Source organism: Ictalurus punctatus, chromosome 6 (assembly GCF_001660625.3).
Source record: "Ictalurus punctatus breed USDA103 chromosome 6, Coco_2.0, whole genome shotgun sequence".
Lineage (NCBI taxonomy): Eukaryota > Metazoa > Chordata > Actinopteri > Siluriformes > Ictaluridae > Ictalurus > Ictalurus punctatus.
Window position 1 is genome coordinate 32,582,031 of NC_030421.2, and position 60,948 is coordinate 32,642,978.

The following is a 60,948-nucleotide window of genomic DNA, read 5'->3' on the forward strand; positions in this document are numbered from 1 at the left end:
CCAGCCAATCCTGTTGATCGTGCTTATTAAAGCAGATAACCTGCAGCCTCTCAAACATGCAACCTGCAGGGATGACCACACACACACACACACACACACACACACACACACACACACTAAACAAACCATCCCAATGCATTCACCTCTGCACTGTATGCTCTCAGTTAAATTTTTAAAACTGCAGGAGCCTTTTTACCGGAGAGCTCAAAAGCATTTTTGTGGCTTTCACAGTCCTCTAAAGGAGTTACTGTCATTCCACTCAAAGGCAGCTTGCCCTGTAAGAAACAAAGTGGACAATGTCGAACAGTCTTAAACGCCTACATCCTGCTTATTTAGTAGGACGTAGCATAGTGACCCTATTCTGACCTGGTAGATGAAGCCACTCATCCTTGGGCTGGCCGAGAGGATAAGCAGAACATGAGGGAACAGCATGAGGTAACGTTCATTCCTTTCCTGAAAAACACACATCAGTGCCATGAGAGTTGCTCGAATACACAATTTAATGCCAATGTGACAAAATAAATGTACATACCAATGTGACAAAATAAAGTTAAACTAATTTCTAACAAATCAGACATTTAGTGCACGTTTCACTGTGTATTCCTTCATTATCGCATGTGAACCATACAGTGTATGCTACGACATCAACAGCGGAGAATAAACTTCAAAAAGCTTTGACATCCCTGTGCTTTGCCTCAATCATTTCCTCCAGTGTCTTTGTAATTCATTTGAGGGGCTTTTGAATCGTCTCAGCTGTAATATCTGATCTCTGATCTGAAAAGTGTGATCTTTCTGATTTTAATCATGTCGTGGTTATTAGTGCCAGATGGGCTGGTTTGAGTATTTCAGAAACTGCCGATCTCCTGGGTAGGGATGGGCGAGATCTTATCGTTTGTGATATACCGGTAGAAATTCTCCCCGCCCAATAAGAATGAGTCTTCCCGCGATAATAACGATAAAGCCTAGTCGATGACGTGTTTCCGTGTGCGACGGTCTGCGACCCGTTCGCAGCTCACGTGCGGAGCGAAAACAAGTACGGCGGAAGGCGGAGCTAAACGAGGAGCCACGTCTACAATCTGGAACTGGTTTGTTTACAGAAAATCAGTTTTACTTTTGGATCACTGTTTGTGTTCCTGAGACGGTGATATAGAGTCGGTCCCCACTTTACTGCTATGACCGCTTTCCACTCTTCTGGGAAGGCTTTCCATTAGATTTTGGAACAGGACTGAAGATTTGTGCCCATTCGAGCACAAAAGCATGACTGAGGTCAGGCACACTGATGTTCAGTGAGGAGGCCGGGTGCGCAGTCAGCATTCCAGTTCATCCCAAAGGTGTTCAGTGGGGTTGAGGTCAGGGCTCTGTGCAGGCCACTCGAGTTCTTCCACAACAACCTTTGCGCAAGGTCCATGAAGAATCACAGCTGTGATGGTATTCACTATAACAGCACGACCGCGAGTGTGATGTTGCTTTTATACAACCTGACATTTCAGACACGGTATGGCCAAATATTTCGTTTATTTTTGCAGCGTCAACAAAAAAACAGCTCCTAAATAAGTCTCAGCTGGATAGGAGTAGGAGTGTACATATTACCATGTAACGCACATACTGACTGACAGCGTGCAGCAAGTGTCGTAACGGTTTCAGTGTAATGACCTGTTGTTAGAATTGGCATTTCATGTAGCGCAAACAGACCAGCAGAGTGATCCAAACGGTGACATTTACCAGTGCAGTTATATTAAATATCAGCACTCTTGGAAGGCCACTTGTCCAATCAACTTAGAAGCTCAGACCTAACTGTTGTATAAAATAATGTATACTAACAGAATGCCTACTACATAAACACAAAGAAATGTTCACTGAAGTAACGTCTCACCTCACAGCCTTGGTTCTGTACCATTGCTTGGCTCATGTAGATCACAGAGCCAAAAGTCTTGATGTCTTCACCCTCCCACAAACGAACGGATTCTGTGAGAATTTGCAGCTCCAGCTCCTTCCGTTTCCGCACCTCCTGACACTGGGCCTGTAAACATGGAAACCCCACAAAAATCCACACCCGAGTCAGGACGCAGTGTGACACGGGACGCCGGTGTGCGACAGCAGATATGACTAGTTTTTGTAGCACACCCTATACGTACATGTATAATCCATCACACTAATTACTAATAAGAGTATATATGTGAACAAAAATAAGAAGAAGACGACTCACAGAAAGATTTTTGAATGCGGTCATGCACTTTTGAATTTCAAGCCGATCTGGATGACCCTCCTAAGAGCAAAATGAAAACAACATAGAGACATTTTAACATGCTCGTCACTTTAATTCGGTTATAAATGACCGAAAGAATGAAGAGTTGTTTTCTTACCTCCATGTGTCTCTCCAGTTCTTTCAGTAAAGTTGGGTATTTGTCTAGTCTCATGAACGGTTTGCTAAGGCCTGTGGTCAGTGTGAGGATGCCTGGAGAACTTGCTCCTCTACTCTCCATGAAGTCTCCTAGCTCTTCACTATAAGGCAGACAAATACTCAGTGGGAACACTATTTAACTTCCTGTGGAATGATATATATATATATATATATATATATATATATATATATATATATATATATATATAAAAAGGTAGGAGTGCCAGATTGCAGTGGCGTACCTGTGATCAGTCAGAATGTTAACAGCTGATGGATGGTTTGAGCAGTAACCCGTATACAATGCTCTCATTTTGGGCATAAGGTTTAAGAAAAAGCCCCCAACTTTCTGTTGCAGCTCTGGAAGTCTGAAACAGCAACGTCAGAGAAAAATTGAATTCACCAACAAAAAAAAATGAACGGTTCTCCAACATATTTTCTTTCTTCTCATTGAAGATTTCTCTAAAACGGAGCTAGGGATAACTGTCAGTTCTATAACAAATAAGTAGTTATTCTAATATCAAAAAGGTGCCTCAGTGCTCACAATCAGTACGTTTACATGGACGACAATATTCCGATATGAACCCGATTAACACGAGACTCTGATTAAGAAACTAGCGTGTAAACAGAGATTATTGAGGACCTTAATCTGACTAAAGTCGTACTCGGAGTAAACACAAACGGGATTAAGACGTGTGGAGTATTCCTGTTTTAGTCGCGTTATCGACGTGCGTTACAGACGTGTACACGCCTTAATCACACTATTAACGTCGTGTGGGAGTTTTCACCGCATTGTGCGACAGGACACGTACACACACGGCGGCGCTCGACCGTTTGACGGCAAACGAGAGAGCACGGCTGCGTCCCAAACCGCGTACTTACCTGCTATATGGTAGGTGAAGTACATGCATCTCAACTACTATATAGTAGGTAAGTACGCAGTTTGGGACGCAGCCCACGTCTTCAAGCAGTCGTCTATCTGCACGTACAGCACGACTAATAATTAACTGCACTTGAAGCTTTCATAAAATTTAAAGCGAAACACCCAAAACTGTATACGGTCCCATAACGAAGACCAACCGTATATCGATACGTGAAATTCTGGAGGGAACGTCGGGACGGCGTGGCGCGGGGACGTAATGACGTTAATCGATCTATGTTCTATAACATGTGAAACCTGAACATGAAAGGAGTATTCTAAAAGCGACTCATGTAAACACCTTTAATCAGAATATTGTCTTATTCAGAATAAGGTCAATAATTAGATTACTGCTGTCCGTGTAAACGTAGTCGGTGTTATCTGGTTTTAGAATATTATCGTTAAAGTGAACAGAGACAACTCTCCTTTTTACTTTTCAGTGATTATTTGACTTCCTAAACGTAAATTCGCTCTCCTTCCTGAAATATCATCGTTTCTGTCTAATTGTAGAAATTAGGTCTAGATGATGACATTGAATTTACAGTGCTCATTTACGTGACTGAAACATCACAGAATTCCCAATCCAATAGATGTGTTCCCTGTCCCCAGTAACAATCGCACGGTGTCGTACATTAGAACTACATACATCATATTCTTTTAGCTGCGTTTGTATATACCAATGCATAATAATTTATTAATTCATGTTGTTAAGAATAGAAGCAAAACACCGAGTAGTCAGTTATTAATGGTACTCACTTAGTGCAGTCCTCTAGTGACTGGACAAGAGTTTGTTGGAAGGTGCTGATTTCCTCCAGGTTCCCCATGATGACAGTGATGTCTGCAGAGCTAAGTCTATAGTGGAATGAGAAGTTTACAGGAAGACGAAGAGGAAATAAGGAAGAATCTCGCATTCTAATCGATAAGCAATTGCATCACTGTAAATATAGACCACAGAACAGTCAAAGACAGTAACATAACAGATCCTACTGTACATATTTATTCATTTCTGTTCAGTGATTTAGGCATGTCTGGAAATGCAGACGTTGGATGGACATAACTGACTTCAAATACTCACTTTTCTGTGTTCTGAAGTGGCCTCAGGTAGTTGGTCAGAAGATTCTGAAGCTCTTTTGAGTACTCCGTCTCCGTTTCCAAAATGTTCTGTAGCACCTGTTGAAAGAGACAGTGCAGACAAAGTTAAACTGATGTCAACCTACTGTTGCAAGACATCAAGCTAAATCATAACGCTACAGACGCAATTAAAGACTAAGGTCTTGGGCATTATTTTTCTTATAAAAGTCAGGAAACAACAGTATTGTCTGCTTTCAATACATACATACATACATACATACATATACACACACATACACACACATATATATACACATACACACACACACACACACACACATATAGTATCTCACAAAAGTGAGTACACCCCTCACATTTGTGTAAATATTTGATTATATCTTTTCACGTGACAACACTGAAGAAATGACACTGTGCTACAATGTAAAGTAGTGAGTGTACAGCTTGTGTAACAGTGTAAATTTGCCGTCCCCTCAAAATAACTCAACACACAGACATTAATGTCTAAACCGCTGGCAACAAAAGTGAGTACACCCCTAAGTGAAAATGTCCAAATTGGGCCCAATTAGCCATTTTCCCTCCCCGGAGTCATGTGACTTGTTAGTGTTACAAGGTCTCAGGTGTATGGAGAGCAGGTGTGTTAAATTTGGTGTCATCGCTCTCACACTCCCTCATACTGGACACTGGAAGTTCAACATGGCACCTCATGGCAAAGAACTCTCTGAGGATCTGAAAAAAGAATGGTTGCTCTACATAAAGATGGCCTAGACTATAAGAAGATTGCCAAGACCCTGACACTGAGCTGCAGCACGGTGGCCAAGACCATACAGCGGTTTAACAGGACAGGTTCCACGCAGAACAGGCCTCGCCATGGTTGACCAAAGAAGTTGAGTGCACGTGCTCAGCGTCATATCCAGAGGTTGTGTTTGGGAAATAGACGTACGAGTGCTGCCAGCATTGCTGCAGAGGTTGAAGGGGTGGGGGGTCAGCCTGTCAGTGCTCAGACCATACGCCGCACACTGCATCAAATTGGTCTGCATGGCTGTCGTCCCAGAAGGAAGCCTCTTCTAAAGATGATGCACAAGAAAGCCCGCAAACAGTTTGCTGAAGACCAGCAGACTAAGGACATGGATTACTGGAACCGTGTCCTGTGGTCTGATGAGACCAAGATAAACTTATTTGGTTCAGATGGTGTCAAGCGTGTGTGGCGGCAACCAGGTGAGGAGTACAAAGACAAGTGTGTCTTGCCTACAGTCAAGCATGGTGGTGGGAGTGTCATGGTCTGGGGCTGCATGAGTGCTGCCGGCACTGGGGAGATACAGTTCATTGAGGGAACCATGAATCCCAACATGTACTGTGACGTACTGAAGCAGAGACTGGGCCGCAGGGCAGTATTCCATCATGATAACGACCCCACACACAACTCAAAGACAACCACTACCTTGCTAAAGAAGCTGAGGGTGAAGGTGATTGACTGGCCAAGCATGTCTCCAGACGTAAACCCTATTGAGCATCTGTGGGGCATCCTCAAACGGAAGGTGGAGGAGCACAAGGTCTCTAACATCCACCAGCTCCGTGATGTCATCATGGAGGAGTGGAAGAGGACTCCAGTGGCAACCTGTGAAGCTCTGGTGAACTCCATGCCCAAGAGGGTTAAGGCAGTGCTGGACACTTTGGGCTCAATTTGTACATTTTCACTTAGGGGTGTACTCACTTTTGTTGCCAGCGGTTTAGACATTAATGGCTGTGTGTTTAAATTCATCCTGCTTAATGCAAAGTATGACAAAAACACTATATGACTTGGTGTGAATATAAGGTAATCAATGTTACATGGTTATTTTAGAAAATTAAATATTGCACGCTTAACATACACAGTTGCTTTTGCATTTACTGCAGAATTGTCCGAGTGTCAGTAGTCCATATAGCAACGGCCTTTTCAGTACAACTACATTTAAAATACTTTGATAAACTTTACTGTACCCAGGATGCAGGCACACCCAATGTGTTAGCTCTAGCAGAACCACACTGAGCATAGCTTACACAACTACAAAAATTAAAGGGTTTTATCTCCGGTTTCCTCTGCTAATGACAACACTGTGTTGTAAAATAAATAAATAAATAAATAAATAAAAATGTAAATCTGGATAGAACAATCATAAATGTGTCTTTTTCTTTACATTTAAGTGCTAATAAACACAAAAAGTAAGCAGGATTCCCTTTTGCTACGGAGGACAGAATGAAGAATTATAAAAAGGCATATGTGGATTGATCTTCATTTATAAGCTATTTCAACACATTAAATAAAGAGATGGAAACCCCCCCCCCATAACAAGAAGCAGAAATGAACATTAAAATGTCAAAGAAAACAAATAAAGGAGTCTGACAGAATCAGGACAAGCTTACATAATGTTCCTCATATTCCTGAAACGTCACTATTAGAAGTGTCCAGTGATGACATCTCACTTCAAGAGCCAACATATACGGTAGTTTTATCAGTCACTGTGTTATAGATATATTATTATTTAACATTTGTAATACTAGTAAAATGGAAAGAAACACGTTTAAAGGTTTGCAAATTCTGAGCTAAAGATTCTCACCAGGTTGTAGTAGGTTTTGCTAAGGGCAGTGGTGTCAAAACCTTTCGGGGGGCTTTTAAGTGTTCCAGATTTGGGGGAAACTTGTTTGTCTGTGACAGAAAGGAAGAAAACAAAGCAGTCTTACACACACACACACACACACACAAACACTCAAATGTCCTTGAAGGACCAACAATGATAAAACTTTAACAAAATTGCTTGTTAAGGAAGTGTGTGGGGGTTTTTTTGTTTGTTTGTTTGTTTGTTTGTTTGTTTTTACACAACTGACACTTGCCACAACCTTTGACCTCTCTGACATAGTTGCTCGGAAACCAGCCAGTCTTTCCATTGAAGTTGCCCTCCCACCATCCCCCCTCCTCCATACGGGTGACCGTGATGATGTCACCCTTGGTGAAGGAAAGCTCATCCTCATTGGTCTGCTGGAAGTTGAAGCGAGCTTTCACCACCAACTGAGTGTTACTATTCTCGGTCATATCCTAAAATGAGAAAGATCACAGAATACACACAAAGTTTGCTTTTAATATTTTTTGGACGGACAGAAATTTCTGATACATAACTAATGACTTACACGAAAATGTTATTAACAATACTAATCTGCATCTAATAAAAATTGGTTAGTGCAGCTCAAAATCAATAAGCGGTTCCGTTCAACACAATGGCCCTTATTCGTCGGCGCTATCTACCCTCTTCCATATACCTGAGCTCACAGACACCCACGATTGGTTAAGTGACGAATAGGGGTCATTGTGTGTCACTGCTTTAGTATACAGTCATGCAAGAGGCGTTATCCAGCCTCCCGCTACCCACCAGGCTTCGGAACTGGTTATGGAGGAGCTTGGACGATCGGCCCAGTGAGGTCTGCGAGACCAGAGATTCAAAGGACTTGATGCGATGAGCGGTAGAGTGACGGGTGCATACAGAATCACTGCCAATGCCAATATCTGGTCCAGTGCACGTAAACAAAAAAATAGAGGTCCAGGCATAGTCAAAGCTTGTAACTAGAGTACAGTATATAATATTCATAACAGTGACAGCGAGGCATGTTTTGTTTGATATTGATGATGATGATGATGATAATAACAATAATAAAAATAATATATTTAAATGAATTAAGCTTTAGGAACGATGATGCATTTAGCAAACATGGGAAAATGCAATAATAATAATAATAATAATAATAATAATAATAATAATAATAATAATAGATTAATATTTGGCATGTTAACCTGCCATCAAGCTACCACCAAACTCAACACTTTGACGTCACAGATCACTTTTGTTGAAAGAGTTTAAACAGTAAACGTTCACGTCCCTACTCTTGAAAACTGTTTGCATATGCTACAGTAACGTGTGAAGCCCACCTGCAGTCACTTTGTTCAGTGCCACCAATGTGGTGAGAACTTTGTTGAAGTTCTGGCCTTGCAGCAGGTCACTTGCCTCAAACGGCTAAGGAGGCAAAAAAAAGAGATGAAAATCACCATTAATGTGGAGTACATTTTATTAAAACTTCCCACAAGTGCATATATACACCACTTAAATAAACAAAATTTACATATCAATTTGACATTTTCTTAATATTTTTGTAATGATCACTGGATAGATTGGATGGTATTCATTTATACATGTAACTGTTCAAGTCATATATCGGCTCTGTTTTTAGGAAAAGCGGATCGGAAAGCTCATTTCTGCAAACAGTGCAAGAAATAAACTAGAACCACTGGCACAGTACATAGAACTTCATGTCAGGGATAAGGGGTTCATTTCTGACCCACGCCTCAGATTTGTCAACTTTAACCAATGTCTAAAATTCATTTCTTTTCATAACCTAGGGCGGCTGTGGATCAGGTGGTAGAGCGGGTCGTCCACTAATCGTAGGGTCGGCGGTTCGATTCCCGGCCCACGTGACTCCACATGCCGAAGTGTCCTCGGGTGAGGCACTGAACCCCGAGTTGCTCCCGATGGCAAGTTAGCGCCTTGCATGGCAGCTCTGCTACCATTGGTGTGTGTGTGAGAGAATGGGTGAATGAGACAGTGAACAGTGTAAAGCACTTTGTAGAACTGCTTTTTTTTTTAAATAAAAAAATAAAAATTTTTGAAAAAAAGCAGACCATTTACCATAGACATTATATTTGCTTTTATATCATCCCATCTAGACTACTACAGTATTACGCATTACTTATATATTTATACACACACACACACACACACACAAACTCACACAGTGCCCTGAATGATTATTTTATACAAATATTACACACAATGATTCAAATTTTCCACTCAACAAATAAGAGAAACTATTGATCTTTTTCAATTGAAAATGACTGTCAAAAAGTAACTATTTAAATAAATATACATACAAATACACACACACACACACACATATATATACACACACACACATATACACACATATATATATATATATATATATATATATATATATATATATATATATATATATATATAATATATTATATATATATATATATATATATATATATATATATATATATATATATATATATATATATATATATATATATATATTTAAAAAATTATTTATTTTTTTTTGGACTGGTGCCCTTAAGGAATATGACCAATGTTTGTTGACCTCAGGTTGTTGAAATCAGGTAGTGAATATAAGAAAACGCAGTTAGAAAAAAAAAAAATACTATTAAACTCTGTTTAAAGTATTCCCAGGATAGGCTCCAGCTCCACCATTACCCTGACCAGGAAACAATAATTACTGAAGATAGATATATAGACAGATGGATGGATGGATGGATGGGACAGGAGGTGGAAGAATGGATGGGTGGAAGGATGGATGGGATGGTAGGTGGGTTGGTGGGTGGAAGGATGGATGGATGGATGGGACAGGAGGTGGAAGAATGGATGGATGGATGGATGGATGGGATGGTAGGTGGGTTGGTGGGTGGAAGGATGGATGGATGGATGGATGGGACAGGAGGTGGAAGAATGGATGGATGGATGGATGGATGGATGGATGGATGGGAGGGACGGTAGGAGGGTCGGTGGGTGGAAGGATGGAAGGATGGATGAGCAAGTCTGGGTGAACTCCAATGTGTGCAAACAAATCAATTCACAGCAAGGTATGGTGGGAAATGAGAAGTCTGGTCAGTCCCATCCTCAATCAGTTCGCTCTAGCTGGTGCAGGAGTATCACTGTTCTTACCCACACCATTCTGTCATTCTGCTTGACTTTCTGGACCTGGTAGTAAGAATTCCAATATCTCCTCTCTTATAAAGTTAATCTGGTACTTCTGTCCTCTTGTAGTGTTAACTGATTTAGTGTACAGCAAGAGAGGGGAACGAAATCATAATACGGCTGAGTGCCAGTAGTCTCCGCTTACTGTAAAATGCAGATGTCAAATTCCCTTTCCACTTATTACAGATCTTCACCATGAGGCAGCAGGATGAAGCAGCGTTATTGTATACCAAGTGTTCTTGTACCAACCTGTATTTGTTAGTAGTGTGTTGCTCTTCCTGTGTGCGCATGCGTCGTCATTGCTCTAGGTGCAGTTGCATTAGAATAGTTACAGTAATTGTGGTCTGAACAGTCCCGGATAAATAATTAACTTGAGGAGAATAAACGGCTTTTGGTATCACGTTAACCGGTCAGACAGATGAGAAGACTCCACCTATACTCAGGTATGCACCAGACTACTGAATCTGCCAAAATCTGGGATTCAGTTCATAGTGGGAGCACAGCTTTAGAAATGTCTGGACCAATAGACAGGAAAGGAACTGAGTGCTTGCATCACCACAAATAATTTTAATGGTTTTAGATTTGCACTTTTGACTGTACAGTACAGCTTTACATTTAAAAAAAAAAAATAAATTCACAGAGGTGATTCACACCAAATGTTTTGCCATCTGGGCCAAATTTAACATACGACTCTGCAGCCATACAGAAAAGCACGTATCTCTGTAAGCATAACAACTGGAGACCTACGGACATTTGTGTTTTTCCTTCATACACCAAAAGTTAAGGATAAATCTGTTGAGTTGAATCAGTAGATTACTCCACAAAGTGAGCTAACTTCATAAACCAGGCTTATTTCAACAAGCCTGGATAATTTCCATCAATTTCAGTTCCACAAACGAAGCTCAGTTAGTAAGGCAACACATGCATTTGCATAAACCTGCGCTGTATCAGGCTAACGTTGAAGCATAGCTTAGCTTGATCGATACTAATGGACAAGTCACATGATGTCATGGCGTCATGGCACCTAGCACATCTTATTACATCATTACACATGGGGAAAAAAAAAACAATGAACTTTCCTTTGCTTTCACACGATCTGTTGTGACCCAGATGAGGACGGGTTTCCTTCTGAGTCTGGTTCCTCTCAAGGTTTCTTCCTCTGAACATCTCAGGGAGTTTTTCCTCGCCACCATCGCCACTGGCTCGCTCAATAGGGATAAATCCACACACTTAAATTCTCTATCCCGTGTTTATATGTTTCTGTAAAGCTGCATTGAGACAACGACCATTGTAAAAAGCGCTATACAAATAAAATTGAATTGAATTGATTCTAGCCTAAAAAGCTTAATCAGGGATATAGCTTAAAAAATAAAATAGCATACTTCCTCATTTTTAATATTTGGATATTATAAGATTTTTTTTTTCTTTTTAAAGGCACTAGGCCAGAAACAGAACATGTAGAACGTGTTCCTTACAAGAACTTACAAGAAAGTCTAGTCCTTTCAGATGTTTGACCTTGCTGAGGCCTTGACCCTATTTGGATCAATTCCAAAATCTGTTCAGTTCATCTGCTGGTTACAATGATAATTCCATATAAATACTACAAACATTCAATCACCCATTCTTGAGATAATCTCAGAAGGATTCACAGATGTTCAGAGAATGATCAATCATAAAGGCCAAAATGTAGACCGTATAAGGAACAAAACACGACGACCCGTGGACTTATAGGAAAATATAAACACCAGGTGTGTCGAATCGCCCGACAGCCCTACCTTAAACGCTAGGTCATTTTGGCACATTATCTGCAAACAATTTGGTTCATTTTTTTTTTCAAGTCTAGGATTATTCAATCCACTGCTAACAAGTGTGAACAGACCATGACTATGTTGTCTTGGGGGCTGAAATCTTACAGTCAGCTGTGATCGAAGACAACAGTAATGATGCAGAGCAGAATACACTAGCTTCTCAAACACAGCGTTCATCATGGACAAAGAGGGGCTTGTGTGTGCACGGCCCAGCTGGGCATTAGCAATGCCAGGACACTGCAACGTGTCAGCACTCTACATGTGTGGAGAATCCTGCAGCATTTTACACAGCTTAAAAATGAAGCGGGTACACGCACAAGAAACAACAGTACGACGTTCACACGCAGCGACCGCATCTTCGTCTGTGACTGAAGCAGAAAACTGATCAAATCGACGTGCTGTCCAAACGCTCCTCCAGCAGCTTGTCCACAACAACTTGTTCAGAATATCATTAATTAAATATTTACAATCTGCATGTTTGTTTTTTTTGTCATTACAGTTTGAGCCAATGACAGACTAACACCCTAACACCCCCCTCCTCAATCCCATCCTCTTTCAATGCACTCAAGTATATGGGCTCCATCCAAACCCATCTGGCTCCATAATAAATGCGCATAATTCAACATGCTGCAATCTGGCCCTTTGTATTCATCCTTAATGAAATATAGGCGTATATATCCTATAAACAATGGGGGAAGAGGAGGTTCACCTGGCAGACTAAAAGCATAATCATTCATAATATCATCAAGCAACACAATGGAAATATTACACAGTTAAGAAGCTAGCTGTCAGTGTAACCACAGACGTGAGAAGAAAACCCCACTGCAATAACTGCAGCAGTATAAAGCACTGATTATTATTTATGTCCTAGTCTACATGTGGAGTATTAGTAAACATTATAATCATTTACAGCTACAAAAAAAAAAAAAAAACATATTTCGGACATCCGGATAAATATATGAGACTAGTATGAGGGACAAAATAAGTGAAAAGGGATTTCACTCACTGTTTGAGTGCTGACATCAGTCACCCCTGCTGTTATTTTGTAACTAAAAATCACAAGCACTGAAGATTTCAGAGTTTCACTGGAGTGCAAGGAATAATAATAATAATAATAATAATAATAATAATAATAATAATAACAATGTTTCCAAAGCATGGAGAATCCCAGTAAGCACAAAGCATCACACGGATGAACAAATGCATTTTGGATATCTAGAATATTACACACTTTTAAAACGCTCAGCAGGAAGCACAGTTTTGAGGATTTTCATTCTGTAAATTATATGAAGTGTTGGATGTTTGGGTTTTGTTTTTGTTTTTTTCAGAGCAACTCAGCCATGTATCTGGCGCTCAGTTAGTTCACGGCTGTGCCTCCTCCTGTCCTCGGCACTCCTTTGTTAATTGTTTTTCTACACACAAATCCGGATATCTATCTGTTATTGTGTCCCCAAGACTCGACTCACCTCGACACGAAACGCAGTGCAGCCTTTCAGGAACTCCTTTATGTTGCTCACACACTCGCTGTCGTTCTTGGGCTCCTGGAAAACCTGGAGAGAGAAGAATAGAGCAGGGAGAGTGAGCCGGGACTGCGACTTTCTCCCGGGACTGTCGGGAATCTGAGCTGAAATAGTCGATTCCTCATGAGTGTCCAGGCACGAGCGGACTCCAGCGCATCCAGCGTTAACTAAACTCAACCAAATGCCCACTTTAGGAAGTGAGGAAGGAAAACCGGAAATGACGCGGCAGCGTGGAGTCAGGACGCATCCATTGCTTATCAGGCGGGCAAAATAGAACAGTCCTCATGTCTGTGTCCTGAATGTTGTCCACTTGTTTGTTTTGTTTGTTTGATTGTTGTTGTTTTTTTTTTTAAAAAAAAAGTTTGGGATATATTTGGAAGGCTTCCTTTGTAAATGCATTATAAAATACATTTTATCGTATTGTTTTAATTGATAAAGATTACCACCGAATGTGGTGTTTAATGTTAGTATTAGTTTGATTAAGAGGGAATAACATATACATAAACAGAACTGGGTTTGAAGGAAACCCCAGCTCTTTGATATTTCAGATCGGCTAGATATGAAAAATTATATCGAGTTTTAACCTACTAGTTGGGTTGGAAAATAGTAAAGGGGACTATACTAGGTCTGCTATTTGTATGATGATTTTACACTTGCTCCTTTTTCTGTGGGGCAGGGACAGGGAGAAGGGCGGGGCTATGGGGGTTCAAGCCCCTCCCCTTTTTCTAAATTATTTAAAGTTGCCCCCTCTCAACATTAATTAATAAACAATTATATTATGTAAAAAGCATTTGAGTTCCGATGATCACGATAGCGTACACAAAACAGTAGCAAATGAATCAGAAGAAAGTCGGAGAACTGTGTGCGGTTTTATGGAAATCAGAGCGCTGCTGCCAAATGTTCATTATATTGTGAAATTAATAGTTTTACTGACTCTTACAGTAACTGACATACAGTGGGTGTGTCACTACATTTGTGGATGGTAATACTGTAGTTTTTTTTGTTGTTGGTGTTTTGTTTCATAATGTTTTAATTTTTTTTTTTAAGATTCTTTGGATTCATGTCTCCAATAAAAGGTGCCGTTTTGTTGTAATTATTTCTATAAATGTAAAAATAAAATACCGTTAGGTTATATTAGTAGTGTCATTCCCATATTCATTATTATGACCACACACAGTCTGTTTACAATGTCTTCCGAGGTGATATGGATATGTAGTTAAATTACAGTTAGCAAAGTAGTTAAAGTAGTAAACAAATGAGCTCTTTGGTGATATAGACCCGTTTTACATTTGAGCCCCTGCCGCTATGGAACTCTCTGCACGGCCCTTCTCTGGGGCTTTTTTGTTTTGTTTTTTGTTTTTTGAGGGGTTTTTTTTACTTCTATTATTATCTTATATATTATCTGTATACTCCCTTTTTTATTTGTTGTAGTCTATATTTGTTCAATATTATTATACTATATGTTGGAAATGACTATTGTCATATTCATTGTTTGAAATGTGACTGGCATATATATATATATATATATATATATATATATATATATATATATATATATATATATATATATATATGTGCACACAATATCTCACAAAAGTGAGTACACCCCACATATTTCTGTAAATATTTGATTATATCTTTTCACATGACGACACTGAAGAAATGACAATTTGCTATTTACAAAATAATAAAATAATTATAGGTAAGTAAATAATAAGGACTAAGTTATACGGAGGGAAAAATGGAAAAGGGAAAAAGGAACCCACCCCAACCCTCAGTACAATCACTTATATTCTTAGTTTACTACAGACAACTGAGAGTATTAGCTTAGGACAGAGATACATGTGGCAAGAATGTTCAACCTGTACATTCATTTATAATATAATGATAGCTGGACTCTTGTCAAGGTATGACATCAGAGATTGTTTCTGGATACATTTTTCAACATTACAAACTTCATGTTTAACATCATTTGAAAAACTGATTGATTTTTCTTCTTAAATAGCAACAAGTTCTAAACTATAATGAAATTGTAAATTATAATAGCACATTCTTTTATTTAGCACTGTCTTTATTATTGCTAACAGGGATCTCTATGGGAGGCACAGTGGCATGGTGGTTAACACGATTCCCACCTCCGTCCCTGCGTGCACGGTGCTTGCTCTCCCCGTGCATCGGGGGTCTTCCTGGGATAGGCTCCAGGCCCCCTGCAACCCTGCGTAGGATAAACTGTACACATGGATTGTGTTTATGCCTAATACTTGCATGTTTCTGTCTCACATGTCCAGTAATTACAAAAAAAAAAAAAGAATTACAAAAAAAAGAAATTGCAAATTAAAAACCACTAAAAGTGTTAATCTATATGTCCATATGACTGTTAGATACGTCTTAGCTCCTGTCCTAAATGACACCCTTTCAGCCTCACAGACCTAGCTTGACAAACCAGTTTTCTTACCACTAAAATGAAACATTCTGGAGGGAGTGCAATCTATTATAAAATTCACCAGTGTATATATGTATCATATCCTACAAGGTGAAGGAGAAGCAGTGTGTGCTCTTTGATGCCATTGCTGCCATCTATCTGCGGCAAAAGTGCAAGTGGCAATTAGCTTAGCTTAGCTTATGGCCTTAGCGCGTTTAAAGCAAAACAATAATAATGAAACACACTCACTTTTTGTTGCAAATGAGCAAAATCCCAGTGTAGCTCCTATCTCAGAAAGTGAGCATCACCATCAGGGTATCATTCACTATATGTTCGATGGTGACCGGGGGTCGGACCGCGGCTCTTTGGCGGTGTCCTCTGTGTTTCCTGGGTGAAGTGTCCGGCTTGGTGCTGCTCATTCCCGGGTGCCGAATCAGCGACAAGACACTTCACCCAACATAGGAGCTACATTAGGATTTTGCTTGATTGCAACAAAAAGTGTGTTTCATTATTATTTCTTTTATTTATTTATTTATTTGCTTTAAATGCGCTAAGATCCTACGCTAAGCTAAGCTAACCTAATTGGCTACTACCGCAATGGCGCTACTTCTGCTAGTGAGCACGGGTGGCTACGGATCACGTGCGCTTGACTGTCTTCACTCCCATTGGTAGTCGCATCACCAAATTGCTCCAAATTTGCATAAACTCAAGTGTCAAAGTCGCTGGACACACCCACATTTAGTCGCCGACAGTCATCGTCACTCATGTCGCCGGCTCTCATTGAAAATTAATGGTCTCCAGTCGCTTTGGAGGTCATATCAGTGCTCTCTGACCTTTGGCAAAACCCTTTGTGATTATTTGCAAGGAACCAATCTCTGTGAATGGGTTTGCTGAGAGCAAGACAAGCCAGATAGAACAACATCAATGTCGATGATTGCACAAAAAAAGTTATTGAAATAATGACAGGCCCCTGATCTTACCCATGAAGTTTGTTCTCTCTTAGACAGAGGTGGAACCCCACAGTTCAAAACAAAAGGTCCTACTCATCATGCATTTTGTACAGATGAAGGACAACGGTGTCCATCAGTGCTAGATCTGAGGGGGTTGAACTGGTTCCTAAAGACCTTCCCTTCTCATATCATAAGGATATCGGATGTAATTCATGCCAACCACAGGACTGGTTCACGTTGGTGAGTTTTCAGGATGAATGCACTTGTTTCCACAGGAGTTTCTATGATGTCTCCATGTGTTGGTCCACTCCGATATTGTTATGACAGTCAGTTGTCAGCATTATCACAGCAGATGGTTAGCTGTACTGAGAGCAACTCATCTACAGGAGCTGTACAAAAGCTCAGATGACTGGCATCTGCTTTTAATATGAAAACCCCAAAGGTCAATATTGAAGGTACACATGCAAGATGTCAGTCAACATCACACTCGTTCACTGCATTAAACACATCCGGGGCATTGGATCAGAAAATATGTCCTATCCAGCCCAATATCAGTCCAGCATTTCAGGTAAATACCAGCCTGATTACGATACTTAGTATTGGATCAGTGAAGCCCTAATTTGCCGTCCTAACATTTTTAATTTAATAGGCATTTACCAAACCGATTACTGAATGATTTTAGCTACATTTTCATTTCACCCGAATGAGCGGCTCATTCTACCAGGAAACATTTGACACTTTAATGGTTCCAGGATTTAAGAATGTATTTTGTCATTACTTTTCATTATAGCTGACAAAACAGCCCCGTTAGCTAATTACCTGCAGCTAATTAATGCTAATATACAAAATATAAAGATTCAATCTAGATCCCTTTAAGTGTTCTTTGGTTGTCCATGGAGAATCCTTAAAGGTTTTATGTAAGCTAACTCTTTCTCATTCAGAATGGGCTCCGAGTAGAACCCTTATAGAAAGCGAACAATCCAAAACAACAAGAAGCGTTCTTTCTTACTAAAAGCATAGATGATTTGCCTCAAAAAAATAAATAAATAAAAGTGGCCCAATTTACCTGCCTTCAACCTATATAGCCCAGTGCAGTCATCAGGCTGTCCTTTGTCTAAATATTAGTGTACAGGACAGCAGTGGGCTATATGAAAAATTAACAAGGTGTCAGCTGACTGTAACGTGCACATAAACCACCTGCAAAATACCTGAACTTGCATAACGGTTTTTAATAGTCCACCTGTGACATATTTACATTTACGCTTACAGCATTTAGCATAAACCTTGATGTTGGTAGCCTACTATTAAATGTGTACGTTAACGGCACTAATTAGCCCTAATCACTAATCAATAAACAGTAGCCTAATTGCAGTCCGTTCTCTAAATGTGGAATAATAGGCTACTGAATATCAACAGACGTGGCCTAGATACGTCTTTTCATAACAAAACGTGATCATATAGCCAAGGGTTGCCTGTCTTTTACAGATGACCTACAGAGAATCCCATGCATACAGGCCTATCTCTCCCCAAAACAAGGATATAAGGGTAAACACGCAGGCCTGCAGGATATTTGCGGGATATTTGCGGGATTGTAACCCAGTTTGCGCTGCTTCAACACGTCCGCATTCAGTCCTATCTGACGCTATTCGGATGAATGAAACATCCTGCGTTGATCACCCTATAAAACGTCTAATAAAATAGGCGCATGAGGGAAGTGGGCTCTTGTATAGATAAATAAATAAATAAATAAATAAATAAATAAGCAAACAAACACAGCGCGTTTGTAGAGAAAGACGGCTCATTAGCGCGTATAGGCATCACGGATCTTACTTGCTCGGTGGTACCGGGGCGCAGGCGCTCGATCAGCCTGCAGAGCACGACTCCGTCCTTCAGCGCGCACTGCAGAAACGCGGCCGGGTCCGACACGCTCTTCTTCGGCGACTCCATTACGCCGAGCGTTATGAGCCATGTAACCGTCTGTTCTGCAGGATTCATGATCAAACGCCGCGAATAGCTACCCTAGTCCAGAGGCTACAGAATAAAGGGGGAAATAATGAAAGGAGTGGTTATCAGCCGGCCGTTGAATTAAGCGCCACCATTTTCCGTGCAGCCGCCAGTCTGAATGTGGCGCATCGTGTAGGCTGGGTGTCCCTCTGAGCTGTGGAAAGCGTGTCTAAAAATCATAAACGATGTGGCTGTCAACACGCCTTTAGCAAGAACACACTTCCATCCACCTGCCTCGTCTGCCTCTTCACCTTCTGGCAAATGACATCACTGACAGCCGTGTGTGTGTGTGTGTGAGAGAGAGAGAGAGAGAGAGAGAGAGACTTGTGCCATCACAAGCGCATTTGCATGTTCACTGGGTAGGTTTTACATTATTTTACATGTGCATGACAAAGACACCTTGGGCAAGGTTTGCCGTAAGGTAGGTGTATAGTGAATCCTAATTAGGGTCTGAGGGAAAAAAAGAAAAAAGAAAAGAAAGTTTAGGCTATTGCCTTAATATTATACAATTGCATTATATTCCACATCTAATGTGCACTGTGATGCTATCAAAATACCAACATTGCTCCTCCTACAATAAATATTCTATAGCAGTGGTTTTCAAAGTGGGGGCCGCCAGGGGGCGCCGGGGAGACTCAACAATTTGGTGTGAAAAATTTAATTCTCACTCAGACAACCACACACACACACACACACACACACACACACACACACACACACACACACACACACACACACACAATCAATTCCTAATGTAATGTGATGTAAGATGTAATTATTAATAATTTAAAAAGGGATATATTTAGAAGTCTGTATTTTTAATGTGTTTTAAAGACATCTTGCAGAAGGGGGGCCTCGGTTAAATGTTAATGCCATTTGGGGGGCCTTGCCCTGGAAAAGTTTGGGAACCCCTGTTCTATAGGCTCCATTTATTTCTTCTTATCGCTATTAATTCAGGTGACCTCAGGGAGGCGCTATCTAACCTACAATATTAGAGAGAGTGCATGCAGGCATGTGTTAGATCAGATCAGATACTTTAAAAATGAACTGTCATATTGGTTATAGATAAAGATCAGCATTACTAGCTGTAACCACAAGAGGTTATTTGAACTAGTAGGTTATAGTGTTTGTACTGAGTGAAAATTAAATACGCTTAGTTGTTTACATATAACGGAGAACAAGAGTTTTTATTAATACTGATGAATACCTATGACTGAAAGGTTTGACTCATGTGAATTCATGTTTTATTGTTGTGATATCCACAGTATTTCCCCTATTTCTATTTCTCACAAATTTAGCAGTCTTTCAGGCAAAGATTATATATAGGTGTATGTATAGGGGTAAAAATATTAGGTAGCACACAGGCCAAATTCCCTTAGTCATTCATAACAATAAGTAAGAAGAAGGAATATAGCTGTGATGTGCAGCAAAATGTTGTTGAGATTCACACAATGGGGCGTGGCTATAAGAAAATAGCACAAGCATTGAAAACGCCCATTTCCACCATCAGGGCAATAATTGAGAAGTTCCAGTCGACTGGAAATGTTATGAATCGACGTGGAATTGGACGTGTGTCTATATCGTCTCAACGCACTGTGAAGAGGACGGTTCGAGTGGACAAAATATCTCCAAGGATCACAGCTGGAGAACTGCAGAAGTTAGTTGAGTCTTGGGGGCAGAAAGTCTCCAAAACTACAATACGAAGTCACCGACATCACCACAAGCCGTTTGGTTTCAAGAAAAAAGCCTCTACTCTCATCCAAAAACAAACTCGAGCGTCTTCAGTGTGCAGACACTACTGGAGCTTCAAATGGGATCGGGTTCTACGGTCAGATGAAACCAAAATAGAGCGTTTTGGTAATAAACACAGAGGTGGTTTTGGAGCACACAGAGAGGTAGCCGTATGGAAAAGTTCCTCATGCCCACGGTTAAATATGGAGGTGGATCTTTAATGTTTTGGGCTGTTTTTCTGCCAGAGGACCTGGACATTTTGTTAGGATACATGGCATCATGGACTCTATCAAATATCAACAGATATTAAATGAAAACCTGACTGCCTCTGCCAGAAAGATTCAAATGGGCCGTGGTCGGATCTTCCAGCAGGACAGTGATCCAAAACATCATCAGAATCAACACAGAAATGTTTTACTGACCACAAAATCAAGTTCCTGCCATGACCATCCCAGTCCCCTGACCTGAACCCCATAGAAAACCTGTGGGGTGAACTGAAGAGGAGAGTCCACCAGCGTGGACCTTCGAAATTTAAAGGATCTGAGAGATTCTGTATGGAGGAACGCTCTCAGATCCCTCGCCATGTATTCTCCAACCTCATCAGTGTTATAGGAGAAGACTCAGAGCTGTTCTCTTGGGAAAGGGAGGTAGCACAAAGTATTGAGCAAGAGGGTGCCAATAATTGTTGCACACCTATATTTTGTTTGGATAAGCCTGTGTTTTGTTTGCAATAGTTTGATATCCATGAGAGCAGGGTATTTTTGTGAATTTTTTCAACAAAAGATCAAAAGGCTAAAAAAAATTTCACAGCCTTCTTTGCTCACATTCACCAAGGATGTACATATATATATATATATATATATATATATATTTTTTTTTTCTTTTTTTTCTATGAATTCTGAAATATATAGCTGATTCAACATTGAAAAGTCTGGAGTCTTTTACTGGAATCTGTGTTGGTAAAATCAGCCCACAAACTCGATCTCATGGCACACATTTCATGTGCATGCTCCATGGCATCACCTGACCAGATACCTGGAGGAATCTAAATTCCCAGTGGGTCACCATGGATACTGGTAGAGGTTCTGGACTCTCTGGGGGTGTTAGAGTAAGAGAGTCTGCACTCCTGTGGTTGGGAGTGCAGAATAGCAGGTATTAACAGCCTTGCCATGGAAATACTCATAATCCCCCAGGTTAGTCAGCAGGAGTTGTAACCAAGGGACCTCCTCCTACTGTATAGTCATGGCCATATTCATTGTTTACTTTATCTTCTAATATCATATTTGCCTCCTATTTACAGCCTACCCCTAAATCTTTCATTTAATGTTTGACTGTCGTATTATTCATGTGAATGTAATATCAGCATGTGTCAGTGATGAATGCTGGAATGTGCTTTGGTTATATGTGAGAATCTATATCTCTGCAATGAGTGTGTGTGTGGGGGTTGGCTTGGGGGCGGGTGTGTGTTCATGTGTAAGAGATTGAGAGGTTTGTTGAGAGCATTGTTATTGATTTTGATCACTTCTTTATAGATGATTTTCTCTATTGATTTATGACAGTACAGTATGCATGTGTCATGCTCCTGCACTCCCATGTGTAGGAGATATAATAATGCCATAACTCAGGATACCATGTTAAGTTGTGACATCGTATAAACAAAGCCATCAGGCGTCGTTAAACACAAATGCATTGCTAACACATCTTCCGCAGTCTCTGTGGTGTTGTTTTGTCAGCCTGTAAATCCACTTTGCATTCAAATGAGCTCAAGTTTCATATCTAAAATTTGTAAGTCCCTCATTTTGTCCTCTCTCTCTCTCACTCTCTCTCTCTCTCTCTCTCTCTCACTCTCTCTCTCTCTCTCGCTCTTTGTTCTGTCTTTCTCTCTCTTGCATTCTCTATATTCTGGTATGTGCTCTTGCTCTCTGTCTTTCTATTGCCCAATGCCCACACATGCAGGACCTTAGCTTCAGTGATTATTTTCCTGCCCAGGTGTGTCTCTTGTCCCTGCTCAGCATGGTAAATAATTCCTCAGAGGTCACAAGTTGCACATCTGACTTGTGAAACCATGACAAAGAGAGGGGAGTGAAAATAGAAACACATCTGCACAAATGGGTTAAAGGTGGGCTGAAAAGTCACTTTATAACTGTGTACTGAAGAAGAACTCTCAGTCTATCTCTGTCACAATATTGCGTTTAAACTACAGCAATTCTGTTATATAATTGGTGGGACTGTGTTCAGAATGGTTTGACTAGCTGGAATATTGTTTGTTTTTTTCTTATTTAGATGTCACTAATCAAACCGTTTCGAAACTGAAACAGTATAAACAGTATGGCCCCAGGCCCGCAAGTCATACAATTATGATCATCTAAGCTAGCAACACATCCTGAGCGTACTACACAGCAAAATCACCAGTGTTGATTTAACACTCACAGTGTAGAATTCACACCCTACGATGTTTATATAAGTCCACTGGACTCAAATAAACACTCTGGGTGTTAATTCAACACTAGAGATTTTACTGCGTACCAACCACTGAGAAAATCAGAGCGGATACATAGTAAAAGTGTAGGGCAAAAGAGATGTTTTGGATCACACTTGTGGTCTCCTTATTTTGCAGCCCTTAATAGCATCATATCTGTTGACTTTAATGTGAACCTCCCGGCTAAGTCTGATCCCATTTTGTCTCGTTCCACCTCAACGTCACTGTGATTTAGTGAGCAATCAATACACAGACAAGGGAGTTGATAGTATCTGTATAAATCTTATGACAAATCGAAGTGCTCCACATTTTATTCATCCTTTCATCTTATTCTTTTACTAGTTGCATGTTTTTCTCTTCATCTCAAGTATGAATGAAATACTGATGTCAGTCAACAGCATGTGAAGACTTTACATGAGATAATGTGACGCTACATAATAGAATCCACATGCAACTCCTGCATCAAGTGAAGATTTGTTCTTGCCTATCCCGCTACCGCAGGTGTATTGTGCGGGTTCAGAACATGGCGAGGCATGAAAAACACTGACATGTGTAGAGGAGGATGGACGGTTTCGGCACACACCCAGGAATCTGTTTTGTGAATCTATTTACTCCTAGAGACCTTGTAAGGCCTCTTATTAAGTCTTCTTTTAGTAAACAAGGCCGCTATCACTCTTAAAAATTAAGGTTCCAATTAGAACCAACAAGGGTTTTTCAGCCTGATGCCATAGGAGAACCCTTTTAAGTTACACAAAGAATCTTTTTACTCAAGTTCTATAGGGAACCATGTATTCACTGGTGCGTTAAAGAACTCACAAATGGTTCTTTGCAGCAGTGCCACAAGGAACCATGTTATCATACGTTCTCTAAAAACCCTTAGTTGGTGCTTTAAGGAACCAAAGTAACGTTCTTAAGAGTGATGCCTTAAGAGTGAACCTTTTCCAGTCACACAAAGGAATTTATATGGTTCAGTTTAACCTGTTAAGGGATGATACAGTGTATTGAAGAACCGATACACCGCTCTTAAGAGCCTAAAATGAAACATAAACAAGTTATTTAATCTCTGAAGAACCAGCCCCACTCAACTCAAGAACCTCATACAATGGAAAATGGTTCTTGACCAGAATAAAGTTATTTGCAGAATCTATGGTGCTGTAAAGAACCACTGAAGAACCTTTATTTTTAAGAGTGTAGAGACATCTGTATAGGTTCCGCCACTGAGACCAGAATCACTCGGATATCTTCTAGGAACCATTTTTTTTAGAGAGTAGGTTCGTTTACTGCAAACACGCCCTGCGATAGACGCTTCATGCTTGCATATCATTTTGGTGACTGTCGTTCCGTCCGATTCACACTGAGACCCGTTACAGCTGCGACACAGCCGCTGCACAGGGACTCACTGGTGTGTATCTGTGTCTGTGGCCCTGCCCACGCGCGCTCCCCGGGCTCTTAGTGTGTGTGTGTGTGTGTGTGTGTGTGTGTGCGTGCGTGCCTGTGTGTGTGTGCGCGAGCGTGCGTGCGTGCCTCTGTCTGTGTGTGTGTGTGTGTGTGTGTGCGCGCGCGCGCGTGACCCGCTAATTCTGTTTACCGCGGAGCAGCTGAGCGCACTAGCACCATGATGGATTACTGGAAGGACTAAAACAGAACCATGCCTGCTGTGTTTTTTAAAACGGGGGAAACGTGTAGGAATTTGTGCATGCGTCTGAACTCGTCACACGTAAGCGAGAAGCTTTCATTGATCGTTCTCTTCATTTTCTATTGCATGTAGCCAGAAACAAAATTGTTTGTCTTGTCGTTCTCCTGGAATGTTTAACATTGCGTGAGGTTTGTTGCTGCACGATTTGCATCAAGCCTTATAAAATCACATTTCCTCCAGAACGTTAAAGTTTTTTTTTATACGGCTAAACTGTTGCTTCATTAGGCTACACGTTGCATCACTTTAGCGGGCTATAATTGTTCATTTGTGTTGTGATGTGTAGTTTGAGTTGGAGCAGTACCGGTGCTGGGATCGCTGTGTTTACCACAGTTTTGACAGTTGAAACCGTTTTCCGGTTGAAGGTGCGCTGAGCGCAGTTCTTGTGTTTTCGGTTTTGCTCTGCGGCCGCGCGCGCTGATGATTAGGTGAAGTCTGAAATATTCAAATGTAAACATTCAAACTGAGACTTCCTCTGCTGTGTCACTGCAGGGCTGGTGCACTCCGTCATCCGAGTCTCTCTGTGTCCCAGCATGGCTCTCACCGTGCCTCCGTGCCGCGTTTGGAGCCGCCGGTGAAGCGCTCAGGAGCCGCCGGAACTGTAGGACTCTGAGCGGATAGAGATTGTACAGACTGATGTCGGGAGCTGGATATGCACACACATCAGCACCTGCTTGGAGGAAGAAGAGTTTGAAGAAGGTTCGAAAGGTGGTTCATCACATCAACCCCCTGAGGCATTTCTGCTAGAGAAGAGCTGATCTGCTTGGATGAGTAAGTGATCAAAGCACCATCAGTGGAACGCAGAAGTAGTCTCTCTTTCTCTCTCTCTCTCTCTCTCTGTCTCTCTCTCCCTCTCTTTCTCTCTCTGTCTCACATGCACAGTCTCCTAGTCATAGCACCAAAAATGAGTCACCCTTTCAGACAGGAAAACATGCAGAGAGGTGGATAAAGGCAGCTGTTGGGGGTGTTGAGAGGACAGAGTGAACTGAGTGGGTCTGTGTATATGAGTGATGAGAGGAGGTGAGGTGGGATACTTCAAAGTATTAAACTTCCACATTGTAAGGCTCATTATCGGTTATCGCTTCTTTATGAGTGAGTACATGACTTTAGGTCTTTTAATCTACACCACAGTGTGTGTGTGTGTGTGTGAGAGAGAGAGAGAGTGAGAGAGAGAGAGAGAGAGAGTGAGTCTTTATGATAGACACAGAGCCTGGAGTGCCTCATAAATTAATGTTTATTTTTATTCTTAACACCTACATTCGAGAGAAAAACAACAATGAGTCTCTTAATGTAAGGTCTAACAAGGTTGGAGACACTTGTAGTGGTATCTTGGTCCACTCCTCCATCAAAACTCCACTAGATCCACTCCTCCATGATCACTGCAAAGCATGGATTTATTTTTTTTATTTTTTTTTGGGGGGGGGGGGGGGGGGGGGGGTTTGGGAAGATTTGAAAGTATGTTTGATTTATTATCTAGTTGAACGGCGCTATGTATGCCCATGTCCGCCCAAAACAGCCCCAATGCACCACTGATCAACCACCGTGTTTTGCAGCGCGTATCGGGCGCCTCTCAGGTACAGCCCCCTATTATTGCCAAAGAAAATGATCTAATCTGAGCACCACACATCATGCCAGTTGTAGTTGACGCTCGGTGAATTTCTGACTGCATTTTTTTCAGACGCTCTTGCATCAATTACGAACAGCTTTTTGTTGTTGAACATGGTGTGTAACAGTTGATTCTGGACCTCGACAACCACAAGACTAAACTAAACTGTGCGACACTAAAGATCTTTGAGACCTTTGCTTACGTATTACTTATAACTATTACGCAGATTAATAATTATCCGTCTCGTCTGTGTTCTTTTTCCCCCCATTCTAATGGATGACAAAGGGATTTTAAATAAGTTTACATTTTAAACTAGAACAGGATTCACTAGGGTCCATCCTGTAGCCCTACCCACAGCACGCTCCCCCAGGTTCACCTGTGTGTGACCTGCTAGCGCTGTTTACCATGGAGCACACACACACACACACACACACACCATGACAGGTAACTGCAGCGACTAATAGTGCCAGTAATTGCAAGATGATGAGTTGAAGACTCAAATTATAGCTGTTATCACACATGGAACTTAGTACCTTAATGTCTTTCATCGGTTTGAGACAGGAAGACGACACTATACTGTTAATTAGGGAGTCATTACTATCAAATTACATATATGATAAACACAAATAGCGTTAAATCCTGCTACAGCACTCCAAAATACCTTTAACCGCAGACGCTACTGCCATTGTTTCAGTCATACTTGTTTATAACGTTGCATTGCACAACGGCGAGTGGGAGTTGAGTGGGAGGGGAAAATTTCAAGTTTCCAAGTGGTAATTACAACGTGATATAAGTGCATTATAACAACAGAAACTGTACAACATAGTAAGAAGTAAAACTAGAGTAATTATAGGTATTGCATTGGAATTACTGAGATCTCCGACACCAAACTATTGCTGCCACCACAATATTGCTGTAGTAAACATGTTTGATAAAAGTGATGAGACTTTGTTAATAGCGTATTACTACATCTCTTACTTAGAGGCTAGATGTTAGTGCAGTTTGTTTTCTTTATAGCTAGTCTCAATAAAACAGGCTGGAAATTGGAGAGGCATGTATAGAGAACATTTTTATTAGAAATGCATAAGCATGATAGTACTTCAACCCTGACCCAGATAAAGTGGTTACTCAAGATGAATAAATAAATGCAAATAGGACACAAATCACACAGGACACGTGTTAACGTCAGGTGTGAACGGAGTCTATGTAACGCTAAGCTATGTTAACGGACTTTGCGATGAATGCTAAATGTAGTAGTTTGTTAGTTGTACTATTGTACACTATCTAGCAGTCAAAGATGCTTTGAAGTTGATGTTTCTTTGGTTTTGTTTTAAAGACCTTTCACAGCTCAGTGAGTCTGTGGTAAGTGAGTTCCTGACTGATGGGTCAGAGTAAGACCTAGCGCTCAGCATAGCTAATAAAATGAAACAAATGACATGAATATGGTTTTATATCTAGGTGCTAATCGAGATGTTAGTTAGCAGACATTGTCTTTACCAGCACTCAGTCCTTTATACGCATGACCTGTTGTTTAAACTCATTGGTTAGTCTTCTAAGTACATCATTTTAATATGGATGGGTGAGGCTTGGTGCAGACTTCAAGCTTGCCTATGGTTTCCGTGCAGTTGTGATTTGCAGGTAATAATGTGGCTAAAACTACTGCATTAAAAGGGTATTCCATTTGGAACCTAAGATTGTAAAGGGGCTATACTGTGAAAAGTATTCTTCCTGTGGTGTTTCAATTATAAGGATGACAATCCCAGACCTTATCTATGTCAAATGAGAGAGGAACATTTGCATACTGACTGTGATTGGCTGCAATCAACATAGAGTGGAAACAAGACACAGGCCACATCCCAAACTGCAAATCTTCATTTTTCATATTCAGTAACTGCTTTATTCTTGTCAGGGTCATGGTTGAATTAAAGCCTGACCCAGGAACACTGGGCATGAGGCGGGAATGGGACCTGGATGTCATGTCATGCCACCCAACCTCTTATCTATTGTTTTAAATTTCACTTCACTATATAAAACAACAGCATACTGTTTTGACACTCTTTACCACAGTTGTATGCTATTTGGGGATGATACACACTGCCCTGTGGTAAGCTAACTTGTGCTAATGAACTCAACACTAACCAACATGAAGTGAAAAGAGTGCAAATGTCCTATTTCTAAAGCAACATGGCAAATAAATCACTGCATTGTTCCTCAAAGACAAAATTGTCATTTTCAGTGATCGTTCGGTTCCCTGGTGGACTCGTGGCTAGCATGCGGTGCTCGCATCTCTGCGGCCCAGGTTCGATTCTCGGTCACTGAAGCAACCCCAGCCATTGGACGGTTGCACGAGCCAGTGTACTTTCACTGCCAGTCCCAAGCCCGATAAATGTGGAGGGTTGCGTCAAACTTGTGCCAGAACGAATGTATGCCCGCAGGTGATCCGCTGCCCCCCGCGACCCCGAACGGGAGCGCCTGAAAAGGAAAATAAATTTTCAGTGATCTCTCAGCTGATTTCCTGGCCTCTTATACTCAGTATGCAAAGCACGACACTGTCAGGTCAGCATTAAAAAAAAAACAAAAAAAAAAAAAAAACCGATCAGTATGAATCCAAGAAACTGGATTTTTTTTTCTTGTTTTATCACTCAGCTTTAAAACATACACTGGCTGTGAAACATTTCATCTAAAACATGACTTTGGCTTATATTGACATGCGCCAGGTTTCTCCCATCCCTGAGCTTGATATTATCTAGCTAATTTACCAGAATAAGACATTGGCAAGAACAAGACATAACCTTGCTATCCTGTAAGGACGTCATCTACTACACAGCAAAATCCCCAATGTTGATTTAACACCCAGAGTGTTGAATGCACACTCTACCGTGTTTATATAAGTCCATTGGACACAAATGAACACTCTGGGTGTTAATTCAACACTAGGGATTTTACTGTGTACTGATAAACTGGGGGCCTGCTTATCTATGTTTATCACAAGCAGGTAGTCTCAGTAAAAAAAAAAATAATAATAATAAAAAAAAAAAAACAGGCAGGGAATCGGACAGGACTTTTTATTAAAAATATGTCAGCATGATATTTAGTATTCAGAGCACCCTGTAATGGACCATCATCTCATTCGGGGTGTGTCCCTGCTTTGTTCCTTTCATAGTCTCCAAAATGCGTCCCTGAGCAGGACGAAGGAGTTACTGAAGATTTATCAATGAATACATGAATGAATGAATCATATTCAGAATGAAACCCAATTGACCTGGATACATGGTAATGTACTTCTGAGCACAGTAATTTTAATTAACTGGTTTTGCTTGATGCAGCTTGCCATCGTTAACCCTCTATTTGAATTAAAGTTGATGTCCTTGTTGAATTGTATTACATGTTGGTTAGAAGAGCTTGCAGATTTTGTACAGTCCTGCCCTCCTCATTTCTTAGCCTATTGTATGTGTGAGAGAGAATCTTTAATCTCACAGGATGTTGAGGCATAGAGTTGCGGAGGCATAAGCGTGCTAAAAATGTGTACGTTAAGATGCAAAGGTGCTGCAGCACTGTATACATGTGGTTCTTGCACTCAGCTGTGGCCAACCAGCAATCACCTGCTCACATTATCTTCTATTTATCTGTCTGTGTGCATGTGTGTGTGTGCGTGTGTGTGTGTGTGTGTGTGTGTGCGTGTGTGTGTGGTTTCTAAACAAAGCTTACGATGGAGTTATTTACTTCATCACAGGTAAAGGAGCAGCACCCCCCCCCCACCCACCCCCCATTCAAGATACTCTCAATGCAAGAGCTCGATTTAAAAAAAAACAAAAAAACAACAACCTTCAATTCAATGGCATATGTGTAAGCATGTATGGGCTTTGTGTATGAGTTTCCCTGTCTACAATATCAGTGTTGAAGCGTCTTTATTCCACTGCGCCGTGTAAATTTGTCTCCTTGCATGTGAGTCCAAAGACAACAGTCAACAAAAACAGTCAGACGTGTATTCAGAAATACAGCACGTAGGAGCAGCCTCACCTGGGAAGCCTTGTTGTTAGAACAGAGGGACGAGCTGGTCCTTAGTGACTGCGAGGGCAGAGAGATATAATGAAGCCAGAGGACAAGTGGAAAGAGGAAAGCTTGTACTCCACTGGGAGGACTGTGTTTGTGTGAGAGATGCTCTGAAGATAAGTTAGAGAAGATGGGAGGAAATGGGTTGTCTTAACCGGGACCAATATCATGTGTGGCATTTAATCGGTGCGTGTCCTTGGCGAATGATTTCCTTTTAAAGGAATATCACATGGTTGGATGTATGAAGCATTTGCATGAATATCTGCGCACATCTGTGCATGTGCGTGTGCACTGAGGTTAGTGTTAAGGTAGTTAGTATCATGTCTCAGTAAATAGCGTGATACTGATCTTTTGCTTGTCTGAGTAAGTTTTTCTAGTGTACCTGTTGATTAGATTTCGAGTGTGTGACGCAGGAAGGACTCTTTTCTATTCTATCCTAATGTCTGCCCTATGACACACATGACCTCATCTGTTCCTCTGACGGGCTACCACTCGACCTTTTCTGCACACTAATTCCTATCCGCTACACACACACACACAGACACACACACACACACACAGACAAACACACAGAGCAATGCACAGGTCTTGCATAAAACAGATGATGCAATAAATAGTTTGAAGCTATTTTTGCTTAGAGCAGACATTCTGATATATAACCGAAGACAGAAACACATGCTTAGACTGTATGTCTTATTCAGTGACTGAAGATATTTTGAAAAAAGGAAAAGTTTTCTTTCCCATTATGAGATTATTATATAACAGCATTAAGTCCGTTACGTCAATTTCTAGGCATATTTTTACTCATTTCAAACTTAAAATGGTCTTATTCTATTGCCAGATATTTCTAGATTCTAGAGATAAATACTTGAAATAATAATAATTGTACGTTTGTTTAAAATATATATATATATATATATATATAAATATATATATAAATCAAGAGAATTTGAATAATAAAGGACTTAAAGGGATAGTTCACCCAAAAATGAAAATTCTCTCATCAGTTACGCAACCTTGTGTCGTTCCAAACCTGTACGACTTTCCTTTATATTCGGAACACAAATGAAGACGTTTTTAATGAAACGTAGGAGATTTCTGTCTCTCCATTTACAGTCCAGTAACCAAAACGTTCAAGCTCCACAAAGTTCATAAAGGGATGGTAAAAGTTATCCACGTGACTCAGTTTGTGTACAGCGTTCCTCTTCCTCTGCTGTAAACAGTGCAGTGCACTGACGGTGAACGTCCAGAGAAGAGGGACGCTGTACACAAACCGAGTCACACAGGACAATCTTTGTAACCGAGATGTCTGCAGATTTCGACATAGAGGAACACTTGCATTTTTTTTTTATCCGTTCTCGCGTCAACATGACACGCGTGCGTCGTGGTTCTCTCGGGAACGCGCGTCGGAGATCGATGCGGATGTGAGGTTCTTTTGTGAATAAAAATAAAATTTTAGGTTTTTTTTTTGCGCACACTAAGCATTCGTATCTCTTCATAAAATTGGGATTAAACCGCTGGAGTTACATGGATTACTTTTACGATGTCTTTATGAACTTTTTGGAGCTTGAACGTTTTGGTTACATGGACTGTAAATGAAGAGACAGAAATCTCTTAGGTTTCATTAGAAATGTCTTCATTTGTGTTCCAAAGATGAACGAAAGTCTTATGGGTTTGGAACGACACGAGGGTGAGTAAGTGATGACAGTATTTTAATTTTTGGGTGAACTATCCCTTTAAAGGCCCTATACTTACTTCTTCAGTAATCAGTACCTCCAGAATGTTTCTGCAAAAAAAAAAAAGAAGCACAAAAAATACTCCGAAGTTTGGGGGGGGGGGGGATCACAGCAAAAAAAAAAAAAAAAAAAACATTTTTGGCTGCAACAATCACAAAATCTGAAAAATCCCGTACGGACTGAGTAATCTTCAGACATTTTGCTATTCTGATTATTACAGTTAATGTACACTGAAAAATCATATAGAATATAAAAAATAACATTCGATTACTTTTTTTGTTGGTTTGTATTTTGTATTTGTGGCTGTGCATACGTATTAACTGTTAATCTTTGATAACATCTGTGTTTCCTGTGATCAGGATCACAGTCCTAGTGGCGCTCACACATATGCAGGGCATAACTTGCTCAACTCATATGATCTGTTGCCCTATATTCATAAAAATGATCCATGGATGAATGGATATGCTATGACTTTGCAATAGTATTGTAAAATTGTTCTAACCGCTGTAGTAGTAATTGTTTATATAATAATATGAAATAATAAGTTGTAATACAATGGTTGTAATACAATGCCATGATCTGTTTCTGTATCTGTGTCTGTTTAATGTTGCAAATATATGTATCTGGATCTGAGCTAGAAGTGGGTGTGGCCTAAACCATGGTCTATTCCAATGTTTCATCCAACCCCCCCCAAACAAAAAAAAAAAGAATATTACGTTTCCTAGTCGTATCTGAATCAATAATATTTCTTAATATTTCTTACATCCCTACAGAGACTACATGTGCTAAACTTTTTCACAACCCTTCTTTCCAAATATTAGGACAGTTCCAATACATACAGTAAAGTGTCCCTGTAATCACAGACACCCTCTCAAACTGGCTAGATGCTAGATCTGTATTATAATTCAAACCACCTGGTATGGCCTCTAGTGGCCAACAATCATAATGACATGACGTAAATGTACCAGAGCTGAGATATGCAAACTACAAATGGAACATGATACGTCAGTAGGACATCTCTGTCTCACACCTCAGACAGCAAAACCCTTGCATTTCCACTCTGTATGTATTTCACACAGAATCTTTCAATCTTTTTGACCTCTCCTGCTTAAGCTTTGACCTCTTCTCTCCATCCCATCAGGACATGACCCACTCCTGGCCTTCCCAGCAGCCCCCAGGTGGAGGGGGGACAGAACGATTCCTGTATTCAGATTCAAAAGTGAGTATAAGGGATATGATAGCGTTCACGTTAACCCCGGGCCAGAGGATCCACACCTTCTTACCTGACAGCATGCTGATTGTGTAACTACCTGCTGAGTGAATCGTATGTTTTATCTGCTTGCTGCAGGAGGGAAAACGCCACAGCACTCAGCAGAAACAAGGTAATACCGCCTGTAGCTACATCTCTTCATTGATTCATTGGTTCTTTATATGTGTGTATTAATGTAGATGTGGACAAAGCTTGAAATGTTGTTTTGTTTTGTTTTTTTGTTACACTCATATGCTTCACATGTTGATTTACACAGTTTTCTAAGACGCATTTTCTCATACGGTCATCTGTTCTCTCTCAGTAAGGAATGATGCCCCTGTAAGGATGCCACGTGTGGCCCCTCACAAATCGTAAGTGGGACACCTTGACACCTGATCTGGTGGCATATCCAGGCACTAGCACTACATACCTGGATTGCCCCAGACTGTGAGTTTTATTATCCAGTGCACACGCACTCTTTGTGACCGTGTGAGGACCTTCTAATTAGCAGCTAATTAATGCTCTGCCTTCTAAACCTAAGCCTAATCTAACCTCCGTAACATTTCGCTCTTAGGGAAATACTGCTTTGGTCCCCATCAAGATATAAAAACATTCTCCCATCCACTCTCACTCTCATGGGTTTAACTGCTCATATCTGCCAGTTGTATTCGTACTGGATGGAAAGGTTTAAAGCCATAATATACACTAAATACATCCAACAGTTTAACTGAACAGATTTAAGAGAAAATAAAGAAATGTTAAACTAGGATTTCATTTTGTAACAAATAACCTTATGTACATGTAGCCAAAGGTATGGAACCAGAAGCACAATATTGGTTAGGCGTTTGTATTTTTTTGAAATTATGAGCCGAATGACTATGTGAAAGAGAAATAATCAGAAGGAAAGGGGAAGACAGCAAGAATTTTACAGCTTGAGACCAAGTCTTCTGAGGTTGAGTTCGTATGGAAGGTTATGGTAGAGTTGCAACAAAAAATTTTCATCACTGATTGCAAATCAGGTTTGTTGTGAAAATCTACAGACGTTCATCGGTTCTGCGATGAACAAATCAAACAAAAGCAATCAAGGCAGTTCAACACGACGGATGCTTCCAGGGGTTTCCCCGTATTCGACGGAAAATGCGACTTATAACGGCTTCTCCGGTTTCAAAATCATTTTGTTGAACAATTTTGATCGCAACTGTACCTCTATCCTCCCCAAACTCGATACACACATCATTAAGTGCGTAAACTCCGTGGAGTTACTAAAGACGAGATTAACACACGCAGAGAGAGCCCAGTCAGACACAACATCCAAATCACAATGCAAATGGTTGTCTGAGGGGTGTGTTTATGAGTGTGTTTTGGGAGGATGCTCATCATCCACACTCTCGGGTCATAACTGCTCTGCTCACTGTACTGACGCATACACACACGCACACACACACACACACACACACACTGACACTGATGCTCGGCTCACAGCTTGTTATCTTGCCTTTTCAGCATGCTTGCTGACGACCTGAAGCTCAGTAGTGATGAGGATGACAGTGACAAGGTATGGGTGAGCAGTTTAGTATTAGAAACGTGTTTATGTGTTCTTGGGTCTTTTTCCACTGCACAAGATACCAGAACCTTCAGCATCAGAAAACAGGAAAGTTCTGGTCCCATTGGCCATTTGTCCAGAACCAGGGTTTAATTGTATAGTTATCGGTGCTGTTACTAACAGGAACTATTGGTATTCGAGGGTGGGGATTGCATCAATGTTGATTGCTGATTGTCTATGCAGACAGTGTGCAACACAATACACACAGACAAATACAGTGTCACCGGTTTTAGAAGAATATTTCAGCAGACCAGTTATTTTCTGTTGCTTGAAAATGGTGGAAATGGCGCCCCTGGAGTGACGAGGAGACTCTGGTTAACTTTTGATCATGGCCAATATAACCAATCAGACCATCAGGCAAAAAAAATATCCAAGTTCTTCTTCCGTGTGGTAAACGATGGAGTAAACACACTGTGCACCGTGATGCTGTCGTCATTCAGAGAATGATGTTGCAGTCGTTTTTCCTCCTGTCACTTTAATTGTACCAGTTGGTGCAGAATTCACTGGAACCAGAATCCCAAGTTACCCTTGCTGGCGTTTATTAGGCCAGTTTTTGTTTTTGAATGTGCAGTGGGAAAACACCCTTGTGTCTGCTGAGTGTCTGGCCAAGTAATGTGGCCAGACATTCATGCTCGGGTACCCTTTCCCTTTTTGTGATGAGAGGCTGAAATAGAGAAAAAGAAGTACATTAGAAGAGTGAGTGTTTCTGTTTCGCCTCAGCATGCTCAGGGTCAATAACAGTTAAATTGCAGCAATTCTGTGGACTGTCTGTAAGACACAAACAGTGACCTTGTGTGGACGTGCATATGATATGACTCAAATGTTCTTTCACACACACACACACACACACACACACACACACACACACACACACGTTTAACTCTTTGCCTTGACCTAATTCCTAGGGAGTGGCTATATAACTTCCTCTAATTTTTTATTTATTTAAGGCTGCTTTCAGTCTGTAACAACATGGATAATTGTTTTTAAAGCAGCGCTATTAACTCCAGTTGTTCTGGGGTGTGGAGTACCCTGTCAGTGTGTGTGTGTGTGTGTGTGTGTGTGTGTGTGTGCGGAGAGTTGGGGGGGATCTTATGAAGTTTAATAGCTGTCCGTGTATGTGCCTTTAAGCATTGGACTCTTGGCATATGAGTCACAGCAACTTGACTCATCATCATATTATGCTCCGAGTTACGACCTTTCTATTAGCTGACCTTTAGTTGATCAAATCAGTCTTCTGTTTGATCAGTGCTTGTGAATATCTGAATTAAAATATTGAATATCTTTATTATTATTTATTTTTATTTTTTTCATAAAGGGACCTCACCAAACCGCTTCCTGGTCCGAAAATCACAAGTAAGTGTTCATGTTTGTGTTTTTAAACAAGGGTGTTATTTCATCCATTACGAATTGGGATATGAAGACTTTGGGGCATTTGTTGTCATTTCAGTCCTGATGAATCATTCAGTCTGAATGTGCATACTGCAGTTTCATAGATTAAAAAAAAAACCACATCATGTTCACTTGTACATTTTCATGAACTTTATATGCGTGGTGATTCTTTACTCATGCCTGTGTATATGTGTATGTGGGTGTTGAATGACAGTCTGTCAGGGCAGCACACACACACATATGGCAGGAGGGCAAGACATTCCAGCTCGGGCTCGTCAGGATCTGATTCCTCTAGTGAGTCTGGGAGCAGTAGCCAGCGGTCACGCAGCCCAAGCCCAGAACCACAGACTCAGCCTGAGATCCCCAGCCAGCCACCGCCTCTTACCTTCAGCAAAGAGGTACTTTTACACTTTTGTTTCTCATCCCTTTGTCTTCTATGATCGTTCTTTGATCTGACCAGCACGACCAGAGGTTATTTTGCGTTGGAGGTATAGATGGTGGAGAGTGGAGGAGGAAGCACTTGGAGGAGTGCGTGGGGTATGAGGAATGTGAGTAAGGGGGGGTGAGGGGCTGCAGGCCACTGGGAATTTAGAGTTTCAGTGTCATGTCAACATGTGGAGTCTCCCTGGACTTAGTATGTACAGGATACAGTAGAAATCCCAATTGTTTGGGAAAACTGGAGAGTACAAAAAGTGATTAAAAAATTTTTTGATATCACACGAGTGAAGTCTGTATGCATTTGTCACTTAAAACTGAAGTGTATGGTTGTACTGTTCAGTTCATTATTTTGGAGGAGGGAGGGTTAATTGTCAGAGGGGGTGGGGAAGAAAGGGTCTGCTACCCGGCACGCTCCAGGAACAGAGACCTGCTCAACTGTATGAATAAAAGTGCCTGTGTGACATAGCTTCCTTTACATGCTGAACATGCTGTATACGGGAGTCCATGCAGCAAAGAGGAGGGGATGCCATATGTTTTTCATCTATGTACAGCCATAGAGTGTCTCTGAGGAGGAAAGCTTGGAAACAACGTGCCATTCCAGGTAGAGGGTGGTTGGAGAGAACGGGTGGGGGAGAGTGAGAGAGGGCACAAGAGATGCAGTGTCTTCTCTGGAAAAAGAGCGAGGGATGAGGAAGGGGGGATGTTTGAGTAGAGCAGTGGACGTTTAAATTAGCACAGGTCAGCCACCAGAGGAAAGCAGGGAAAGTAGACTGCCCTCATTCCTATGTATGCCTGCAAGTGAGTATTGTCCTATTATATTGATTGAGCTTAACTGCTTCTTTATTGTTAACAAAGTTTTAGACAGACAGCATTTAGGATATAATCTGAATTTGCTGGTATGAAAGATAGCTTTGTTTGATTGTGTATGGAAGAAATTAACTTCAGGTTTAAAAGCTTGTCGTGTGGAGTCTTTTTGTCAAGAGTGCTGGTTCAGATGTCTTGTTTTGAGGTGCTGTTTAAGGGGTGGTGAAAGGATTAGATGAATGATGTTTATGTCACATTCCTCAGATACTCATGCTCTTCTTCTGTCTCTTTCCCTGTATGTATGGTATCAGCTGTTTGCACAAATCCGTTTCTATCAATAAGTTTAATGTTTCTATTTGCATTTATATTGCTCTCTTTTAGTCTCTCTCTCTCTCAGGTCACAGAGTCCATGCTCTTGTGTCAACAGTCTCATTTTAGTCCATTCCTCTCACTCACATTGTGCGAACCAATTTGCCCCATTTAACAAATGGAATTCAAATGCATATTGGCACGTACTATTGAATTGAGGTTATGTTTTTATGAAATGTTTCATGCAGCATAGGTCAGTCATAACTATCTTATCATAAGGACATTTTATCATTTCACCAACATCATCGCAGGTTCATCTCAATATAACGATTTACGTTTGAAGATTTCCGTAGATTGCAGAATGAGTTCCAGTATGAGTCTTTTCTGTGCAGTTAGAAGCACGCAACGTCGTTTAACATATGCTCTTATTTTCAATATTTTTTTAATACTCTCTGTCGGTTTGTGAACCGAATCTTTCTCTTGTTCTATGTCCAGAATCAGAGACCATCCTTGACACACTGGCAGCTGGACAAGTGGCTTGAGAAAGTTCATAAAACCCAACAGTCAGATCACGACCCAGGAGGAGGTCACAGCTCTTGTGCAGGCTTTGATTCTGATAGAGGACCATCTCCAGGAAGATACTGGGAGAGAGATTCTGGCCTTGGGACAAGAGAGAGCTACAGCCCAAACCAGAGCCCTGTCCCCAGCCCTAAGTTTGACTACAGCCCCAGGCATAGTCATCGATCTAGTCCAGGATATAGCCCTTGTCCAAGCCCAGGAATTAGTCCTGTGCCAAGCCCAGTGCCCAGTGTTTGTCCAAGCCCAGGTGCTAGCCTAAGAATAAGTCGAAGTCCCAGTCCTTTACACCTTCACCCACCCAAAAGCCCTAGCCCGAGCCTCACCTCTGCTCCTGCCTCTCCAAGAATCCATTCCTATACTCAGGTTCACCAGGAAAGCTCTAGGTTTACTACACAGGCTACATTTACCTCCAGTCCTGTGCGTCCACCTAAGGTCAGACCATGGTTACCACCAGACCATAACACTCAACGTATTAATGACTCTAGACAGAAAGATTCTAGACAACCTGCCCTATCACAGCATCATTCCAAACACAACTCAACTCACAAAGAGACTCCACACAAGTCAAAATCCCAAAGCAGTGAATCTAGATCAAAATCCAGGTCTAGTCCTGCACCACATCAGTCTCAGTCTAGTTCCAGGTCCAATTTCAGCCCTAAAACAAAGGCCAGGCACTTGTCTTCCACTGACCGCAGCACTGACCGTAGCCACAGACCCAGTGATCATAAGAGCAAATTGAACCAGAGTTTAAATTCCAAACCAAAGCCCAGCCCCACACCCAAATTTAAGGTTGTGACCGAGACAAACAGTCACTCAGTCCACAGTTCCAGCTCTAGGCCACCACCTCGGCCCGCCCCAGAGATTTCAGCCAGGTCTCTCTCAAAACCTAGCTCGAGACTCAGCCCCAGCACAAAACCCAAAACAAAATCTAGAGAGGAAACTAGGACTTCTCAGAAGGAGCAAAAGCCGAGGGACCGAGAGCCAGATTTGCATAGCCGGGGTAAAGACCAGGGAAGGGCCCTGGTCCAAACTATAGAAGCTCAAAGACACAGGAGACTGGCGGAGGAGCAGCTGATAAGGCAACGCTGGGTCCGGAGTTCTGAGGAAGAGGAGGAGGAAGAGGAGAGGAGAAAAGACCAAGGAGAAAGAGAAAAGAAGAGAAGGAGGAGGAAGGAGCATAATGCTGAATGGCAGGCGGTACAGCCCAAGCAGAGACCCCACACCAACAGTCAGCATCAGCCCCGAACTGAATACAGTGGACCTGAGCGGGAGGACCAGAAGAGGAAGAAGAGGAGGAGGAGCAGTGAAGAGCACTCCTCCAACCCTGGAGTTATAGACTCCAACCCTTCTCCTCCACTATCCCCACCCTCTCCTACTCCTGTCGTCCGCCCCATTCGTCGACCTTTTACCTCTTCTTCCTCTTCGACTTCTTCTTCTTCCTCCTCGTCTTCCTCGGACTCAGACTCTGAGCCCAGTCCGCCCCCAAATGTTGCTAAAGTTCCTGCGGACTCTACATCCAGCCAGAAACCAAAGCAGAGGCATCAGGAGCAATGCAGACCCTCTGAGTTGAGATCAAATGATGCTTCACCAGATGAAGGGCAACAGTGTCCAGGCAAACACAAACTCTACACACTGGTGCCATTTGGCCGTACTGAACAGTCCACCACTGTCTCTCATAGAGGACTGAGGAATCTGGTCGTCAAGATAGACCTCTCACTTCTGGCCAGAGTCCCTAACACAAGTGAGGTCCCACACAGAGGGTCTTCATCTTCTTCATCATCTTCATCAACAGCTAAAGCTAAAGAAAAGACCTCCATGAGGCATCAGTACCACCAAGACCAAGAAACTGGAGATGCCAAAAGCAAACGGAAGGTTAGAAGATCAGAATAATGCAAAGAAACGTGAAGCTATTGGCGTCATTTCTGATGTGTGTTCCTGTGTTGATCTAGGCTGAGAATGGAGAGACTCAAAGGGAAAGTAAGAGAAGCCATGTTCACACTGAAAAGCTCCCAGCTCCCACTCACTCAGCTGACATCGAAAAGCAGGAGGCTCATTCCAACAACAGGCAGAATGAGTATGTTTGAACACAAATACAAATTTTTATACATAACATGCATATTTACGATTCCCCTTGTGTTCATTTATTTGACCACTTACATGTGTCAAATCCATTGGAAGAAAACCTAAAAGAGGCTATGCCGATACGGACAATACTGATCCAGATCTGCATAGATTTGTATATACCAAGTCACGGTTCAGATATGGACAAAGACGTCTTCGGTTCTCACTTGCTAGTCTAAAAATAGAACTTTCATGCTAACTTAGATCAACTACCACCTTACTGTATTCTAAGTTGAACCAGACCTGAAGTCTTTTTTTTTTTTTTTTTTTAATACACAGTCATCATGCGGATTATGTTTACACCAAGCGGCCACTGTCCCCACTCACTCCTCCATCTGCTTCAAAGATGCAGCATTCAGACAAGCAACACACAAACCCACCAAGAGACAGAGACTCCACTGTGAAAAAACCACAGGTACACAATGCAGTTTGACCCTTGATGCTTTTACTAGCCTCGATTAATGTTCACTAATTAAATGATATTTCCACAATTAAGTGTTCTGGATCGGAAATTTCCAGTCAGAGCACTTTTTGTTACGTTTGATGAAGTTCTCCTATTTTGTCAGCTTTCGTAAGATAATGATCTGGTCTCTATGGTGTCCGAGGCTCTGTAAATGAAAGGGGTAAAAAACAAACAATGAGGACCACCAACAACAGACCAATCAGGACAATGAGGCATCCCTGTCTGATTCCTGTGAACTCAGGAAGCTGTCCATCATTTCAGAGCATTTAGACATTCTAGCAAAGGAAACATATGTTTATGTGTAGCTATGGAGTGGACCATGAAGTGAAGGGCTGTATTTGTTACCTTTATTATCTTAAATTCTGTTGTAGATACAAAAAGCTCGGCCCAAGATTGAAGCGGAGTGTGCTGGAGTGTCAGGAAACATACAGCCCACTTCTGGAACCTGGGCTCCTTCTGCAAAGGAATCGTCCTGCGGAGGAACTGTGCCTTACACTGATGTGTGAGTTATCGATATTATCTGTGTTACCTTTTTTCCCTATCGATATAAATGTCAGTAGTGATATCCACTAAATCCCCAGCCCAAGAGATCACGACGCAATCTTCTCCCCTTTCACTTTAGCTCACACCATGCAGAGTACTACATGCATGAAGCCAAAAGATTGAAGCATCGAGCTGATGCTATGGTATGTTAGCAATACAGACACTGTGACCACTGTATGACATCAGTATAAGCATTGTAGTTTAAGAAAAATGCAATCCCAATTACGAAAAAGTTGGGACAGTATGGAAAAAGCGAAGAAAAAAAAAAGAAAGAAAACAAACAAAAAGAGTCTTTTGAAAATTCAGTTCAGTTCCCTGTACTATATCGAAAACACCGTATTAACACTTTATTTGATGTTTCACTTTGTGAATTTCATTTATTTTTGAAAATATACACTCATTTCAAATCTGATGACTGCAGCGCACTCCAAAAAAGCTTCTGGACAGTGTTGATGTACGGCTTCTGCTTTGCGTAGTAAAGCCTTAACTTGCGTCTGTGGATGCAGCGGCGAATGGTGTCGAGCGACAAAGGTTTACCAGAGTATTCCCGAGCCCATGTCAGGATCTCCATCACAGACTCATGACGGTTTTTAAGACAGTGACGTCTGAGGGATCGGAGATCACGCGCATTCAGAAGTGGATTTCGGCCTCGCCCTTTACGCACCGAGATTTGACCGGATTCCTTGAATCTTTGAATTATATTGTGCACTGTAGAAGGTGAAACGCCCAAAATACTACAGATTTGTCTTTGGGGAATGTTGTTCTCAAAGTGTTGGATTATTCGCTGACGCATCTGTTGGCAGAACGGCGAGCCTCGACCCGTCCTCGCTCTTGAAGGACTGGGCCTTTTTTGGAGGCTCCTTACATTTACATTTACATTTATATTTACATTTATATTTACATTTATTCATTTAGCAGACAATTTTATCCAGGGTGACTTACAAATGAGGAAATACAAGCAAAGCGTTATATCAAGCGGAGAACAATACAAGTAGTGCTACCATGCAAGATTTATAATTGAGTTCTAGAGAAGCAAAGTGTGCAGAGTCGAGGTGTAAGAGCCAGAGTAAAGTTGTTTTCCTTTTTTTTTTAAATAATGTGGGGGTTTGGCATTTTAGGGGTTAGTAAAGTGCTCATGGAAGAGGTGGGTCTTTAGCTGTTTTTTTGAAGATGGTGACAGATTCTGCGGTCCAGATTGAGGTTGGAAGTTCATTCCACCACTGAGGGACAGTTAGTGTGAAGGTTCTTGAAAGGGACCTTGAGCCACGCTGAGTAGGCACTACTAATCGTCGGTCGTTAACCGATCGCAGATAGTGTGAGGGAACGTAAACCTCAAGGAGAGTGTTGAGGTAGGGGGTGCTGTTCCAGACAAGGTCTTGTACGTGAGCATCAAGGTCTTGAATTTGATACGGGCGGCTACAGGAAGCCAGTGGAGGGAGATGAAGAGAGGTGTGACATGGGTTCTTTTGGGCTGGTTGAAGACGAGGCGTGCTGCTGCATTCTGAATCATTCGAAGGGGTTTGATGGAGCTGGCTGGGAGACCCGAGAGTAGTGTGTTGCAGTAGTCCAGTTTTGATATGACAAGAGCCTGGACTAGTAGCTGTATAACGTATTCAGTGAGATAGGGTTTTGATTTTCTTGATGTTATACAGAATGAACCGTGCAGTCGTTTAAATGTGGTCTGTGAAGGTCAAGCTGTCATCAGAAGTCACCCCAAGGTTCCTGGCCGTCCCAGTTGGCATTATATACTATATAATGATTAGATGATTGCCTCACCTGTTTCACATCACCGTCTTATTTCAACTTGTCACATCACTATTAGGCCTAAAATTCCCCTGTCCCAACTTTTTTGGAAAGTGTTGCATGTATCACTTTCAGAATAAACGTTTATGCAGTTGATTAGGTAATACATCAAATACCTAGGCGTTTTTTTTTATTTTTATTTTAATTAAATACAACTCAAAGTACATTTACAAATCACTCCTCTTTGTTTTTATTAGCATTTTCCATACTGTCCCAACTTTTTCAGAATCGGGGTTGTACATGGCTATTAAAGTTGTCTCACAGTTGATTTAAACATTGTACCATCATTTAATTCTGTTGTCCTAACCCTTTGTTCTCACTGCTGTCAGGTGGATAAACTGGGGAAAGCTGTGAATTATGTGGACGCTGCTTTGTCCTTTATGGAGTGTGGCAAGGCCATGGAGGAAGGCCCTCTGGAAGCTAAGTCTCCTTATACAATGTATGCAGAAACTGTGGAACTCATAAGGTAATTAAGTGGTGTTTCTCTCTCGCATTTCTCTGTTTTTCTGATTATTTTCCCCTTAGGTTCTTTAAAACACTCTAACACATACACCCACAACCATTAATCTGTTGTGATTACACGACTGTGCTCTGTCTTTGGTAGATATGCCATGAGGATAAAGAGTCACACAAGCCCTGGAGCCAGGCAGGAGGACAGGCAGCTGGCTGTACTTTGGTAAATATGACTCTGTAACCATCTGGATTTAACTATCTTTCCCATGTTTATTGTTGACTTGAAATAGCACCACCTATCCACAGTGATGGTTCCCACATGTAATCCTCTGAAGTGTTTCACATCATTACCAGCCATTTAGCATCTAACTGCCTTAGTAGTTTGATCTAGATTGGCTGAATCCTTACTTAAATTAAGGGGGAGAGTGTGAGAGAGCCTAAAATCCTTGTCAAATGATTAAATACTAAGGAAATGTATCACTGAAATCATTGTGTAGCTATCTCAATGTGTAAAAAAACAAACAAAAAAAAAAAAACACTCTTATGTGTCTGGATTGTAGTTTCCGTTGTCTTGCTCTTCTATATTGGCAAATGTTCCGGCTGAAAAAAGACCATGCCCTGAAATACTCCAAAGCCCTGACGGACTACTTCAAGGTAGGCTCTATAACACGGAATCGTTCCTGAAATGTAATGCATAATTATTGAAGTTGCTAAGAGAAATCCTCCGTTGATGTATTATATTGATTTTCACATTAAGTTCTATCTACAGTGATTTTCTTGTATCTGGTCTTACAGACTTTACCAAAAGTGCCTCACATACCACCTCCCTGGAACGATAGTGCAAAGTATGGCTTTATCGATCCTGGATATTAAATATAGACAAGGGCTTGATTTAGACATCGAACTGATACTAAGTGCTTTTTGTGTTTGTGTTTGTGTGCTTGTATGGGTGTGCTTGGGTGTGTGTTTCTCTAGGGGAAATGTGCCTTCCACTTGCATATCCCCTGTTGGTTTAACTGGGTCCCAACCTGGCAGCTCTATCACCTACCCTTTCATCAACATTCCCCAGCGTATCCACCAGATGGCAGCAAATCACCTCAATATTACCAACAGTGTGCTTTACAGTTATGAGTACTGGGAGGTAGCTGACACCTTGGCCAAGGAAAACAAAGGTGAGTTAAACATAACTGAGTACAGCACCCTCTAAAGACAAGACATTTTACTGATCACACAATTATTGTATTATTATGTGAGAGGGTATATAATAATTTTTGGTTTCGTTTTTTTTTTTTTAAAGAAATTGTCACATCTACTATTCAAAGATCTAACACCGTACTGCTAACTGCCAGTAACATCGGCAGCAAACAAACATTGTTCTAGTAAATATAGGAAGCAGCCAGTATGTTGCCTGTTAGAGTAAATCCTTTCTGATCATGACACTGTTCCTGGTGGAGCTTACATTATTTTGTGTTTCGTTACCGCAGTATGCACTGAATTTGTAGAAACCAGGTATAGTTAGATTGAAAGTAGTAAATAAAATCATTTACATTTATACTGTATAAAAACATTATAAAGACTAATTCCAGGTCCATTGGTAATTTCACAAATGCAGTTAAATAAACTGTTTTATAAAGAAATACATTTATTAACTATTTATCAAGTAGAAATAATGAATAATATACATTACTTCATATAAACTACTAATATACAGAGTTGCCAGTTTATAGGTACACCTACACTCACCGGCATATTGGGGAGGCTTTAGAGTAAACTGGCATTTCAGAGTAAATAATAATCATAATACTCATCATATATGCAATATTTAATATGTATCATTTATTAAGCAGCAACAGCTACAAACTTTGTTCCTGTGCCTACATCATATACACACATCAATTCTAATTTGTATATTTTTGTTCTCTGTCTGTCTGTCTGTCTGTCTCTGTCTGTATATCTAGAGTTTTTTAACTATCTGAACACACTGACTGGACCCCTGACCCTACACAGCAGCATGGCTCATATAGTCCAGTACACAAGACAGGGGCTACAGTGGATACGGATCAGTGCCAATTTATCCTAGCTTTCAGACTCCGCCACCTCATTGATGGCTCTACTGTATTACACACTGAACCTGAACCCACATTCAGCTTTTACAAAAGACAGTTCATTTACCTTGAACCCATTTTAAGAATCCCATTCCTCTATTTGGACAAATGTACAGTATAACAGGACCTAAGAGTCTCTTGTGGAGAAGTTCAATGAACTGCTGGTCTCGCTAACTTTTTTCTTGCAACAATTAAGACGAATCAGGGAAGCCTTCCGTCTTCGTAAGATAACAGCCCACAACAAATACGAACACGGATTTGGATATTTGTTTTTTATTATTATTATTATTATTTTATTGAAGTGGAGAAAGTGTCCCATAAGAAAGTATGAATGTCTGTAGTAATGTCACACAGCTGTACTTCTGTACAAAGAGCGTTACTTTGCCAAATGTGCCACATTTTTATAAAATGCGGTGAAGAAATCATTCTTTCTTTGTAATACTATGTTGAATGATGTGGCTTAAAATAGTGAAGTGTTTTATTTCAGTAGCTCTTGGCATTTGCTGGCATATGTATGTGAACAGGACACGTTTGTTAGGTTGACATATTTTTGTATTTTATATAAGTTCATTTTGATGTCCTTAAAGCACTGTGAATGTTGTCAACAATTTTCTAAAAATGACTTTTATAAAGATTTTTTGTGCAGTAGTGTCTGTTTTTGTGCAGTAATGTTTATTAGAAATTAATTGCAATTGCTATATATATATATATATATATATATATATATATATATATATATATATATATATATATATATATATATATTTGTAATTGTAAGATTAAATTGGAATTATTGTCAGTGTAATGTGCAATATTTCCTGTAGAAAAACAGAGCCAAGTTCCTTAACCTAATACATGATCAGCTAACCTGTGTATTCCAGCATATTCTGGAAGCGCCAGGGGGTGTAAACTTTTGAACTGGATAATCACTGTAAATTGTTATTATTTTGTTTAAAGATCTTTTTTTTCCATTTAGTACTGCCCTTCAGATGCTAAAGAAGATAGTTACATGTCTCCCATAAGACAAAATACTAACTTACACCGATCATCCTGTTCAAAAGTTTACACCCCCCTGGCTCTTAATATATCGTGTTACCTTCTTGAGCATCAGTGAATGTTTGCACCTTTTGTACTAGTCGTGCACGAGTCCCTCAGTTGTCCTCAGTGTGAAAAGATGGATCTCAACATCATATACTGCTGTTAGAAAGGGCTCAAATATGCAGAAGATGCTGGAAAAGCAAAGAATCTGCAGGACCTGGAGGATTTTTCTGAAGAACAGTGGGCAGATTAACTGCTCAGGACAAACAAGGGACTCATGAACAACTATCACAAAACATAAAAACAGTCGTTGATCATCCAGGTAACGAGACAGTATTAATAATCAAGCGTATGTAAACTTTTGAACAGGGTCATTTTTATAAATTCAGCTATTATCTTGTGGACTATATGTTACGTGAAATAGCTTATTCAGGACAGTGCTAAATAAAAAAAACAACAACAACATGGGATTGTTATGATCCCTTTTATTTTGTTAACAGAATTAAGATTTATCAGATTCTGCAAGGGGTATGCAAACTTTTGGGCAAAACTTATATATATATATATATATATATATATATATATATATATATATATATATATATATACGCGAGTCGGCTCACACATCACTACCAAGACAGATGGAGTATATCTTCCACCTGGTGGTCTGTGGAACTATAAATACGTATGTAAAATGTTTTACTCATGAGGTTGTCCATAATATAACTTCACTCTTCAGTGTATTTTCTCTCTTGGGCGAGGGTCACTAGTACTGGACGGCGTGGACACGCCCCCGGAAGCTCCGCCCCGCCCCCAGACGCCCAGCTCCTCCCCGTCCCTCGCCCACCTTAATCAGAACAGCTCCTGCTGCTCTCTGGAGGAGTTGTCCGTTAAGGCGAGGTCTTTCGTGCAATGCTGCTCTTGTAGCAAGTTTAAAAGTGTTGCTTTTACCTTGTGCATATACAAATGGATTCCGGTGCAGAGAGAGCGGACCCTGGGGATAGCGAACAGGACGAAGAAGAGGATGTATACGAAGTGGAAAGGATTATTGACATGCGAGTGGAAGATGTGAGTGAGTGAGTGAGTGAGTGAGTGAGTGGGAACGACTGTTAGCTTACACGGCTAGTCCCTATCATGCTAGCTGGGATGCCATCTTGTTAGCTGGCGCAGCGGAGCTTTCAACATTGGGAGCGATTAGACCAATGCGCTATGCTTTACAATATTTCTTTTCTTGAGGGGAAAAGTGCTACAATTGTGCGGATAAACGTGCATGAGTCTTAAAGAGGCGGACTTTTTTTTTTCCAGTGGTCAGGAATTGCTAGTCGTTGCTAACACTTGCTTGGGGGAGTTAGCTTAGATGAGGTAAGCTCGGCTAACTTTCCTAGCGTTAGCTGCAGGCTAGCGTCAAGGGTCACTTCATTTGCTGACTGACTTGTCCAGCTATGTAGCAGCAGATTATTATGGAAAGAACTCTGCGGTGGCTATTTTTGGTTCTTTGTCCGTTGTTTGCGTGGTTTAAAATGCGCAGTACTTAAAAACGCAGCTGTTTGTTGTTTTGTTTTTGTTTGTTTTTTGTCAAAAAAATATATATATTATAATAATAATAATAATAATAATAATAACAGACTTTTTTTTTCTTTTTGATTTTGTTTAATTTCTACCAGATTTGAAGTAGTTTAAAAACATAAAGATTTAAACGTCTCCTACTTGGTCAACCCTGTTGATATGAGTGACCTGTGGAGAGGTAACAGTACCACAGCGGTACCGGAAGTAATGATTACTCGACACTTACAGGGTGAAGGTTTGCAACCCTCATCATAAAGCTTTTCCTGTACTGGACATGTTTTCGGCTTGTAAAGCGATGTCCAGGGAGAGGAGAGACGCAGCTGTATGTCTGTTCAGAAAGCAGCACTAATCTAAAGTTAAAGTGCAGCTGTTCTGTTATGTTTGTTTTTCAAATATTACCTTTCATGTAGTGTGTTGTTAGAGCCTGTTTGTGAATGTAAACGCTTCTGCAAGGTTTCAAATCAAAGCGCATGACAGATGGAGTTATTGGTCGCATTTACACTACATGGTTCAAGTGACCCGATTCCTGAAAAAAAAAAAAAAAAAACACATGGATTCCGATATTCTCAGATCCGTTTCAGGCCTCGTTCATATATGTGGGAATAAATCTGATACAAATCGGATACGTGCAAGCGGAGAGATCGGATATTCCCCCGTCAATGCGAGTCGTAGGCAACGCCATTAAAAAAGCGACGGCGGCGAATGACGTCAGCGCAGGTGGACACCAATCGCGAAAACACAACAAGGGCTCTCTTCTTTGTTTTTGTTTTTCTTTCCTCTGCTTTGAGAGGCTGGTGTTTTGATTACTTTTTAAATATGGTGTTGAAAGCAAAATCTTGTCTTAAGTTTTCATCTGCGTCCGTTGCAAATTGCACCGTTTTTACAGCCTACGCTTTTCAGGAAGTGTATGGTGTAAATGGAGGGATCGGATATGGGTCACTTTTAAAAGAAGATGTAAGTGGGTCACCAAAAAAAAAAAAATCTGCTATATTAAACCAATAGGAATTGGGCATCAAGACCTGCAGTGTAAATGCAGCCATTGACTCTCAAAAGAAGGAACCGATTCTGAACCGCTGAAAAGAATCATTAGTAATTCCAGACTTTACTTCCTGTACTAACCTACGTAACTTGGTAACAAAAACCCTGCCTCTCATCTTTATTGGCAGAACTGAAACCTATGGAAGTGGGTGTTTTCCTTTTCCAGTGGTAGACCAATCACAACAGACTGGGACATCTGACCAATCAGAGCAGAGTATGCTCTCTGAAAGGAGGAGTTTAGAATGAATCCTTTAGAGCAGATCATTAAACGAGTCGTTTGTGAGGGGAGGTAATGCTTGCGATTTAAATTATGACAATGTTAAGTGTTTTTTGCCCTCGGATGCATGTAAATCTATTGTATGAGACCTTGAAAACAAAATTGGGCACATTTCAAAACCATAGTAGGTGTGCTTTGAGAGCGCATCCATCAATGCACTTATGGTACATGGATTAACTACCTCACTTTTGTTAAGTGCAACAGGGTTAATCAGCATTTTCAGATAAGTTCTGAACCCCCTCTCATATCTGTGCGTGATCCAGATGTGATATATTTCACATGAGCAGGGGTCTCTGTGTGTGTATGCACAAACCTGAGACACAGTAGAGACCATTTTAGTAGGCTTTCACTGTTTTAAAGTGGCCTGCTGTAATTTTGTCTGCGTGTGTGTGTCTCGTCAACATTTTCCCTTCCTGTCGAGAGAGCCTTTATGAACTGTCTGGCGTTGACGGCTATCGCGTTACAGCTTGACACAATACCACAGACCAGAAGTGCTCTGTTAACTGCTAGCTGATTGGTTAGGCCTGTGCCCTACTTCACAGCAGGTTTTGTTCCTACTTTGGCTGCCATGTTAACATTTGTATGTGTAACTGCATTATGCACTACTGTCTCTGATGATTGGTACAGTGCTTCCAAGTTTAGTAACAGTCATGTGATTGAGGGAGACTGCTTAAGTGTTTTATTCATTCATTTATTTATTTATTTTTAAGTAAGTACCTTGCAATACACTGTACCTTGTTAAGTGTCCTAGAACATTTCAGTTTGGAGAAGAGTGTGAGAGATGAAGAGGAACAGGGAAAGAAAGACTGACGAAAGAGAGAGAGAAAGTTAGAGGAAAAGGAGCAAATTTCAGGTTGGATGGTGGTGTAAGTGAGTGGAGCTAAGAGCGTTTGAGATGCTTCACTTATCACACTCGTGTGTGTGTGTGTGTTTGTTTTGAGCTTCTCTGGATCCTGCTGCATGAACATTAGTGCTTTAGAGCCATGTGATGTACCAGTTGACGTTCACTGGCGGGAAAATCCAGTAGTTTACACACAGTGCTGTTACTAGTCCGTGTACTCTCCTCCCTATTGAATCAGTACCTATTTGCAGGTGTCGATGGGGAGTCATTAGCTCTGAATGTGTGTGTGTGTGTGTGCGCGTGTGGCACAGGTCTGTCTTCCTGCTTTAATCTAAATCAGGCTGCAGACAGAATCACCAAAGCTAGATTAAGAAACATGAATGGCAATTTATTTGCGTTAATGACGTATTGACGTTTAGCTATAGTGTATTGTAAAGTGCCTAAGAACTAATCATCTGTCTGAATAGTAAACGATACCCCTAAATATTTGGTTATTTATTTATTCTTTTGTTTATTTTCCCGATTTATTATAGCGATCACATTACTTCAGTGTCTGTTCGATTATAATCTGATGGCTACTCCAATATGTAAAAAAAAAAAAAAAAGATTCTGCATGGAGAATTACAGCAATTTTATTGCATACCATGTGACGTAGATGGCTGCTTATGCTATCTGCTCTGCTTGTTATCATCGACATCGACCCGGTCATCTCTAAACGAGTCTAGTAACGAAGCAGGAGACAGGCAGTAAGGAGTCCCGAGCCAGTTCAGCCTTTCCCGGGTCGACAGATTGACCGCGGTTACAACTTTGGCGTTCAGTGACTGAGAACACGCACCAACACAGCACACTTACTTTTCGCTTCCCTCATTTATAAGACGTTAATTCCCACAGTCTGTCCCACGTGCGTGTAAGATAAATACGCTTATACAGACAAGCGCGCTGTTCGAGGGAATAGGCCTAACCTGTAAGCGTATCACTTTAATTAGACGGCAGGCGTCGGGGTTGACCTTTGATAATTAAAAGACAAGATTGACTGCTCTTGGGGGCGGCGGGTGTAAGCACTGTGGAAAAGAGTGTAGTGAGATAAAGCGCAGTAAGAGGAAACAGTGGTGCAACTGACAGGGAAGCAGGCCCGCCCTGTCTGATCCAGATGAATGCAGATCTTTGTGTTCAAGCTGTAGCGATTATTCAAGTGCTGCCCAGAAACACAGGCAGACCAGTCGTCCAGTTGGTTACTGTTACTAAGCAACATGGTGAATAATGATCCTCCGTGACATTCGCATTAACGCGTTGTGCAACTTGTTGTGTAGAATTAGAAAATGAAAACTTATGTTGCGATTGTGTGTTTTGTTTGTGATTTTTTTTGAGTTAACAGACTCTGCCTTTTGGGATCTTTTTAGGGAGAGGTGCTATACCGTGTGCGGTGGAAGAACTATTCATCAGACGATGATACCTGGGAACCCAAAGCTCACCTGGAGGACTGTAGCGAAGTGCTGCTGGCCTACGAGAGAACTCTGGCTGAGAGAAAACTTAAGAAAGATGCTAGCATGGTGAGACTTGTCAGAAATTCTCCCACACAGTCTTAAAAAAAAAAAAAAGTAATTGATTTTTTTTTTTTAATGTACATTTTATAAATGAGATAATTGTAAGTTGCCATTGTTTTTTCCCTCAGAAGCTGCCTATGAAGAGCGACTTATTTGACGCAAACTCCGAGAGCGAAAGCGATAAAGATCGACCGAAAGAGTCACCTGGTAAGAAAAAGAAAAAAAAGAAGAAACACGCAGAGGAGTCGGACGACGAGAAGGACAGGAAGAAAAAGAAAAAGAAGGAGAGATTGAAGGAGGACAAGCCGTTGCCTGCTCCCGAGTCTGACGAAGAGGAGGACAGGGTTCCTACACCACCGCCACCACCACCTTCTAAGAAAGAGAAGGCCACAGATATAAAGAAGCGAGCCATCGAAAAGGAAGAGGGCGACGAGGACGAGGACGACGCTCCCGCGAAGAAACACAAAAAAGAAAACAAAGCTAAAGATTTAGGGAAGCAAAAGAGAGACAGTGTTGACGAAAAGAAGAAAAAAAAGGTTAAGTCCGTTAAAAAGAAAGAGATCGAGACCTCGGACGACGAGACGGACAAGAGCGACGCGCCGTCAGAGTTATTCACCGATGACACTTCTTCAACAGGCAACCAGAGTATCACAGCCAAACCTACAACGCCCAAAACCGTCGAGAAGTCCACTCGGAGCGAAAGCGGGAGCGAGCATTCCAAGGCGAAACAGAAGAAGAACAAATCTGACCCGAAGTTGCAAGGTTTCAAAGACTTGGCTCAGGACAAGACCCCCAAGAAGACCGACAGTTCAGCCCTGCTGCTCAAAGAGAGTGGCCTAAATAAGTTGAAGAGCCTGGCTAGCAGTAAGAGCAGCAGCAAGTCATCTCGCAGCGAGGACGAGCCTGACTCCAGTGACACAGCGCCTACGCCAAGAGCGAAAACCAAGCCTAAAGGTCCTGACTCAAGCGCTACTCCTCAAAAGGATTCCTCTGTATCTTCCTCCTCTTCGTCCTCTACGGTCTTAGCTGCTTCCAGCAAGCCGAGAGAAGAGGAGCCGAAGGAAACGAAGGAAGAACCTGGAGAGAAGGGTGCTCCTCCTAATAATCTCTTCGAGAAGTTTTTGCTCAACTGTGAGGCCAAGGATCGTGTGCCTAGGAAATCGGCAACTCACACAACACCGAAGGTACCGGGCAGTTATTTATTTGTTTTGTTTGTTTGTTGACAAGTGTGCTTAGAGACATTGTTTACATGTTGCAGAGTTCAGTCAAGACGGACAAAAAAGTGAAAAAGGAGTCTCCGGTGCAAAAGCCTGAGTTTGACAAAGCTGAAAAAGCAAAGGAGGGTATGTGACCAATTCCTCAAACTTTAACTCGTGCTAAATAATATTAATAATTTTTTTATTATTATTATTTTTTTTTTTTTTTTAATGCTGATGTTTTCTTTTACTGCTTATCTCCAGGCACTACGGCCATAGAGACGGAAGAAAGACAGGAAAAGAGCACACAGGAGTCAGAAAAGAGTGAGCGGTCAAATGAACCCGTGGCCAAGACGAAGGAGGATCTACAGCGTGAACAGAAAGAAGAAGAGCAGAGAAGAAGGAAAGAAAGGCTTGAGGAGGAGGAGAAAAAGAGGAAAGAGAGGCTCGAGGAGTCCCAGAGAGAGCGGAAGGTGAGGATGGAAGAGGCACAGAAAGAGAGACAGAGACTGGCCGAGGAGGCCCGGTTAGATCGGCTGGACAGGAGGCCCGTGATGGAGACTATGGCATCTGCCGAGTCTACCGAAGACTCGAGGTGGAAGGAGAGGAGAAGGAAGAGGCGGGAGGACGGCGAGTCTCGCCTTCTCATCGCCTGCGACGACAATCAGGACTCTCAGGACCCCCTGGAACGCTCGGACAAAACGCCTGGTCTGTATCGACAGGGTCGCATCGACATCTTTATACTCGGGGCGCTCTGTACCCACCTCTGTTGTTCTCTAAAAAAAGTTTCATGCTGAATTGTATTATAATAAAATATAATCACGTAACGCTTTAAAATACAGGGGTTCTGCAGGCCTGTCTCAGTCAGGGGTCAAACTACCTGTTAGGGGCGGACGCTATGTCTGATAAAACATCATATTGGCCGAAACTTTTATTTCATGTGTGCAAAAATACATTACTTAAACTTGAAAACGGGAAATAATAGACTCTAATAATAATAATTCCAGTCAATGATAGTAAATAAAACAGTGGGTGGCCTGGTGGTGCAGCGGGTAGCATTAGCCCCCTCACAGCTCCTGCATCCCTGCTTCAGTCCTGTCTCTGGAGGTTCTGTGCAGGTCCTTACCAAGTCCATGTGGGTTTCCTCCAGGTTCCTCCCACTTCCCGAAACATACACTACCGGTCAAAAGTTTGTGGACGCACGACTGAAATGTTTCTCATGATCTTAAAAAGCTTTTGATCTGAAGGTGTGTGATTAAATGTTTGAAATCGGTGTCGTAGACAAAAATATAATCGTGCCGACGTGTTAATTTCTTTCATTAGAAACATTTTATTTACAAATATATATATTTTTTTAAACGACGACTCTGAGTGAAATATTCCGAAAAGCAGCGACAGGAGTCCAGCGAACTCCTTTTAATACTGTTTAAAAAGCATCTCGGGGAAATTCCTCAAGAAATCGAGTGAGAAAACGCCAAGAATACATTTCTGGAAATTCTAGGCAGAAAGGGCGTCGACTTCGAAGATGCTAAAATATAAAATTATTTTGATGTATTTTGGATTTTTTTTTTTTTTTTTTTAAATCGCAACATAATTCCCATAGTTCAGTTTGTGTTACTCCAGAATTTTGATGACTTTATTATTATTCTAAAACGTGGAAAATAAATAAATAAATAAAGAGTGTGTCTAAACTTTTGAGCAGTAGTGTATATTCTGGATTGTTACGTTTCGACTCGGTTCCACTGACCATTCTACGGAATACTCTGTAATATCTTCTCGTGTATGAAATTGCCGTTGTAGGCTGACCGATTTCAAATCGAACCTTAGTTTGTGTGAGCACTCTGGTGCTGCACAGCACATTGTAAATGCCGTGAGCGTCTGTCCCGAGGAGCCATCGTGTAGCAGCTGTACTAAAATGCCTTTGTGGCTTTGTGTAACAGACAGGGGCCCGCCTTCTCTCAACCTGGGAGTTGAGCTGAAGCTGGACTGGATGACACTGGAAGACTTTCAGAAACACTTAAACGGAGAGGATGAGAATCTCTCTCCACTAGCCTTAACTCCCAGTGAGTTTTACACACACACACACACACACACACTCATAACAGTAATCAGATAAATAATAATAATAATAATAACAGATAAAGATTTGAATTCCTTTGTCAACACCTTTTACTCTGTTTCTTTTGTTTTCAAACACAGCTGAATTGCGGGATGCCGTAAAAAACGGGAATTATATGGCCGTTAAACGTGCACTCAGTTCCAAAGAGGACTATAATCTGGACCAGGAGGTAAGACGTATACAGTTTTCACGGGGATAATAAATAAAGAATGAGTGTGTCTAAACGTTTTGACCGGTAGTGTGTTTTCGACGAGTGGAATTTTGTAGATGAGTGTAAATTAGTGTCGTATGGTTTTTTTTTTTTTTTTTTTTTTTTTTTTTTTTGTTTTTTTTTAAGTGGACAACTTTGTAAATAAGCATTTTGTCTATAATCACTGAAAAAACACTGCTGACTTTCAGTACCAAGTGACAAGTTCCTATTTTCACGTCAAAGTGCGTTTCATGAGCTTGTGAGATGAAGCCATACTGAAAAGCTGTCTCGCTGTATCGTGTTCGGGTTGTCTCGACCGTCTTTTATGTTATGTCAGCATCTGGCCTGTAGTATCATTGCTAGCCTCTATCTTTTTTGAAAAATAATAATCTTTTAGATAACTGATTTATATTTTGTGGTTTCCTTTTTGGGTGTCTCTGCACATGTGTGTGCCCACTCTGTCCTTCGCAGGACTCCAGCGGTATGTCCCTGTCCATGCTGGCTGCCGCAGGCGGACAGGACGACATCCTCCGGCTGCTGATTAAGAGAGGAGTGAAGGTTAACGGGCGGCAGAGGAACGGCACCACGGCCCTTATGCACGCTGCCGAGAAGGTAATTATTGCTTTGCTGCTAAAACCGTTCTGCACCTGTTCTGCAGCTGTTCTGCTGCTTTACACTCAACACAGGAGACATCTGTTCATGTCTCTCACTAATGTCTTAGTCATACAGGGTAGAAAGAAGGTCTGCAATAACCTCGTTATCTCTCTCTCCAGAATTTCCTCACCACTGTGGCCGTTCTTCTCGAGGCAGGATCCTGTCTAAACGCTCAGACACTGGGTGGAGAGACAGCTCTTATGAAGGTAACGATGGGGGAAAGAGCCAGGGAGACTCCTTCCCTCATTTGGGGAGTGCTGATAAACGGATTGTTTTCCTTTTGGGTATTTTTAGACCTCGGTCCTCCAACTTTTATCAATCAGTAGATTCATGTTTATCATTGTTGGCCTTATTAGGCATGTAGGAGAGGAAACGCAGATGTAGTGCGCCTCCTACTGGAGTACGGAGCTGACTGCAACATCCTCTCCAAGCACAAGACAACAGCCTTGCACTTTGCCAAGCTCAGCAACAACATGATGGTGTATGACCTCATCAAAGACCACATCCAGACGTGAGTTTTAAAATCAATGACGGATGAACAACAAAAAAAAAAAGAATGATGCATAGATTTCACACAACCTAAAACCTGAGATTTACATCAGTGAACATCTTTTGAATGTAATTCCAAGGTTGTCGACAGTGGCAGAGGAGACAATCAGAGCGTATTTTGAGACGCGTTTGGCTCTGCTCGAGCCCGTGTTTCCTCTGGCCTGCCATCGCCTGTGCGAGGGACCAGACTTCTCACTGGAATTCAGTTACAAACCCCCACAGCACACACCTGGAGAGGGTAAGACTCCGAAATCAAAGGAATGGCAATACCATAAGCGGTATTCAGTCCCTGCAGGATTTTTTGCGAACGCGGAAATGAATCAGGCAAACGCTGCAATATTCAGCGGAGCTTGCGATTTGGGTCGAGACACGTCATGTGACGTCATCGCAACACACGTTCAGACAAAGCTCTCTTCAGTTCACACGCATCGAGCACGAGTACCGCTAAAAGGTCTCATTCATCAACAAAACATCACTGCAAAAAATAGCACAAAAAAACTCCGCAAATCGCATCGCAAATTTTGAAAATCAAAATTGAATTGCAACAATCGCAATCAACCTCTGGAAATCCTGTACAGACTGTATATTAGCGCTGAGGCAGGTAGTGAAAATATTGTTTCTTGTCAGGATCTGGTATCCTTCTCTTCATCTTCCATGCTAACTTCATGACCGAGATCACAGCCAGGCTCTGTGGGCCCTGTAGCGTCCATGCTGTCATCCTTAACGACAAGTTCCAGCTGCCTATCTTCCTCGTAAGTCACTTTTCACAATTTTTTTTTATTTTTATATGTGTGTGTGTATATATATGTATATATATATATATATATATATATATATATATATATATATATATATATATATATATAAAGAAATCGCTGTAAATATCTACAACCCATCTGATTGTGTTCTACCCTCGACAGGATAGCCACTTTATTTATTCCTTCAGCCCTGTTCAAGGAGCCAATAAACTCTTTATTCGCCTAGCCGAGTCACCCACAGCTAAGGTGAGGGTCGTTTACAGAAGTGCCAGACACTCAAACATGCAGAGAACCTCTTCACGTGAACGATTTTAATCCGAGACTGCATCTTAATGTATCTCCACAGGTTAAACTTCTCATCGGTGCATATAGAGTCCAGCTACAGTGATGTCCAGTCTTCGCTTCAAGGTCAAAGTTCAGCAGAGAATTTTTATCACACTAAGAGCCGAGAAGAAGAAGAGATGGTTCCTGTTCAGTTTAATGGCTTTGAAATGGCGGCCTAAATACACAAGCCAGTCTTTCATAGCGGACGTCGGATACACGTTCGTCGACGTGTTTTCGGAGTTTTACAGGATTTCTTTTTGTTGGGTTTTTTTTTTTGTTTTTTGTTTTTTTTTGGTCAGGCTATACTTCCAGACAAATTCAAAACAAGCGGGAGGGATCGGCATTTGTAAAGGCTCATTTGTAAATCATGTTTGTAAAGGTTTTTCTTGTTTTAAATACAGTAATTTATCACTCCAGGTTTACCCATAGTTATTTTACGTTGTTTTCTCATCACCGTGTACTTGCCTTGTGCATGTGTGTCTGAAAGAGTGTTAGTGTGTGAAATAGAGAGCAGATGTCCGTTGTTCTTGCTACTAGGTTTTTTTTTGTTTTGTTTTTTTTTGGTGGGACCAAGATATGACACTTGACCTTTTAAACACCGGAGTTAATTTCCTTCCCGTCACTGTCCCGTTCGGTGGTTTTTACACCGAACCTCGACCTCTGGGGCAAACTGTGAGAGTAGGATCATTAGTGTAGAAAATGTACTATGTCTATCAATCTTGGGTTTGTTCAACAGTACAGGGGAAGTATTATCGAAGCATATGTGTGTATCAGGGATGCCTGTTTGTTTTAAGGGCTAGTATCTGCTCAGAGGCTGGAGGAACCATGTCTGATGATGCCTTTTGTTAAGGATTGAACGATCTTGCCTCCATCCCATCTCCATCAGGCTTGTAACGAACCTTTTGTATTAAGTGATGAATTTTTTTTTTTTTTCCTCTCCTTTCCTTTTCTAACCCCCAAGGTGTATGTGGTTAGCTTTTTAAACACTGCTGACCTTTTAGTCGGGTTATACGACTAGTTACGATAAAGGCCGAAGTGATCGGTGAGAACATGATCTATCGGCAGAGATAATTGTCACGTGATTTAATAATTGAATGAATTGTCACATGATAAATTTATATTAAGATCAAGATTAGACTGGATCATACTTGGAATTTGCAACCAGGATTGAGTTACTATACTAGAGATTCTTCTGGAAACAGTGTGCCGGACAACATGGGTTTTCATTTATTTCCCCCTGACTGTTAACTTCAAGACATGGTTTTTGTTTGCTAACCTTCCTGTGTGATAAATGGAAGAGTGAGAGAATGCACACAGCTTGACTTCCTGTTCAAATAAACTGTACATATGTTTCCATAACATTTGAAAAAGGAAAATTTGTTCAATTTCACAATTTAAAGTTTTGTTTAAAGGTTGTATCATCATTGCGTGATGCTGCTGATGAGTTACTTTGATTTATATGGATGATTTGCTGCTTTTCCTGAATTATAACTATTATATATGTATGATTTTTATCATCTTAAATCCTGTTGAATTTGTCATGTTTTCATACAGGTTTAACCCGTGGAAATCTACGATAACGGTTCTGGAATCCGTGTAAGCAAATAGTGTTGGCTCTTGAGTAAAATTGATCACACGACATGTCTCGGACTGAAGAAAACCAGGTTTGATAGTCCATTTAACGTTAACGTTGATCATGTGCTAGTTATACCTTCAGCTTTCAATTCAGCAAATCTTCTCTCTCGTGAAGCCTTACATGGAAAATCCACATGGGGTTTGAAAGACAAATATAAAAAAATCCCATCCGATAAACAATGCAAGTACACAAGGTAAGATTTTACATTTTTTGAAGGAAAGAGGGCCATCGTGAACCTATAATCAGTTATTTTCTCGTTACCGCCAGAGATTCACCGGTCCTCCAGGCTTGTATAGAATCTAGCAAATCACCTAATACGTTAATAATATTTGGCTACTCGATCCACTTTCTCAGGTCTGTGCAATACAGGAAAAAAATGACAGCCACTTGCTATTCCCTCCCTTAAATATTACTGGATTCTAGGTATCGTTATAAGTGGAGGATTTTTTTTTTTCTTTTTTTTTTTTGGGGTGTGATTGTTACAATTTAGTGTTTAGCTTTAAATATAATTGATCACAGAAATGTCTCTTACACCAAGTAATACACAAACAAAGTGAAGGATGTGCCATCATCCAGAGGCATAAGATGAGTTCATTCAATAGCCTCATAAATAACCATTAGAGCATAAGAGAGTGGGGGAGAACAGGTAAATAAATATTCCCAATAGAAACCTGTGATCGGGGATTCCTAAATGCGAAGGACATCCAACAGAATTCAAATGGCGGCTGTATTTTAGAAAAATGGCACAAATGTACATGGGTGTCAGTTCTGATTAATACAATCAGTGCTGACTTTTATTCCCTCTGAAGATATAGGCAGATAGTGAACACCCAACCATGTACATTCGTACCCAGAAAGTCTTTACAATAACAGATCACTTGTTTTCTATGATTTAAATGAGAGACTGTAAGCTCCTCCTAGTGCAAGAGTTCCCAAACTTTTCCAGGGCAAGGCCCCCCAAACAGTGTTAAAATTTGAGGTTCCCCTTTTGCAAGATGTCTTTGAAATACATTAAAAATACAGACTTCTGAATATATCCCCCTTTTTTTGTATTAATAATGACATCTTACATCTTTACATTACATTAGGAATTGATTGTGTGTGTGTGGTTGTCTGAGAGTGAGAAAGA

At 41.0% G+C, this 60,948-nt stretch overlaps 3 protein-coding genes across 8 annotated transcripts in view; 2 read left to right on the forward strand and 1 right to left on the reverse strand.

The window, feature by feature from the left end:
• Nucleotides 1-19,192, reverse strand: part of arhgef7a (Rho guanine nucleotide exchange factor (GEF) 7a) — a 25,675-nt gene extending 6,483 nt beyond the window's left edge. For 2 of the 5 annotated variants that reach the window (XM_053680609.1, XM_017470853.3), the window contains exons 1-15: nt 18,759-19,192; nt 13,503-13,586; nt 8,365-8,449; nt 7,811-7,944; nt 7,278-7,479; nt 7,004-7,092; nt 4,393-4,487; nt 4,074-4,169; nt 2,644-2,766; nt 2,364-2,502; nt 2,207-2,266; nt 1,874-2,020; nt 367-453; nt 197-275; nt 1-63 (exon numbers count right to left, since the gene is read on the reverse strand). The exon at nt 1-63 is cut by the window's left edge and continues 77 nt beyond it. In XM_053680609.1, coding sequence (XP_053536584.1) covers nt 1-63; nt 197-275; nt 367-453; nt 1,874-2,020; nt 2,207-2,266; nt 2,364-2,502; nt 2,644-2,766; nt 4,074-4,169; nt 4,393-4,487; nt 7,004-7,092; nt 7,278-7,479; nt 7,811-7,944; nt 8,365-8,449; nt 13,503-13,586; nt 18,759-18,923 — 1,648 coding nt within the window. In that variant the 5' untranslated portion in view covers nt 18,924-19,192. Of the gene's footprint in view, nt 64-196; nt 276-366; nt 454-1,873; nt 2,021-2,206; nt 2,267-2,363; nt 2,503-2,643; nt 2,767-4,073; nt 4,170-4,392; nt 4,488-7,003; nt 7,093-7,277; nt 7,480-7,700; nt 7,945-8,364; nt 8,450-13,502; nt 13,587-18,758 lie in introns of those variants that run through there. The other 3 variants (XM_017470852.3, XM_017470851.3, XM_053680608.1) reach the window with 3 other exon arrangements.
• A 5,475-nt stretch (nt 19,193-24,667) lies between these two features.
• Nucleotides 24,668-46,737, forward strand: aff3 (AF4/FMR2 family, member 3). The gene is made up of 19 exons (XM_017470863.3): nt 24,668-24,859; nt 25,328-25,606; nt 33,372-33,449; nt 33,579-33,612; nt 33,802-33,850; nt 34,983-35,034; nt 36,398-36,435; nt 36,686-36,869; nt 38,518-40,473; nt 40,551-40,675; nt 41,002-41,137; nt 41,557-41,687; nt 41,808-41,871; nt 43,861-43,997; nt 44,136-44,207; nt 44,545-44,638; nt 44,780-44,829; nt 44,960-45,156; nt 45,943-46,737. The coding sequence occupies exons 3-19, from the start codon at nt 33,375-33,377 to the stop codon at nt 46,062-46,064; spliced, it is 3,516 nt and encodes a 1,171-aa protein (XP_017326352.1). The 5' UTR covers nt 24,668-24,859; nt 25,328-25,606; nt 33,372-33,374; the 3' UTR covers nt 46,065-46,737.
• Nucleotides 46,738-47,974: 1,237 nt separating this feature from the next.
• On the forward strand, nt 47,975-59,542 carry mphosph8 (M-phase phosphoprotein 8). 2 transcript variants are annotated; one of them, XM_017470569.3, is made up of 14 exons: nt 47,975-48,195; nt 52,250-52,399; nt 52,525-53,577; nt 53,652-53,736; nt 53,854-54,297; nt 55,530-55,652; nt 55,789-55,877; nt 56,370-56,510; nt 56,672-56,758; nt 56,909-57,063; nt 57,182-57,339; nt 57,729-57,853; nt 58,022-58,105; nt 58,206-59,542. In XM_017470569.3, the coding sequence occupies exons 1-14, from the start codon at nt 48,094-48,096 to the stop codon at nt 58,245-58,247; spliced, it is 2,838 nt and encodes a 945-aa protein (XP_017326058.1). In that variant the 5' UTR covers nt 47,975-48,093; the 3' UTR covers nt 58,248-59,542. The 2 variants fall into 2 exon arrangements, with proteins under 2 accessions (XP_017326058.1, XP_017326057.1); XM_017470568.3 differs by having other exon boundaries at nt 47,976-48,195; nt 52,522-53,577.
• Nucleotides 59,543-60,948: the final 1,406 nt, after the last annotated feature.

What these genes read in the sequence shown, in the direction of transcription:
- mphosph8 (XM_017470568.3), top strand. Translation starts at nt 48,094, where the DNA reads ATGGATTCCGGTGCAGAGAGAGCGGACCCTGGGGATAGCGAACAGGAC. An exon ending in TTAAGAAAGATGCTAGCATG is followed by an intron (nt 52,400 to 52,521) that starts GTGAGACTTGTC and finishes TTTTTCCCTCAG; the next exon opens with AAGCTGCCTATGAAGAGCGA. An exon ending in ACGCTCGGACAAAACGCCTG is followed by an intron (nt 54,298 to 55,529) that starts GTCTGTATCGAC and finishes TTTGTGTAACAG; the next exon opens with ACAGGGGCCCGCCTTCTCTC.
- aff3 (XM_017470863.3), top strand. Translation starts at nt 33,375, where the DNA reads ATGACCCACTCCTGGCCTTCCCAGCAGCCCCCAGGTGGAGGGGGGACA. An exon ending in ATGCCAAAAGCAAACGGAAG is followed by an intron (nt 40,474 to 40,550) that starts GTTAGAAGATCA and finishes GTGTTGATCTAG; the next exon opens with GCTGAGAATGGAGAGACTCA. An exon ending in CCCTGACGGACTACTTCAAG is followed by an intron (nt 44,639 to 44,779) that starts GTAGGCTCTATA and finishes CTGGTCTTACAG; the next exon opens with ACTTTACCAAAAGTGCCTCA.